General features: G+C 35.3%; 6 protein-coding genes and 1 long non-coding RNA gene across 9 annotated transcripts; 2 read left to right on the top strand and 5 right to left on the bottom strand.

The window, feature by feature from the left end:
- Positions 1-3,044: 3,044 nt before the first annotated feature.
- LOC133881489 (uncharacterized) lies at positions 3,045-5,938 on the bottom strand. 2 transcript variants are annotated; one of them, XR_009902531.1, is made up of 5 exons: positions 5,905-5,938; positions 4,198-4,273; positions 3,925-4,061; positions 3,732-3,821; positions 3,045-3,176 (listed from the first exon to the last, which is right to left on the bottom strand). It is a non-coding gene; the product is annotated as an uncharacterized LOC133881489 (long non-coding RNA). The 2 variants fall into 2 exon arrangements; XR_009902532.1 differs by lacking the exon at positions 5,905-5,938 and adding an exon at positions 4,367-4,473.
- A 5,970-nt stretch (positions 5,939-11,908) lies between these two features.
- LOC133881888 (CMP-sialic acid transporter 4-like) lies at positions 11,909-16,759 on the bottom strand. 2 transcript variants are annotated; one of them, XM_062320954.1, is made up of 14 exons: positions 16,621-16,759; positions 16,408-16,508; positions 16,184-16,295; positions 15,949-16,028; positions 15,654-15,729; positions 15,448-15,548; positions 15,145-15,216; positions 14,731-14,779; positions 14,568-14,609; positions 14,207-14,328; positions 13,958-14,017; positions 13,097-13,145; positions 12,336-12,430; positions 11,909-12,136 (listed from the first exon to the last, which is right to left on the bottom strand). In XM_062320954.1, exons 1-14 carry the CDS (start codon positions 16,645-16,647, stop codon positions 12,085-12,087), a joined length of 1,038 nt encoding a protein of 345 aa, XP_062176938.1. In that variant the 5' UTR covers positions 16,648-16,759; the 3' UTR covers positions 11,909-12,084. The 2 variants fall into 2 exon arrangements, with proteins under 2 accessions (XP_062176938.1, XP_062176939.1); XM_062320955.1 differs by having other exon boundaries at positions 16,404-16,508; positions 16,621-16,753.
- A 4,213-nt stretch (positions 16,760-20,972) lies between these two features.
- LOC133881861 (uncharacterized) lies at positions 20,973-22,132 on the top strand. Its single transcript, XM_062320904.1, has one exon. It carries the CDS (start codon positions 21,174-21,176, stop codon positions 21,663-21,665), a length of 492 nt encoding a protein of 163 aa, XP_062176888.1. The 5' UTR covers positions 20,973-21,173; the 3' UTR covers positions 21,666-22,132.
- Positions 22,133-26,553: 4,421 nt separating this feature from the next.
- Positions 26,554-32,963, bottom strand: LOC133882392 (calcium-dependent protein kinase 26-like). Its single transcript, XM_062321548.1, has 8 exons — positions 32,824-32,963; positions 31,219-32,698; positions 30,690-30,833; positions 30,452-30,604; positions 29,824-29,939; positions 28,814-28,981; positions 27,352-27,585; positions 26,554-27,055 (listed from the first exon to the last, which is right to left on the bottom strand). The coding sequence occupies exons 2-8, from the start codon at positions 32,111-32,113 to the stop codon at positions 26,927-26,929; spliced, it is 1,839 nt and encodes a 612-aa protein (XP_062177532.1). The 5' UTR covers positions 32,114-32,698; positions 32,824-32,963; the 3' UTR covers positions 26,554-26,926.
- A 4,405-nt stretch (positions 32,964-37,368) lies between these two features.
- On the top strand, positions 37,369-45,961 carry LOC133882395 (calcium-dependent protein kinase 26-like). The gene is made up of 7 exons (XM_062321550.1): positions 37,369-38,270; positions 38,951-39,115; positions 39,200-39,352; positions 39,911-40,026; positions 40,261-40,428; positions 44,849-45,073; positions 45,560-45,961. Exons 1-7 carry the CDS (start codon positions 37,619-37,621, stop codon positions 45,722-45,724), a joined length of 1,644 nt encoding a protein of 547 aa, XP_062177534.1. The 5' UTR covers positions 37,369-37,618; the 3' UTR covers positions 45,725-45,961.
- Positions 45,962-47,289: 1,328 nt separating this feature from the next.
- On the bottom strand, positions 47,290-54,787 carry LOC133882394 (calcium-dependent protein kinase 26). The gene is made up of 9 exons (XM_062321549.1): positions 54,634-54,787; positions 53,181-54,023; positions 52,667-52,810; positions 52,428-52,580; positions 51,765-51,880; positions 51,395-51,562; positions 49,316-49,540; positions 48,397-48,544; positions 47,290-47,529 (listed from the first exon to the last, which is right to left on the bottom strand). Exons 2-8 carry the CDS (start codon positions 53,950-53,952, stop codon positions 48,422-48,424), a joined length of 1,701 nt encoding a protein of 566 aa, XP_062177533.1. The 5' UTR covers positions 53,953-54,023; positions 54,634-54,787; the 3' UTR covers positions 47,290-47,529; positions 48,397-48,421.
- An 11,276-nt stretch (positions 54,788-66,063) lies between these two features.
- LOC133882152 (mitochondrial phosphate carrier protein 1, mitochondrial) lies at positions 66,064-70,319 on the bottom strand. The gene is made up of 6 exons (XM_062321261.1): positions 69,776-70,319; positions 68,373-68,722; positions 68,257-68,300; positions 67,374-67,588; positions 67,123-67,247; positions 66,064-66,692 (listed from the first exon to the last, which is right to left on the bottom strand). Exons 1-6 carry the CDS (start codon positions 69,914-69,916, stop codon positions 66,638-66,640), a joined length of 930 nt encoding a protein of 309 aa, XP_062177245.1. The 5' UTR covers positions 69,917-70,319; the 3' UTR covers positions 66,064-66,637.
- Between the last annotated feature and the right edge of the window lie 443 nt (positions 70,320-70,762).

Here is a 70,762-nt window from a genome sequence, read left to right as displayed (position 1 = left end):
GAATAATTATCACTCTTCGGCATTCTGTCATTTTAAATTTCTTCCCTCTTTCAACTCTCCTTTCCATAAATATTCAGCTTGCTCTATTAGATCTCCGATAGCCTACATAGTCTTGTTCAAAGCCTTCAAGCAACCTGCATGGTGGATAGTCAGGGAGGAGCTAAACAAAAATGATGCATCCTACAAGAATGAGTGGTTTTGGGAAAATAAGTAATATTTTCTGACTTGGTCTATGTTATCTCATAGATGCAAGATCACTCCATATCAAACACGTGACTCACTGATCATACACTACAATTGAGATACTGAATAATTATCCATCTTTGGAATTCTATTCGGATGTGGGAAATAAGATGGGAAAGTTGTGGGATGTTGTGGGATTCGGTTTTCTTTTTGAATCATTTTTTAGGTTTAGATGATATATATTTCCAATTTCCATCCAGTATTATTCAATTAGAGGAAAAAAAATCCTTCCTTTGGATTGAGTTTTCTCAAACTTTATTCGAAAAAGTTTCTTATTATATATTATGTGAATTAAATCATATATTTTTTTTAATTGCATTAATAAGGTTGATCAAAATTTTTTTAAAAAGATATGTGCTCCTCACTTCTATTATAAAAGTATATACTTCTCATATGTTAAGAGACACATGACAAGCCCCGAAGACTCCCATGAAAATTGCATGAGTATTGACCACACCAAACACGTGACTCACTGATCGTACACTACAACGGACATACTGAATAATTACCACTCTTCAGCATTCTATCATTTTAAATTTCTTCCCTCTTTCAACTCTCCTTGCCATAAATATTCAGCTTACTCTATTAGATCTCCGATAGCCTACATGGTCTTGTTCAAAGCCTTCAAACAAGCCAACATGGTGGATAGTCAAGAGGGCTAAACAAAAATGATGCATCCTACAAAAATGAGCGGTTTTGGGAAAATAAGTAATATTTTCTGACTTTGTTTATGTTATCTTATAGATGCAAGATCACTATTAACTCTTATCCTCGCAGAAAGAGTACTGAATTTTTATTTTCCTTTTTCTACCAAAATTTCTAAGTTGTTGTTTCCAATTTTGGTTGTGAACTTATGATTTTCTAGAATTAGTGGTGGAGTCAAGTTTTGTAGGATTTAGTTCTAGAATCGTTTTTTTGTGTACAAAACAACTTCTGGTTTCTTATTCTCTCTCTAATTTAGTTGTTATTGATGTGGTTGTGACACTATACTTATTTATCCAAAAAAAAAAAAACTTGTTGCCCCAATGTGTTCTTTGCAAGTCATAAAATTACAATTTCAGCGTAAGGTATTCCATAAGGACCCCTCACACTCCAATCAATATTTACAAAATTATGGAAGCAAAAATCGATAAATAAAAGATCCAAGTTTTGGTTCGTGTGAAACTTCAAAATGTGGACCTCTAAAATGAAGTTTCTGTACATGAGATTTTTGTTAAGTATATCATAACAAATTCATGTATCATTATTATTTTAACAAGGGCCTACGAGAACCAAGTTTGACAAAACAATAATATTTTTACTCAATTCTATCGTATTCATGTGATATATATATCACACAGCTAAGTATAAGTCGTCAATACATATGATGTGTGAAGTACTAATTTGGTGACTGCAGGTGCAAAATTTCAAGAACTGGCCTCCACAATAAATTCTCGCTACTCACCATGCATTCTCGTTCTTGAAGATTGGCTATGTTCAAGGCTGAGGACAAGTGGTGGACGATAATCCATGACATGCCTTCACGGTACAGCAATGTCGTTTTGTTCCGAGTAGAGTTTTACGTCGTTAACTGTACAGGGAGGACTGTGCTGGTTAGGTTGTCGTTGGATTTGAACTTGGTTTCTAGTTGAGTGCAATGGTAGATTGTTGTTGGTTGATGTATATTTGAAATTTTGGGATGTGGGTGTTGGTAATGGTGATGATGAGGTTTTTGATAAGTTCTAGCGAGAGGACGTTTCAATTTAAGATTTTCGGGTTGGTTATTGAGGGGAAGAGGTGGGTGGAAGTGGAGAGTTGGAGGGATCAAGTGCTATTCTTAGGAAAAAATTGTGTTGTCGGCCTCGGTGGGGAGTTGTCGTTGTTGGGTTGTATCAAAGGGCACTACAAGAAAAATGGTCTTTAGCGACGACCCTGAGTCGTCGCTATAACCCTTAAAGTGGTTGCTATTGACTATTAGCAACGACTTTGGTTGTCGCAAAAGTGGTCGCTAAAACATCGTCGTTAAAGACTAAATAGCGACGACTTTTTATTTCGTCGCTGATAATGACTATTAGCGACAACAGTTGTCGTCGCTATTATTACAAATAATGGTTGCTAAAAATGCCTCCCGAGATACAATGTCGTCGCTAATGATGTACACATTAGTGACGATATTGTGTCGTCGCTAATGGTGCACACAACAGCGACGACTCAGTGTCGTCGCTAATGTGCACACAACAACGACGACATTGTGTCGTCGCTAATGGTGCATACAACAGTGACGACTCAGTGCCGTCGCTAATGTGCACACAACAACGACGACATTATGTCGTCGCTAATGGTGCACACAACAGCGACGACATTGTGTCGTTGCTATTGTGCACACAATAATGTGCACACAACAGCGATGACATTGTGTCGTCGCTAATGTGCACACAACAACAACGACATTGTGTCGTCGCTAATGATATTTTGCATATTAATTAGCGACTACGTAAGTCATCACTAATGATAAATAATTTTTTTTAATAAAAAATTGTGTCAATTACATTTTTTTTTTGCCAATTAATATTTTAATGTTTGGTATGAATTATCTAAATTGCATTTATTAATATGCAGAAAAGATAACAAACCAAAAATAGAATTTTGGTTTGCCATCGGCTCACCTCTTTAAGCAAAGCATCTATCTATATTTATTAAAAAAAAGAAGAAAAAAATACAAGAAATAACTAAAATGCAATCCTAATTGCCAAATTGTTTAAGCATAACAATCATCCTCAAAACGAAATATGATAAAACATTAAGTATTTAAAAACTAAGTCTTCCTCGTCAAATTACATCTAGAACATTTGGTGCATCCAAAAATCTGATAAAACATTAAGTGTATCCAAAATTTAATTAATGCAACTATAATTTAACATAAGCCACAAGAGTGTCGACGGTGGTAGATTCCCCTGACAAAAGAACAAATAAATAATCGCTATTAGCAAACTGAAGCCCAAACAGAAATATAACACTACACTTCAAATAAAAATAAAAACTATATTTCAATAAGCAATCATTGAGATCCTCCTTAAAAAATATATTGGAACACTAAAGCATGTTCAACGCATCAAATCCAACAGTTGAATACTACGGAATTAAACTACTTAAAGAGCCATTTTCTAAACTTATGAATCCAATAGAAATTCGAAGTGTAAAAGGATACACACCTAAGTCAAATAATAAACAGATACCAAATTGTACCAAGAAACAATACAATTACCAGACCATATGCTAAAATCAACTAGGCCCTTAATCTCTCAGAGTAGATAAAGCAAGGACATGGATACGGAACTATTTATGAAGAGCATAACCGACCATAAAGTAAATTTCAAGAAATAATGCATCTGAAGTGAAAACACAAGCTGCTCCATTTTAAATACCTTTTATCTTCTCATTCAAATAAAACATCCAAATATACAAGCTATGCAACTTAATTCCAAATATAAAGTTCGAAGGAAACATACCATACTCTATAGCACAAAAGACGTGAAGTTTTCGAATCGAATCTCTTTAACCTTGCCCATCAAATTGAGCAAAATTATGACCTTGTGCTCCTATAACATATAGAAAAACAAATAAAGGTGTCAACTGTCAGAAATTAGCTGTTGTTGTTCAATTAAAGCATAACAAAGCATATTTGACCCACAACCATTTTACCTAAAATACGTGACAATAAAAGATCATATTGGCGCTTTGATTCTTTCTGAATCTCCTCAACATGTCGGTTTGCTTCTTTTTGAATCTCATCGATACGTCGATTTGACTCATTTTGCATTTCTTCTATTTGTTGATCTCTTAAGAAGTCATTTTTTCAAATTTGAAGAGATTCAATATATTGATAAAAAACTAGAAAGCAAACTTTTGAAAATAAAAAAATTCAATTTCAAATTTGCAGTGTTTGTGATTGTGCAATGAATATTGTGTACTTACATTTTTGGCAGCAGTAATAAATGCTTCCCTATGGCTAATATTCGAATTATTGGCCTTGATCCTTTAGATCTCCTCTCTACATAGGAAGGAAGTTGTCTTACATGAGAAATGGGAATGTTATAGTTTGAATATATACAATGTTTTTATTACGCAAAGGATAAAAAGATACCCAAAAGAATCAATGGCAAATTTGTTACTTTATAAACTGATTGTATGTAGATGGCACTCACTGCCTCTTCTTGGGAGTTGAAATGGAAAACAACAGCTCATGATTAGACAATTCAACAACAACCAAAAAAAAAAAAAACCAAAACATGGGAAGTCACCTAAAAAAAATCTCAATTCATTTGTAAATCCTCAAATTATTTACAAACTATTTACAAACACACCAAAAGTAGCTCACTCTCTATTTTACTTCAACATCAATATTCAAAACAATTATTTATGAACCACCTAAGTGCATATTGAAAAACTATAAAACTTTCTAAAGAAAAGTGCATCCCAATTAAAAACTAAGGGAATTGAAATCGCGCGATTACTCAGAAAGTAAATATATATTTTTATATAAAAAAAAAAAAGAAAAAGAAAAAAGAAAAAAAAATGATGATTGTAAATAATACACATTTATTAAACAATACAAGAATATATAACTCTAGCTTTCTGAAACACTTTTCGATTGATTAACATGTTTTATCAAAATTCTAAAACTTTTAAATTAAAAAAAGGCATGACTTCGAGCATTCCTAGAAGCCTCATCAAATTTTACTCACCATTGGAAAAAAAAAAAAAAAAAACAAAAAGTTGAATAGTAACATAATTTCTCTTCTTGAATTCAAGAAAGAAAGAAAAGAAAAAAACATTTAGGCTTAATTAAAACTAAAATACACAAAGACTCTTATTCTACACATATGCATGTGAATCTAAATTACAAGTACATCAAAAAAAATAGTTTTCTTGTGATAATTAAGAGAGATATTAAGCTTAATTGTTCTGCCTGATTGACACATCCAATAAATTAAGCTTAATTTTCTACCTGATTGGCACATCCAATAAATTAAATGAGCAATAGAAGCTAAATGTAAAAAGGAGATCGAGCCACAGTACATATTAAAAAAATAATCTAGTAATCCATCAAGCTTAATTAAAAATTAAAAACATAGACATATATGCAGTACTCTTAGACGTACATGACAACAAAAACGTGGTTTTTGTGTGATAATCTAGTTGGTGTAGGCAATTTAATAATTTCCTAGTCTCTGAAAAAATAAATTAAAAAGAAAAAAAAACCGAATCAGTCTTGATTGCAAGCCTGAAACGATCACCAACCCCACATGAGATAAAACTACAATTAATCCAAGTTGCTCATAAACTATTTTGTGGAAAAGGGGAAAGTTTTAGGTCACATATCGCTATCAATCTATAGGTTTTAGGTGTCACCACACATACTTTTGTCCAAAATTGTCTAACAATAAAAGATCCAAATCTCAATTCAAAGGTATCACTGTTTTTACTATTAGCACTAAAATAAAATAAACATAAAATTAACCTCTAAACAATAACAGATTCAAATCCCAATTCAAAGGTTCACAATTTTTTTTGGGAGTAAAACGTACAGATAAATAAACATAAATTAATCTCTAAACAATAAAAGATCCAAATCCCAAATCCCAATTCAGATCAAAACAAGATAGAGAGTGAGAGAGAGACCTGAGAGAAAGAAACCGTTTTGATGATGAGCGCCCCTTTTCTTTGCTTTCTTTGTTTTTTTTATTCTGCTTCTTAAACTATAACAAACAAGTTTTGGTTTGTGCGGAAAAGTCTCCCGCGTGCAACTAATGGAAGTTGTGTTTCTTTTACTTTTTCTTTTTTTTTGTTGGTCAATAGCCTAGTTAGTCGTGAATGGGAGTACTGCCAGATTCCTCCACTAATTAGAATTGTATATATATATTGCAACTAATGGAAGTTGTGTTTCTTTTACTTTTTTTTTTTTTTTTTTTTTTTTGTTGGTCAATAGCCTAGTTAATCGTGAATGGGAGTACTGCCAGATTCCTCCACTAATTAGAATTGTATATATATATATATATGCGGTTGACCAACTTTGGACTCTTTTTTTTTCTTTTTTTCTTTTTTTCTTCTTCTTCTTATATATATATATATATATATATATATATATATATATATTTCTTTATTAATATTTTTTTAAAAAAAAAAAAGACTAAAGTATTCTTATAAATTCCAAAACAAATAAACAAAAATTAATTGTTTACAAAAATTTTAAAAATTACAATGAACCGCCTTGGTTTTTCAAACTTTTAACATAGTGGATGGAAAATTAGCCTAGGAGTGATTCGTAATTATTGTTTACTACGATGACCTCTCATGAACTTTTTGAACTATAAGAAGTGAAAAATAATTATGGCCAACCCCAGGGACCAACGGTATAATTATCCATTTTCGTAAAAACCATGCCTACCATCTTCTCTTTCCAGCAACTTGTTCATTGTTCCTTTTTACTTCATTTTCCTCTTTACAGATCAATTAATCTTCATATCAAATGGAATAAAAAAATCAAACAACTTCTTCAACTCAAACCATTCTCTCGTCCAACTCTGTTTCACCTTCACCTTCAGCTCTATTGCATCGGCAATGGTTTTTTTTTTTTTTTTTTTAATAAAAAAAAATTATTAATTTAAGGTGATTTGGCAAAAAAAAAAAAAAAAAAAAACTAAACGGTGTCATTTTAACTGATGTGTCAATGCCTATGTGGATAAATGGTGACCCAACCTCACAGACGTTGTAAAACTGGACGGAAAAAACACGAAATGACTATTTTTCAAATTCGCGAAATTAAAAACTTAAGGAATGAGTGATATTTTTTTAAAATTAAAAAGTGAAAGAGTGATTTCAAATCTCGTGTTATCTCAAGGATTTATGATACATTTACAAAAAAAATTAAAAAAAAAAAAAAAAAGAAAAGAAAAAGAAAAACTACACTTAACCCCCCAAAGTTTCACCCAAATTGCAATTTTACCTCTAAAGTGAAAAAAGTTGCAATGGACCTTAACCATGTTTCCTAATTTAGTAATGTATCCAAGTCTTCCGAAACAAAAAATTATTTTTTTAAATTTTTTATTTAAAAAAAGACAAAAATATCCCCAAATGCTCCGGAGCCACCCCCAATTTTTTTTTTTTTTTTTTAAAAAAAGAAATTGATCTTTTCAGGGGTATTTTCGGAAGAATATGCTACATTGCAAAATTATGAAACTTAGTTGGGGTCCATTGCAACTTTTATTTATTTTTCATTTTGGAGGCAAAATTGCATATTAGATTAAACTTTGGGGGGGGGGGGGGGGGGGGGGGGGGGGGTAAAGTTTAGTTTTTCCAAAACAAAAAAAATTAAGTTAAATACACGAGACATTAGCAACGATGTGTTGTCGCTAATTTGATTCAAATATATTATTTATGGATCATTTTAGCGACGACTATTCTAGTCGTCACTAATAGTCAAGCATTAGCGACGACTATGTTGTCACTAATAATGTCTGTTATTAATGACCACAATAGTCGTCGCTAATACTAGACTATTAGCGACGATTAGCGAAGACTATTCTAATCGTCGTTAATAGTCAAATATTAGCGACGACTATTGTGGTCACTAATAAGATCTGTCATTAGCAACAACATAGTCGTCGCTAATACTTGACTATTAGTGACAACATATTCGTCGTCACTAATAGTCAAGTATTAGCGACGACTATTATGGTCCCTAATAACATGTGTTATTAGCGACCACAAAGTCGTCGCTAATAAGCTAAATATTGTCGCTAATACTTTTCACGTGGGAAAAAAATTACCGCCACAATAATAACGACGACATATTAGTGACGACAATTTTGTCGTCGCTGCTGTTCAGACTTTTTTTGACATTAGCAACGACCCCAAAATGTCGTCGCTGATAAGTGACTATTAGCAACGACTTGTGGGTCGTCGCTAAAAAATTGGTCGCTGAAGACCATTTTTCTTGTAGTGGGAATTGCGTGTTGGTTATGGATAATTTCTTGTGCGCGAGGGGTGAAGAAAATGGCAATGGTAGTGGTAGTGATGGATTTTTCAAGGGTCAGGATATGCGTGTGTTTGATTTGTATAATGGCGAATTGTCCGGAATATTCAAGGCTGTCCTGACCACCTTCGGATTGGGTTATGGTGACAAATTTGACAATGAGTATTGTTCTTTGCAATATTGAAGCTTTTTACTTGTTTAATTTGGTCATACATGGCTTGAATTGTTCATTGGTATAGGTTTTCTATAGTTGTTATATAGGTTCATATGATTGCGTTAGCATATATTCATTTGCTTTAATGTGCACTACGGTTTGCTTGAGATGCTACATTCTTAATTATCAATGCTTTGTACAAACAACTAGTTAGCAATGGAAACGGTTCAATCTTAAAAAAAATTAAAAATTAAAAAGTAAAAAAAATTATAGTTTCACGCCACGTGTCACAAAAAGCGGACAGGCACAGTACAAAAGTCAAGATCGAGGGAAATGGGATGGGAGGGGGGGAAGGGGGAATGGTAATTTCAAATGGGACCTATGTCTAACCGCTTAGAAAGCTCAGCTCAGACTTGCCCTTCATAAAGTTCATCAAACCAAAGGGTGGCTTCTGAAGGTGTTCACTTCAAAAAAATGCCCAAAAAGGATTAAGCTTGAAACAACTTCAATTCTTATCATATGTAAGTCACAGTCCATGTCTAAGCACTAGAGATTGATAATTGATTGACATGGTTACATTCAAGTAGTAACCCAACATGCTATAACCAATAACAATGAGAAAATGGAGCATATCTCACAAGGTTTTACTGGCCACACAGTGGCTAACATGAAAAATCTCAGTGTTTAACAATGACATTAACCTAGAGTCAACTATTAGAGCATTTTGCAAGAACTCCTTTCAGTTCTACCACTGTTTTCTGCCTCGTTAACAACACATACATACATATATGTGTGTGTGTGTGTGTGGCATTATCTACTCCTTTTTTCTGTGGCATTGGCTACTCCTAATCGACGCAATCTCCTCTGACCGCCTTTGTTAGAACAAACGTTGGCTACTCTCTAACGGCCTCAAAATGTTGAAAGAGCCGACATTATATCTCATATAAGTCCCACTTACCTCACATTGTTCTCTTCGTCTGATCAAGAACCTCTGACCACCTTTGTTTCTTAGTTTTGCTCTCGGTGCGATAGAGGATTCTCGAATGTCCGGCAAAGCCAGTTCATCGGTTTTGCCTTCGATCTGGTCGATCAGCAAGGGGAGAGTTGGGTTTATTCGGCAAACCCAAAACCAAAGATATCACGATGATCTTTGCATGTGACTTTTCCCGGGAGAAAAAGTACCCAGACACTGATCGATGAGATCAATCTTTCCTTGGAATCATCGGTTTCTTGTGAGGACAAAACAACTAATGAGATTAGTTCCTCTTCTTCTAAAACTATCCTTTTTCCATCTTTCTCTGTGGCATTGGCTACTCTTAATCGACACAATCTCCTCTGACCGCATTTGTTAGAACTGACATTGGCTACTTTTAACGGCCTGAAAATGTGGAAAGATCCGACAATATATCTCATATAAGTCTCATTCACCTCACATCGTACGTTCTCTTCACCTGATCAAGAACCTTTGACTGCCTTTGTTTCTTAGTTTTGCTCTCAGTGCGATGGAGGATTCTCGAATTTCTGGAAAGCCAGTTCATCAGTTTTGCCTCCGGGTCGACCAACAAGGGGAGAGTAGGGTTTATTCGACAAACCCAAAACCAAAAATATCATGATGGCATTGGCACGTGACTTTTCCCGGAAGAAATAGTACGCAGACATTGATGAGATCAATCCTTCCTCGGAATCATCAGTTTCTTGTGAGGCGAATACAACTAATGAGATTAGTTCATCTTCTTCTAAAACTATCATTTTTCCACCTTTTCTCTATGTCATAACCCACCCCAGGTTCAGTTTTCGTCTTTTTTGTTTGTAAGTTTTTATTCAATTTTCCTTTGTTCTCTCTCCTTGGTATCTACCTCAGTTGATCTTGAAACATTCTAGTGTGTACCTTAATTATTAAGGTTGGAGGAACAATTAACAAAAAGGGTTCATTTGTCTGATAGAGTTTGAAATGGGAAAGCTCTATAATTGAGATTGACATAAATTTCAACAGGTGAAATATGAGGGCATTTTGGTAAAGTCAAGAGCAAAAATTGCACGTGCGAAAATTTCCGTCAGGGAAGACGAAATCATTTAACGGAATTGCTACATTACAAATTATGAAACTTCGTTTTTTTTTTTTTGAAACTTTGTTAAGGTCCATTGAAAATTTTTTCATAAAATATTAGGGGGTAAAGTGTAGTTTTCCTTAAAAAATAAATTAAATGTTGTAGAGAATCAGATGCCATTTTGGATAAGGGACATATATTATTAGAAGTAGAGGAATGGAACATTGATAAAATAAGGGATGTTGTAGGAATAATATTCCAAGCAATTTTCCAAACGAAAAGTTTGAGACGAACATTGAGATTTAACTTCCAAAAATTCCTAGGAAAAGAAAAGGGAGAGGGCGAAGGATGGGGATTTAAAAGGAAATAATAAGCTGAGGATGTAGAGAATTTTCCTGAAGCAGAGGGCGTCCAGATCTAGGGGGGATTGGGAAAATTGGAAATGTGGATTTTAAGAATTTTAGCAGCTGAGATAGGATAAAAAATGGAATTAATAATGGAGGAATTCCAATTAAGGGTGGATTGAGAGAATAAATGAAAGATGCAAAGAGAAGCTAGGGAGAGAGGAATCTGTGGGGAATGTGGGCATAGGTTTAAAAGAATGAAGAGTAGGTATCCAAGCAGATGACCAAATAGGAAGGTTGGAAAAACAATTTACTTGTTGGCAAGCACCTTTAGAAATGAGAGAAGTGATTTGAAGAATACCTACCTGGCTTGCGGAAGCCACGCCCTAAATCTCCTTTTTCTTTTTTCTTTTTAAAAAAAAAAAAAAAAGACAATATTTAAAGGTTTTAATATTTAGGTTTTTAATTTTTAATATATTAACTTGTTTTTAGTAAAAATGACATGTGTATCGTTTTTATTGGACTGATGTGACAACCTAACAATTTCTGTTAAGCCTGTGGACGAATAACAATTTCATGGAGTAATTTGTAATTTGTAATTTTCGCCTACCACAAAGACTTTATAATTATTTTTTATGACACAGAGGATGATTTGTAATTTAGGCCTACCAAAAAGATAAATTGTGCAACTTTCCCTATTTTTTTTATTTTTTTATGACGAGTAACCCCTTCAAGGCAGAGCCACTTCGTGTATCCACTCCTGTTAGGTAAACCTCAGATCCATATAAAGCACATCCTCCACACGAATCGGGTAATACTCCGGCTTCATCGCCAGACTAACTCCAATGAATTGTTTGCACCCAAAGGAATTCAAACATTAAACCTCGTAGAACTGCCACAAAGATCAATGCTCTTATTACTTGAGCCAACCCTTTATAATGCTATTAAATCTTGATTGTCGATCAAACCACCAGAATCACCAAATTGTGGGCGATGAAATCTTGGTCGTTGATCCGTTTTCCAAAACTTAATCAGATGATTGATAATTGATAATTGATCAAGCATTTGTCATTGTGATTTTACCAGCAATTGGAAGCGAACATCATAAAGCAAAATTGTTAGATTACTGATCTTAAATCTATTGTGACTGAAAATTACATGTATCCTTAATTTCATGATAATCTACTCAAAAGCAGCATTGTAAGAAAAAAAAAAAAAAAAACAATCATAGCACATGAGCCTTTACACGGATATTAAATTTTGGGTAGAGAGGGCACGAGGCTATCTTTGCAGCTTCCCAGCAGAATGTAGATATACTGCAACAGACACCACACTGGAAGCACAAGAAGAAAGAAAGTAAACAAACATAACTACCATCAAGCTTTCAATGGTTAACATTGTTTAAAAACATTAAATTATGGCGTGATCAATCCTAACATAATGGATATGCATTCCTGAACAGGAGAAATGACAGAGAACTGCTCATAATCCGATATGGAGGCAGATAAAACATCTAACTAGAAGTAGCTTACGTTGAGCCGAGGAAGAAGGCGAGTGAAAGATCGAAGCCAAACAAAAAGACAGAAACAACAGCTGTGAGAAGCATTGCCACTGAAGTAGAGTACACCTGCACAACATGGGCAAGCTTAATAAAAAATTGGAACTTCAATCACAACGTACAGAAAATGTTTAGGGCAGGACAATAATACTTCTCTGAGTAACACAATTTATAATAATCAATAGAATTGCATAGAGAACAGGACACTCACTGAGGCTCACCTTGGGGGAAAAAACAAAGACTACAACATGTTTAACGAGAACTATCAGCGTTATATTTGCCACAATAATGTTATTAGTAAGATCAATGAAGCCAATCACTTGGATCTAACCTTTTGCCAAACACAAAAACAGTGCAAAATAACGCAGAAATGGGATCCAAAACAGCAAGAAGAGATTTCTCCTACAGAGTTTCTAATGTTCATCCATATAAGATTCTCTAATTCTACACCAAGCCTTCTTTAGTACAATTTCTGTAACCCTGTGCATTAACACTTTTTTGGTGACGGAAAAGAAAATAGGTAAATTTTGATAAGGACAACATATTCACAAATTCCACCATCCATGAAGGATGGCAGATGCCTTTTCCCCTTTCTGGGCCAAACAACCGCCGGCAATTGATAAGAGAAATGTTTCCATGATATGCCCAATAATGATTCCAGCACATTATATATATTCACGTAAATGCACTGCAGTTAATGTCTCAAAGATTCAAAGTTATATTTCCATGTCTTACCTTCACAATATTGTCAGCATACTTCATTACCATTGATACAGCAATTCCACTGCACAAAAGAAAATCACATAGGCAGATTCTATAAAATCTTGTAGGAAAGGTGACACTGACAAAAGTAGATAATTCTTTACAGAGAAAAAAATCTTGTGCAGTTTTTTGTATCACAAAAATACTTCATTACCATTCTGTGTGTGTGTGCGCGTGTGCAATTAATTGTGTTAAAAGGATGAAACCCCCACCACGATATAGAAGTCCCCGAAGTAAGTCACTAACAATCACAAAAGAGATGACTTTATGAACAACTAAGGTTCCCTTGTTACATATTGGCTACTATACTCTTGTTTCATCTTATTATAGATTGTATACAATAACACCAATCAAGCTCCTATTTTTGCCTCTCAACTCCAAATTGAAAGTGAACCATCAGTTCATACATTTCTGGGAGGGAACGCAAGGTGCAAACCCAGAAGCACAAAGTAGCTTTTCAATCAATCTATAGGCACTTGGATCTTGAAGATAGCCGAATAAATATTCCTTTCATAGACATTTCAGAAAAAAAAAAAAAAAAAAAAAAAATTCTTTATCTTGAACCAAAGATAATAGCACGTGGAAAATATTTTAAGCCATGAAAACATAACCAGCACTCTCATAACATGGGCTGAAATACTATGTAGGTCACATTTCTTTAAAATAGTCTCTGATAATCACAGTTTTCAAATCCATATGATAATTATCAAAAGTTTTACTAATCATAAAGGATTCCTCATGCCTGGAAGTGAGAAATTTACTCTAAAGAAATAACTAGAGCAAGCAAACAAGCTACTGATAAGCTTGATGACGCCAAGATAGGGAGTAAGATACCTGAGTGCATGGTTGAGAATCATGAGAACTGTAATAAACGAGTATCCATGGAAGAATCCCCTGAACAAAGAAACAATAACTTCTAAACTAATACTTCTTAAACTCATAAGCAGAAAATAACGAATATTCCATTTCTAAGGCACTATAAAGAATCTTTTTAATAATAAAGTCAAAGGAGAAAATGAAGAAGATTCAGGATAGAGAAACTGCAAGAGGAGAATCAGAAACAGAGAGGAAAGCTCAAATTACTTATTCATCACTGCATCAAAATCTTGGACCAGTATAGCACCTGCATTGAAGATCATCCCAAAGACATACAACCAGAAGTTCTGCACATTTATGTTTCTTGTAGGACGCTTTTTAATTATGGCCTGCCAAAATCAAAAGCAAGTTACTTAAAAGGTTTTCTAGATCGCTTAATTGAGAAATTGCACCTTTTTAACTCATGGAGCTCTACACATCCTCAATCAGTCTGTTAGGAAATCCAGTAACTAACCATATTCAACCCCAACATTGATCATGTTACATTGGATCAGGCTTCAAACACAAAATAATGCACATGACATGGTTATGAAGAACTAGAGTGCAAACTGTGTACTTAAAAGCTCACCTCGGTATATACTCCTGCAAAACCACTCAAGAGTGCCATGACCTGCAAAGAAAGTACCCACCAATATCATAACAAGTATTTTAAGCTATAATATGTTTTCCTCTTCTTTTATAGTTTTCCTCCCAATGCCAAATTAAGGGCATAAAAGATGTAGGCAACTCACAATAGCCATCACCCAACCTTGAAAAGGAGTTTGAAGAACACGATCTGAACTGCAAAAACAAAGTCATTTTCTAAGGCACGGCCAATAACTTGAAAGTACACAAGTGGAATTTTAAATAGAGATTGCAGAAATAAAATAGTGGGAAACAATGTTCACTAATCCCTGCTTCTCAAATACATAGCTACATGCATCGAGATATCTTGAATTCTACAAAATGATATAAGATTTAGTGAAAAACATTATCCTTCATTCATTGGTTGACTAAATGTCGTCCTGAATCATAGGGCATGCGACACACATGTCCATCAGAATGGACCATACATGTGACAATTCAAATAGTATCTTCAAGGTCAACATACACACAAGTAACTACATCTGAAACAAACCAGAAACAAGATGTGTAATCAATCTTACTTCGATTTTAGCTGAGCTGTGGTGCACCCAGCACATAGTAGAATGAAAGCTGCCCATTGAATCTCACTCAACCTGAAAGATTTAGAACAAGATGTATAATAAAAATTTTGCAAATTCCTATCTGGTTTGGCTTAAACTTTTAATTTGTTTGGATAACATTTTTTTTTTTTAATCAGACTATAGATAAGAGTTGATTTCACTCTCCATCCTCAATTCTGTCTCCATCGAATCTCTTAAGGGGCTTACACAAATATTTTCCATGATGAAGTGAAAAGTCCAACATCAACGATAGTAAGGACTCACTTCTTCTTAAGTATAATTCTGTACAGAATACCAGTACTGATAATATTCAGGTTCTTCAGTATCTGATAACCCGGCGCATCGACATATGCAAATATGTAATACTGCAACAGAAAAATGAAGATTACACATAATCATATTTTGGGAAGCAAGAAGACCAATGGTATTGCAATTTCTAAAAGAGAAAAAACACAACCACCACAACCAACCTGAAGCAAGTTTTTTACTAGGTAAAGTGCTGCAGGAATGGGGAACACAATAACTTCATCAAATGTCGTATTCAACCTAGTTCAACGACAGGATCCAAGAAAGAAGAAGACATTACAAAAAAAAAAAAAATGTTATTTAGCTCATTGACAATGTCAATGCCCGACAAATGAAGAATATAAGCTTGGATAAGAATTTGAAGTTACAAATACAATTACATAACCAGGACAACACAACATAGGGAGTATGGTGATAGTTCAAACTCGATAAAAACATCAAAATTACTACATGAGAAACCTGTTATCTTCTGTAACACCTTCACTTCTCCAGATTCTTGCCAAGGCTGCAAGTGATAATGCACATTTCAAAGTCTCCACCTAATTCAAGAAAGAGAAATGAAGTGTTTGATTCATAGAAAACGACATTACATCTATCTGTTTGATTGGTCAGATTTGAACCAAAGACCTACCCACAATCCAATAGTAATTTTTTTATTTTCTTAATTTTTTCCTTTTGGGTATTACTTGCTTACCATAAAATTTGCAGTGGTAACACTATACTCATACTTGCCAGCTCTCTTAGACCACACAATAAGTATCGCTTGCGAACTCGTAAGAACAGTCAATGTGAGCGTAACAACGGACCTATAAGCAAACACCAAAACCATATACACATACATGAATTACCCTCTCTCTGTCCATCTTTATTCTCTGCATTGGAATCAGAATGAAAAACATAAAGGAAAAACTCACATACTTGCGCTTCCACTTGGTGCGCTCAATATCCACATTACTCACTGAATGAGCTTTCCCTCTTGAGCTCTCTATGTCGTCTCCACCAATATTCCCATCTTTATCCTACACATATACAAACCACCAATTTCACTGTCAATCAGAGAGGAGATGGAGATTTCGAATAATTTGTGCTCTAAATAAACTAAATTGAGGAAAACGATTGGAAACGAAGAACCTGATCTTTGATTTTTCTGTATTCCATATTTTGGGTGTCTCAGTTTCTGATCTGAGACCATTGGAGAGACATTATTGATTTGGGATCTTCGCCGATTTCGGAAATGTGCATGATAGACTGAACAATCCGAGCGCACAGACTGAACTTTCCAGTATGGCTGTACCGGACAAAACTCAGATGGGCCGGTCTGCACTTAATGGGCTGAGATCTCATAGACCGAGATCTGTAATCTAATATCGGCCCAAAGGAAAAACAAATTGAAAAGTAGATAATGAAAATAAAAAGATAAAGAAGAAATTTATTTTCAGCCACACAAACAAATTTAATTTTTAATTTGTCTATTTTTGAAAAATATTTTCAGACATTATATTAGGCATATTTTCCCAAAAAAATAAATAAAACCAACAAAAACAATGTTCTACTTTTGTTTCCAAAACTACTTTTTAAAAATCGAAAAACGTAAGGTTAATTGGCTCGTCTTTCTGTTTTTATAAGTAAAAAAGCATACAAGAGAGACCAAATGTAGTTAGTACTTGACCGTTGAGAGCGGCATATGAGGAGGCTTAGATGGTAGGAACTGACAGCGCTCCCTCAAATTCAACTGAATCATAATTAGACATAATCTCATCATACATTAATAAAACTTAGAGCGGCTAATACTAATAGAATTGAGAATTTTTATTTTGAAAATCGAACTCTCATTCTAGTACATGTTCAACCGCTTAAAAAATTATCTTTAAGACCACTTAACCAACCCCACGAATAATTAATTGGCCGGACTTTTAATTTATAGAAAACGACATTTTGGTCTTGGGTCACTTTCATTTTCTTCAAAATTTTGAAAGAGAAAAACAAATAGAGCTCGCTTTCAATACGAATTTATTATAAATTGCTGAATTAGCACTTGAATTTGGTACGTGGATATTGATTGAAAAATCAGTGGTAAAAGTAATTCTGCTTTCTGCTTGCTCCATCGTGGTCGGCTTGATAAATTTTGAAACTTAAGGCAACAAGTTTAAGTGAGATAATTTTTTTTATATATATTTAAATATTAATTAAATTTTTTTATTTTTTTATTTAATATGTCAATTAGAGTACTTTCTTTTATTTGTAAAATGTATTTTAAAACTTATTAGATATAGAATGACTTATTACTTGATTTAAAGACATGGAGTAAGAAGATTTAAAGAAAAATAAAAATAAGTTATATAACGATTGATTTGTAATATAATATAATGCGCAAAAAAATTGTCAGACATTGAAGACTTACTGAATGTGTATTTTTATCTATTATGCACAACACAAACAATGAAAATTTATATATTTTGAAGACTTTCAATATTTTCTTAAACATTCAATTCAAATAAGCGTCAGAGAAAAAATTATGCACGTTGGACTAATTTTATGAATATAAAAATTGAACTTTTAAAAAGATTAAATAAGTTAGACTTTCCAAGAATTTATGAATGTTTTTTTAGACTTTCAATTTGTAATTACTTTTATCGTGATTGAACTATTTATTAAATTTTATTTTTATTTTTGGATGAATTATTTATTAAATTTTTATCATATTAGAATTTTAAAATTTATTTTAAAAATAACATTTATTGTATAATTATTAATCGGAGACCTTAAGCGACTGAGCCTAAGTCGCCTAAAGCTCGAGTAATCCATGTGTTCCATTGTGCATTTATCAAGATAATAAATGTTAAATTGGTAAAATTAAAATTAAAATTATTTATGATAAAATCAAAACCAATAAAAAATTCTCATTTTTGGCTTCTTTTTTGGCTGTTCTTTCGTCCTACTACCTTCGAGTTCTAGTTAAAGGGACGGTGACGGCGAGGCGCCATTAAAGAAAGACCGCAAGCAATTAGGGTTTATGATTATGTGAGCAGATCCAGACTCCACAACCGACACAAAGGTGGTCCCACACGGTCACACCCTGGCTCGTAAACACAAACAAGTATCTGAGAAAATGTATACGATAAATGAGAAATTGCTCCCATTCCTACCAATTTATCGCGGTTTTCTTTCTCTGCGATAAGGAGGAGGAGAAACGATGCACGTGGTGCTTAATGATGATTGAAGCCTAACAATTATTGGGTAGACAAAATTTATTCTTTTAAAACTTCATCTAAAATAACACTTCTTCTTAATTACTAATTAAAAAGTTGAAAAAGCTTATGATTAACATCATTTACAGTTCTTTTCTCTTTATTTCTAATCTCACAAGATTACCATCAAACTTATTTAAGTTTTTTTTTTTAAATAAGTAGTGATTTAGTCAAATTTTATTTCTGTCATTCATATTTACTTATAATTTTAATTAAATATTTAACGTATTTGACCTCACTTATTAATAAAGGATTTAGACATGAACGACATTATAATATTAATTAAATCAACCATTTTTTTTATTAGGATTTGACTTGTACATAGCTTTTTTTAACAATATATATATATGAGAACGAGAGAGAGAAAGTAAAATCAAATCTAAATCGTTAAAAAATTACAGTATACGTGCTGTCATTTTTTTAACAGCACCTAAGTCAAATCCTTTTTATTAAGGGTCCATTTAGGTTTACGATTTTGAAATGCGCAATTTGAAAAAATGATTTTTAAAAACGCAGTTAAGCGTTTGGTAAAATTACAGTTTTGCCTTTAAAATTACAAGTTAGTCTTTAAAATTCTTTGTTTTTAAAAAACCACTCACTTACCTACGATTTGAAAAGACAGATTTTTTGTGTTTTCAAATCTCAATCTTTTAAAAATGCAACTCCCAAACGATTCATTTTTTACAATTTAGTTTAAAATTACATTTTTTTTTTTTACGAAATCACAATCTCAAAAATACCCTAACTTAAGCTTTTAGGACAACTAATAATGATTTAACATACTATTTTTCACACTGATTGACGTAGCGCGTTTGAAATAACTTTTCTTTCATTTCTTAAGCAGTTAACTAAAAAATTACTTAATTCATTTCATGTCAACTAATATAAAATTAAGTAATAAATAGATGCGAAAAGTAGTGTCGGCCTTCTTATACAAGACTATCTCTCCGATCCACGAAAATGAAAAAAAAAAATAAAAAAAGGTGGGAGAATCTCCCCTTCTAATTAAAAAAAGACAAGAAAGTAACTTCAATTTTCAATAAAATTAATCCCACAATGCCTTGTTGGCAACTCAGCACAACATATAAGAAAGTAGTCACAAATTATTTTTTAGATATCGATCTCTCTCGCGTAGAGAGAGAAAGTCTGAGAATCTTCTAGTCGGAGAGAGCTTAGCGAAGGAAGCCTGTCTTCCGGGGGGGGAGGCCTCATGCCTCCTCCTCCCGGCTTTGTTTTGTTGGCTCTGCTTTCCCTTGGCCGCTAAGGCCAGGGTTTTGTCTCCAAGCCATCAGGGTTGTTGGAGTTCTTTCCTCCCAGTGTTTGCACTGGTGGAGGTTGTTTTGTTTTTGTCTTTCTTTCTTCTGTTTTCTTTGTCTTTGTTGGGAGCAAGCAGAGGTTTTGGTTGCTGGTTCGAGGAGATAGACGGGTGTTGGAGAATGGCCGGCGGAGATGGTGTTTAAAGTCAGATCTGTTAACCTCGGTTGGTCCTTGTTCGACATGAACCTTCCTGTTGCGGTCTTCGGCCCTCTCCGGTCTTGTTGGCTTCGTGGCGGGTCGTGTAGATCTTTCCTGGTCGGCGCGTGATCAGCACACGCCGGGGGTCTCCCCTCCTGCCCCCGCGCGTGCGGGTTGTGGCTTGCTTTTCCGGCTTTGCAAGGTGCCGATCTGGACTTGTTGGGGGTCGTCCGTTGTTGGGGGGTTCCCGGAGGAGCCGTGTGTTCTGCACGCGCTTGGTTTCTCCGGCTGTTTGTTTTCCTGTGCTTGTATTCCAGAACTTTTCTTGCTTTGTTTGTAAATTCTTACCCTGTAATCACAGTCTACCGACCTTCGGTAGCTGCTTTAAGCTAGGGTTTTCCCTTGCTTTGTGATTAGAGGTTCTTTACCTCTACTCACTACCATCGGCCGCCGGCCTTGTTTCAGCTTCGCCTACGGGCGTTTGTAATGCCTTCTATTATTGTGATTTGTTTTTTTCTGTGTAATGTTCTCTGTAACCCTTTGGGTGGTTTCCGGGCGTTTTGCTCCGGCAATGAAGAAGGTGTTTGTTCAAAAAAAAAAAAAGAAAGTAGTCACCTTTGCTTATATTGGTAAAAAAAGGCCTAAACAATGATTGACCCACATCGGAAATTATCGCAAGAAAGAATATATATAGTTTCTCGGAGCACCTTGACGAGAAATTAGTGTTGTAAAAATGGTTATTAGAGTCATGTCATGGGACCGCACCACCATAATAGCACAGGGCATCATCAAAAAAACCCCCCCAAAAAAACGAATAAAACAGCCTGTGATGGAGCTGTGAACGCTACATTTCACCTCCTCCTTTGCTTTCTCCCATTACACACTCTTTCTCTCTAAACACTGACACCACCACCACCACCACGTACAACGACCAACCTTTCCTCCTCCTCCTTCTTCTTCTTCTTATTCTTTGAGTCAATCATGAAATCCATTATCCACAGCTTTCAGAAGGGAAGCTATATACCCGCCATGACCACAACCCAAGCGCTCCCGGTCTCGCAAGCCGATGACTCGAAAGAACAAGGCCTACGCAGAAGGCTCTCCTCTCTCTCCTTCAAGATCCAGCCCATGGCTTCCCCTGCAACTTCGTGGGCATTCCGCAGGTCCAAGTCTGTGTCTTCCATGGGAGAATACGCAGGCGGTTCCATAAGGAAATGGTGGGACTGGGGCTGGTCTTGGGTTCTCTCCAGGAAGCCCATTTTCGCTTCAGATCTGGAAATGAACGAGGAAGAAACCAAGAATCTCGGTTCTCAAAACAGAGGAAGCTGGAGACATGTTTTCTACAAGGTCAGGTCTGAGATCAGAAAGCTTGTCGGCTCTGACCATGTCGGCCTTCCTCAAACCTACAGGTATGATTCCTACAACTACTCCAAGAATTTTGACGACGGACTTAATGTGAGAACCCAAGGCTGATAACAAACAAACATATCAGCCTGCATGCGTGATATATTATGGCTACTAGCTCTGATTCAATAAGGTTCAAGATCCAGATCAAGACTAGAATTTTGTATGGCTTTTGTTTGTTCTTTAACTTCTTTTGATCATGTCAATGTTCATCCATCAACATTATTACTTTGCCTGTAATTAGACAGAATATTGTATTACGTGGGATTGTTTGGAATGGCGGCTTAGAAGTAGTACTGTCTCTGTTCTTTGGTAAAATTACCCTGCAAATTGCAGCACCATTGTTGTCCATATTTAAAGTTTCAAGCCACGGATTTGTCAAATTGCAGGCAGGGGGTTGGTCGTCGTTGCCATCATTAGACAGCTTGTTGTACGTTAGTAAATATGGTTGTTATTTTTTTTATTTTTTATTTTTGATTACTTCTTCATTGTACAAGTATTACTCCTCCCTTATGTTAATGTATTCTTTCTTCCAAGATACATTTATTGCATTCAATCTCTCCTTTTCCCATAAAAAAAATGCTAGGCTTACAATTTTTTTTCGTTCATTTATACGTATTTATACGTGTAACTGTTGATGGAAAACAATATATCTTCAACATAAAATTAAAGAGTTAAGATTGATGGGTCTAATTCATTTAATTAAATAGATCAGATTATAATTGACTTAATAATAAAATAATTAGGTAAGATTAAAATATTTGACTCATTTAATTAAATAAATTAAATTAAAATAAATTTATATAATCTTATATTCAGAATTGCAAATGCCTAACTTCAACTCGAAGAGACTTAATTGACGCCCGATGAAGTGAACAAAAATCATTTTCACGTGCGCGTTGCTTGAGACACAAGTTTTGTTGATTTTTTTTTAACCAACTATATTGCAAAGTCGGTGACACGTGGTAGAGTGCTCTACCGATCATTGCCAGCAAGGATTGACATGGGGATGAGCTAGTCGGCCAAAAGATCCCATCTGTAAGAGGGAGTAGTAGCCAGCTGCAGGTACTTTGCCTGACAGCTCGGATCCAGAGCCACGGGAGAAGGATGGGCCTTTATTCTTCCCAGATGGATTGCAAGCTGGGCCCGCTGGGGTATAGCATCTCCTCGATGTGGGAGAAAGTGTCGGTGCATAAATCTGAGTGATGAGCCACTATTCTTTTCCAAACCGTAAAGGGTACAACATGATTAGATTAGATTATGTATAGGCCCGTTTTGACCATATGTATAAGCTAAGAGGCACATGTTCTCATTACGTGACCGACAAATGTGGAGAAAAAGTTGTTTTCAATGGGTGAGGGGTAGGATGGAGATTTAGCTAGCTGCATCATCTTCTCTATTATTTTTTGGGAACATTTTGGAATATATGACAGTTTGAAGAGGTTCACCTAAAAATAAAAGTGAAAAATTTTACTTTTACCTCGTGATTTTTTTATTTTTGTAATTAAATATTTAAATTTTAAAAAATATCAATTTAAAATATTTATCTTTCAATTTTTTTCAATTTTAATCATTTGTTAGAATTTTCTGTCAAATTTTATCAAAATTTCTAAAATACCCATGTGTTTTTTTTTTTTAAAAAAAAAAATATATAAAATTTTCAAAGATTCAGGCATTGGTATTTTTGTAAATTTCGATGAACTCTGACTAACACCTAAATCCTTGCAATTTTTTTCTTTTTCTTAAAAGAAAAATAGTATTCTAAGAATTTTGATAGAATTTAACGAAAAATTATAGCAAAAGGTTAAAATTGAAAAAAATTGAAAGATGAATACTCTAAATTGACACTTTGTAAAGTTTAAGTACTTAATTGCAAAAGTGATGAAAAATTATGGGCTATAAGTGAAGTTTTCTAAATAAAAAACAAAGTTTGAAGGGAAAAGAAAAATAAAAGAAAAAGAAAGGAAATGATAATATTAATTACTATATTTAACATGACAAACAACTATCTCTTCATTTTCCACATGTATATTTGATCACCTGTTCTTCTCGGCAAACAAATATATGAAGTGGATTGGTCAAATTTGGGAACATAGCCCATAATCGCGTAGACCAAACGGGACAGACAACACAAAAACAACGTCGTTTGAAGCATTATTCTATGATTCTCATAAGGAATATTCTTTCGTCTCTTTCAAGTTTCATCATCCCTCCCAGACACTCTTTCTCTCTCATCCCTGCCATTCCTGGCTTGGTTGATGATGGGTCTGAGATGATAAGACTGTGAAAAATGGCATTGAGATTAGCTGCTATTAATTAGCATCAATATCCCAGAGCAGAGCCTCCTGGCCCGGTAGAAAAATCTGCATCCACAATAGCTTTTTATCTCTTCGTATATTATTAAAATATTCTTTATTTACAAAATGCAAGTTCCTTATGTACCCTCACATGTTTTACAAAATTTCAACACAATCCCGATGAAAGGCAAAGAGAGTAGAGGAGAGAAAAAAGATAAATATTTTATGTTAAAATAATGAATAGAATGTCTGCTATTTCTCTACAAAATTCTACTGTGATTATTCATCTAAATTATTTTTACAACTGCATGCTGGCGGTCTATATCTTCAAAAAAGAACTAAAGGGTGCTTTACATTCCCAGAAGACCATGCCATTAATTCCTAACACTCAAAAGATTATCATTGCAAATCAAATGAATCTTTATAATTGTTGGAATAATTTCATTTAGACCGATCCGTCTAAAGAATCATAGGCCTTCGGGTTAGTACCAATCTAAGGAGAATAGGAGGATGTAAAGCCGAGATAGCAGGACTCCCAGGTAGTCCTATCCCCGAGAATACGCGGCAGAAGGTACATCTGAACTGAGTCCTGGGAATGTAGACATCCTGGGACTGAGAGTCAACTCAGCTAGCTAAGGCCCGAGACAAGCATGTCCCGGGAACTCAAGTATTAGCCGCACCCCAAGAAATTCGAAGTAGAAGTCACAATCCATGTCCAATTAGAACTCCTCGAAGAATCCGGTCAACAATCCTACTCCAAGTTGAATTTGAATAAGACTCTTGGTCGAACTCTAATTCCCGAGAATTTGGGATTAAAGTCATACTGCAAAACGAATTAGGAAAGAATCACACTTCGGGTTTGGTAAGGAATCCGAGTCCAAATCAGACTCTGATAAGCACTCCTAGATCAAGTAGGAATAGGAATCCTAATGCAGGTTGAACTCCATTCCTTTACCTATAAATAAGCTCATATTCCAAAGAGTAATGATTCACTACCACCTAAATATACAACTTTTCACCACCTTGTCTATGTGGCAAGGTGGTCCCCCACCTTAATTTATTTTTAAAAAATAAAAAAAAAAACTCAAAAAGTAGTGGGGGACCACCTTGCCAATGTGGCAAGGTGGTGAAAAGTTGTATATTTGGGTGGCATTGAATCATTATTCTATTCCAAATATAAACGATAGACTAATTATTTTATGCATTGAGCATATTCTTGGGAAGCGTAAAGAACATCAAAATAGCTTGTAGTTCACACCATGCCAAAAATTGTACCAACAATCATTGATAATTTTTTCCATTTAAAAGGGCCAATTTTTCTTTTCCAGTTCCCCTTCCAGCGTTATATTTAAGAGCCATATATAGTTAACCTTTGTATAATATAACATATGGGAAACTTCACAAAATTCTTCTGAAATTCCACTCAATTTGAAACTATCCTCTACAATTTAAAATATTTCAATTTTACCCCTCAATCTTTCAATTTGATACAAAGGCCCAATCCATTATGATTTTCTGTTAAATCTTAACATATGCATGTAAAATGACTAAACTACCCTTATATATTTTTTTTCATTTAATAATAACAAAATGGGCTAACCTGTGGGTCAGAAGACCCGTGGCTGTGTCTTCTCTGACCCACGTTGGGTCACGCGCATGACCCGCATTGGGTCATAGTGTGATCCACTGCCGTGTGTCACCAGACCCATGGCGAGGTTTGGTGATGACCCCCAGCGTGGGTCAACTTTTTCACCAATTTTTTTTTTTTTTTAAAGAAAAGAAAGTAAATTTTTTGTTTTTTTTAAAAAAATTAATTTGAAAGTAAGGGTAAAATTTTATAAAAGTTTTAGAGGCATAAATGTCATTTCACCCTTTTTACCGTCTAATTTAACGTCCAACCCTAACAGACGGGGGGTCATTGTGATTGAAGGGTGAAATAGAGAGTTTTTTTTTTTTTTTTTTTTTTTTTTTTTTTTTTTTTTTTTTTTTTTTTTTTTTTTTTAACTTTGAAAGGTAATTTCAGAGTGAAATTTCAAAGGGATTTTATAAAGTTCCACTATAACATATCTTTTAGCAGGTACATGTGTAATGACCCAATACTTATCTATCCACCTCTGAAGCCTAATCTTATCAAATCCAAATAGGCCCCTCAGTTTGGCCTAGACTCCTGATCCAAGAGACTAACTTACATCTTCAAGATCAAAGCAAAACCAGAAGTAAAAAGACATTATCCACAAATAAAATCCCTATTCTTTCGCATATAAACAGAAACCCCAAATGAAAACAGCAATATTTAATTTAGTAACTTGAAAAGCTCTAAAACTTCACACTCCAAAGTGGACAAGAACCTCTCCATTTTATGGTTATGATTTAATGTTGTTATGTCTAACAGTGTAATTGATGCCACATCACTTAATTTTTTTGAATGGCGTGCTAATATATTAATCACGTAACATCATCTACACTGTTAGATACAACAACATTAAATCCTGACCATGAAATGACTCTTCTCTATTTCACGTTAAATGAAGAGGCCTTTGAAGTGTACAAAGCTTCTAAATATTTTGTTGACTGATCGCACAGCATCATAAATGCATCTCTCAGTGAATGCTCAAGCACAGAACCTCCAAGACCCGAATCTTCTGCGACAAAAGATAAGGTTTTGGAGCCAAGGAATTGAAATTGTTTCTTCATCACTAATTTTCTTTGAGAAATGCTAGACATTCCAATTTTTTTTCTTCCAAAAGTTAGTTCCCCAAATGATGTGTCACAATTCCATGAGATTATGACATATTTTCCAAAATAATTGATCACATGAGATTGTGACACATCATTTAGGAACCAACTTTAATTTGGGGCTTTGTTGTACAAACAGCCAACGTGCCAAGTCAGTATACAGGACTACAAGTTTAGACACTACTTCTTGATAATCATATAAATAAAAAGGTCTTTCGGATGTAATAAAGGCGGCTTTTGTGCTCCCTTGTGTTCAGGGTTTGAATAAAATCATTGCTGAAGGAGATTATCTGGAAATCATCTCTGCAGCAACCAGGACCTCCAGCTTGAACCCAAAATCAGTCTCTTTTGCATATTTTGTCTTCCAATTTCAACATTGCCCTTTTGCATCAAAGCAACAAATTCACCATAATTGATCATTCCATCCTAAAACAACATATATACATCAGAACATCTGAGATTGGTCAACAAACAAATAGAAAAGCCCGGCCAAAAAAAAAAAAAACAAACAAACTAGGAGAGAGGATAGGGGGGGAAGCCTCATTTAACAAAAAGCAGCAGCAATCAAGGGAAATCTGTTTGCTAAACTTAAAAGCTTTGATAGCCATTCAAAACTTATTGGTTCAAGTTTAAAAATCATTGAAAGAGAATTATATTAGAGTGCATAAACGTTTGTTGACATAAAGTTCTCTAATTAAGAGGAACAAATTCAGATGACTCACATTATCTTGATCAACATCTCTGATTATATCTTCAATATGTTCAAGATAAACAACAGTCATGTTATGTTCTGTACAAGCTTGCTGGAGCTCATCAACTGTAATATAACCACTTCCATCCTTGTCGAAGTATTGAAATGCTGCAAGGAGATTTTCCTCACGTTCTAGTTTCTTAAGATGCATTGTTGCAGCTATAAATTCCCCATAGTCGATAGCGCCACTATAGTCCACATCAACCTGCACATAGCTACAACAGCTCAGGTAAACAGAACATAATGAACTCACAAAATAATATCGTGAGCACCATAATCCAATATGGCAATGACAACCCAATATTAAACCTCAATGATAATTAAAAGAAGCAACTAGGGGACCATTGTCAATAGTCCCCACAGTCGCCTACGTTAGCCTGAACACAATTAAAATAGCTCAGATAAACAGAACGTAATGAACCAAAGAAACAACCCCATGAGCACAATAATCCTATGCGGCAATGGCAACCCCATATGAAACTTCAATGATACTTAAAAGAAGTAATTAAGGGATTCTTGTATCATAAAGGATAATGATTCTATCCAATGTCCACTAATTTTCCATTATGATAAAAGGAAGAGACATCAAAACTTCTTAATTTCCCAAAAAGCTTTACAAACAATGCAAACATATTGGCTTCTGAATATGCAAATTCCAAATTGAAAGGAGCACCAAGTATGCTAAATAATTTTTCACGATCCCAACTTCCTCATTGACAACACATTTCCTCAAAAGAAGCAACAAATATGCTAAACTTTGCATGAAAAATGGCCCAATACTCTGAAAACTATCTTACAAAGTGGATGGGAAAAAATCCTCTATTTTGCCATTAATGTTTCTTAAATAAAAATCTTCATATAGAATATTGTAACAGAACAGAGAATACGATAGACATCTAAGAGTAGTAAAAAGAAACAAAAGCATGCACACTTTACATGAACCTTCACCTTCAGAAAACCCCAACCATATTAAAGTAGAGCATGACAAATAAAGTACCTGAGTTCTAGTGCTTCAAGCACGAGTGAAAAACGTTAGAGGAATTTCATTTCAGGATCAACTTTCCCCAAAATATTATTTCCCAAGTTCCTAACATAACATGACATCACAACTTAATTATCAATATAAACTATGTATTTTGATTATCAAAAACACAGAATTAATGTGGATCCCAATATCCTAAATTCAGCCACATGCAATATATCTGAACTCAAATGAAATGATAGCTAACAAGCATTCAAGTTATAATGAACATAGAGTGGCTAATTGAAACAAAACAAAAAAAAAAAACTATTGAATCAAGAAGAAGAAAAAGAAAATGATGGTGAAGAAGAAGACAAAGAAAATGAACAAAAAAAATTAGATGATGATGAACAACAAAACAAACACAATAAACACCAAAAAATCAAGTACTTCTATGAAACAAACATCTTACAGCATCCATGAGACCACGTATTTCTGTATCCTTCAAGACAGAGCCATATCTTTGCAAACCAGCCTTTAGTTCATAATACGTAATTTTACCATTGTTGTCAGTATCCATCACCTTAAACATTTCTCTCAAACCAGCAAGCTCTTCCTCAGAAAGTTTTTCAGCTATTACCTGATTGCACAAAACAGAGACATAGAAGTTCCATCAATATGAATACCATATCTGCTATTTAAAAGAAGCAAAAGTCAACATCAAATATCAGTATGTGATGGAGCACCACTGGGGAAGTCGTATCGGCAGTAAAAGGACCTCACAAAACACACACACACACACAAAGCTATGGAGACTCACAAAAGCTAGCAATGGAGTTGCACCAAAGCTCTGGAGAAGTCGCATCTCAGGAAATATAGTGAACTGGAATACTCTTATTGACTACTAAAGCCAACGATACATCACCTTATATAATGCTCTACCGACTTATTAGAAATCAAAACCTACATAGAACATAACTACTAAGCAAAACGGAACACGTACTCCAACAGAGGAGTCATGGCTTTTAACTAGAAAGAAAAACAAACAAGGAAAAAAAAGACTACATAGAACATAACTACTAAGCAAAACGGAACATGTACTCCAACAGAGGAGTCATGGCTTTTAACTAGAAACAAAAACAAACAAGGAAAAAAAAGACACGTGCTACATAACCCAGCAACCAACTTCTCATAGTAAAAGAATTCTTCCTAGTAGCCAAATTCTCATAGCAAAAGAACTCCCTTCAGCAACTGAACTCCAACTTTGACAATGAGAAGCATATTGACAAGGCGTGATAGCTTATTCATGGTAGGTGGTGATGTACTCTGACTCTGACTCCGTCAGTATGCTTCTCAAATAAACAGCCAAACTGATATAGAGTTCAATGTTGCATCTAAAAGTTTATTCGAACTCATTACTCTCTCTCTCTCTCCCCTTTATCTTTTTACTTCTATGTCATGCACCAGTGGTCCAGTACTTACCCGTAAAGCCATCTTCTTTAACTTATTCATTGCAGAGAACTGTTTTAGACGAGAAAGTACAGCTGGATCCGGTGCTCTATCAGGAGAAACTCCATTTTGACATATCCAAGGATGGCCTAAACAAACAACTAAGAAAGATAAATATCCATTTGATCTTGAAATTTGTTCAAATAACAAGGCAACAAGGTAGCAAACTACATTAACGAGTATGGTAAATTCACTCTTTAGAAGTTTTTTATTATTCTAATTTTCCAAAACTAGCAAAAATCTGATGAAAGAAACATATTACAAAACCCTATTTAAAAAGAGAATATATCGTAGCATTTATACATCCTCAAACATTGAATGCATAGTAGATCAACCTGAAAATCTACTTTACAAAGTCTGAAGTTTTCGTTACACCGGAAAACACCCACAATGTAGTGCCTCAACAGCTTATACATGTTTTACAAAATGATCGTAATGCCTATTAGTCATGCATGCAGTAATAGCAATAGCAACATGGAAAATGAACATCATCATCAACAACAACAACAACAAAAAAACAGTTTAATTCTTTTAGTCTACATTAGATGGTTCAAATAATTGCGTAAGATCATGAAGAAAATGACAGAAAGGTTAAACATACATAAAACATCATGAGCAGTCAAACGTTCTGAAGGCCAAGAACATAACATTTTCTGGATTAGGTCCTTTGCACTGCCAGATATTAGGGGCCATGGGTCTGATTCGAAGTCAATATGTCCCTTCAACACTGCATCAAATACTCCCTGTTCTGTTTCTGAATTGTTAACATTTAAAGCTTTCAGCAAATGCACACACAATGGAACTTTCACTCATTGTAATAGCTACCAAATCATAGATACCTGCCCAAAATGGAGGCACGCCACTTAGCAATTTATATAGTATGACCCCTGCTGCCCACACCTCTGCTTCTGGCCCATAACGCCTATGGATTACCTCAGGAGCCATGTAATGTGGGCTTCCAGCCATATCAGTGAAAACTTGGCCTGAAGTAGTAAGCCAAATAAAGTTTTATCATCTCCCTTTACACCTCAACAAATGTATTCTAGTTCTTCAATAGTTATCTAAAAGCAACAGCATTAACTTCACAAAAATGACAAAATTATCTTGCAAGTTATTTATTATAAAATACATCTCCACATTTAGTTCATATTTACTAGATAGGCATGCACAAAAACATAGAACGTTAAAACGTACAAATGCTCCATTGCAGTTAAGGTACAACATTAGGACCTGAAATTTTTTTTAAAAAAAAGCACCAATGAATTACATAGGAACTAATTCAGGTGCTTTAACTTCTTAACTTGCGACCAGTTCATCTAAAAAAATACAAATTAAAAGAGAAACAAGCACAGGCACTTGTTAAGTTACCTGGTTCGAAGAAAACAGCGAGCCCAAAATCAACAGCTTTGAGAGAGAAATCGTCATCTTTGTCAAGCAACAAGAAGTTCTCAGGCTTGAGATCTCTATGCATTACCCCGAGAGAGTGGCAATCCTGAACAACCCCTACAATGATCTTTGTTAATTCAGCAGCCTCTCTCTCACTGAAACGTCTGCTCTGGTTGATCCGTTCAAAGAACTCACCACCTTCACAAAGCTCCATCACAATATACACATACAAGGGATCCTCATATGCAGCCTTGATGGTTACAATATTCTTGTAACCTGCTAAATGGTGCAGTACATGAATCTCCCTCCTAACATCCTCCACTTCCTCCTCAGAATTTAACTTCTTCTTTGAGATAAACTTACAGGCATACTTAATCTCCGTGGCAATCTCCATGCATAGATAAGTACTCCCACGCAGTTCTCGTCGTAATTCACGACCCAACACGTAAAGCTTACGGAAGTTAGCGGTCTTACGTCCCAAGACATGATAAGCTTTGTTTTTAATTCCATGGCTCACGATGGCTTCTTTCTTGGTGGGACTAATGGCAGGTAAGTTTTCATCTTTGGGGTTTTCTTTGGAGATCTCTGGGGCAATGAGCTGCTGGGAATTCAAGCTGGAACTGGAGGGGTCAGAAAGGGCAGGTAAGTTTTCATCTTTGGGGCTTTCTTTGGGGCTTTCTTTGGAGATTTCTGGGGCAATGAGCTGCTGGGAATTCAAGCTGAAACTGGAGGGGTCAGAAAGGGCATTTAAGTTTCCATCTTTGGGGCGTTCTGTGCAGATTTCTGGGGCAATGAGCTGCTGGCTGGAACTGGAGTGGTCAGAAACGGGGTGGGTGCGCCGAAAAGATCTCCCTTTGCAAGATTCAAGGATGCCCATGAAATAACCCACAATTAACCCACGCTCACTTCACTGCCTATTGCACAATCACATTCACTGAGAAAATCAAGAGACTTAATTAATCAGCCCCTAATCCTAAAAAAGGATTTCCTTTTGAAAGATTCAAGAGTCCCCATGAAACAACCCACAAGCTAACTTCAATGCCTATTGCACAATCAAGAATCTCTTCATTCACTGACAAAATCAAAGACTCAACCAGCCGCTAATCCTAAATAAAAATTTCCTTTCGGAAGATTCAAGGATGCCCATGAAACAACCCACAATTCGCCCACGCTGACTTTCACCGCCTATTGCACAATCAATAATCTCTCCATTCAATGACAAAATTAAAGACTTATCAGCCCCTAATCCTAAATAAAGAAGCTTGACAAATCTGAACACAACAAATATGCAGTAAAATACAAATCTTATACCAGGGTCAGACCTACGGTTCCGTTTTGCCTATCTCATTTTAAGATTGCTGCCGAGGATCGCTTTGTGCCTTTGAGACCAAAATCTTTTTCCTAGGAAAAATTTCCTCCCAAAAGAAACAGGGCCGTAGGAATTCGTTGATCACCCTGCTAGCTGAATATCCCAAGATTAAATTTTGAAACAGAAATTACAGAAGAAATGAATCGATCAACATGAGCACGTAAACAAATAGACATATGCATAAAAGTTAAAGGAGGGAGAGAGACGGGGGATAGTACCAGTTGGTGAAAATGAGAGAGCAGGGAAACAGATCCACGTAGCTCCACGTTGAACGGAGATTTGAAGAAATATAATTTTTATTTTTATTTTTTTTTATAGATAATTTGAAGAAATATAATTGATCTAATAAACTTTCATTTTCAACGGCTATTCTTCTTCTTCGCTTTTTATATTTATTTATTTACTTTGGATTTTGTTGTTATTATCCACTAAGAAGAATAAATAGCGCGTGAAACAAGAGCTGCGCGGGGTTGTATGTGGGAGAACCTGGCTTCAATCCTGCGACGCAAGCAACTTCCAAGAGAGGGAGGTGCAGGAGTTATCATTTCTCTTTATTAAAAGACCAGGCGAGCAGCCGCCACTTTTTGGTGTGCTAGATGAATACGGCGTTTTGCCGGGAAAAATGCAAAATTGATCTACGTAATTTTATTTGATAGAAAAATTAAATGGAAAATATCATTTTAACCTCCTAAATTACCATTCTTTACCTTCTAAAATTAAAGGAAAAAACTTTTGAAAAATGTCCTATTTGACAAAATATCTTCATATCTAAATTAAAGCTCATATATGTATACATATTTTCTTCAGTCATACAGCATCATGAATACGTTACACAGTAAATGCTCAAGCACAGAACCAAGGAATTGAAATTGTTTCTCGATATTCATAATAATAATATGACGAATTTCTTTCAAAAAAGAATAGAAGTTTGTCAAAGCTTCAAAGGTAGGATAGTATTTTTTTGAAAATACAGAATTTTAAAAATTAATTTGTGATTTTAAATGCTAAATTGCAATTTTGTCAGACGCTTAATTGAATTTTTAAAAATTACTTTTTCAAATCGTACATTTTACAATCGCTTTCCTTCGGAATTTTCTCTTTGGGCACTCTGAACTATAAGCCCAGCCAAAGATTTCCTTAAGTTTGTTGCTTTCCCATTTTGGGTTCTCAAAAATTTCAAATTCCTTTCACTTCAAAACTTCACATATTTATCGCCTTTTGTTCTTTTCCCAAGTTTTGTTCAGCTTTATCTGCACCCCTTGCTGTTTATGCTGGTTTCTGGTTTGGGTAATTCTTTTTCTCCTTTTTGTTTTCATTGATATCCACAACCACCTCCCCCATATCTTCAACTCCTGTTTCTTCTTTCTCTTTTGCACCCGCCATTATCAATTTCCATCCATGCAACACTTGGGTTTGAAACATTTCTTACTACAGAGTTGTTGATACTCCGGCATATGCCAAAAAGTTCTTTCGCTGTTCGTGTTCGTGTTCTATTTGACAAAAATCTCCCCCAATCATTCTATCCCCACCATTTTCTTTTTCATTGGAGATCTCCAGAGATTTGTTTCACTGGAAGCAACCCAAATTCAATGAAGAGACATTATCCGGAGATCAAATCCGTTTTTTTTTTTCAAATATAATCAGAACCCCCCAAATGAAAACAGCAATCAATAATTAAGCAACTTGAAAAGCTGTAACACTTCACACTCTGAAGTCTACAAAGCTAATAAAATATTTTCTTCAGTAGTCATACAGCATCATAAAGGCTTCACTCATCAATAAATGCTCAAGCACAGAATCTCCTACACCCAGATCTTCTCTGAGAACTGGTTAGGAGCCAAAATTGCTTCTCAAAGCTTCATTACTAATTTTCTTCTGGCTTTGCTGTACAACCTGCCAATTTGCAATTCAGCATATGAGACTACAAGTACAGACAGAACAGCTTGATAATCATATAATTAAACCCGTTCAACTTGCACCCACATAAAGGCAACACCGATTAATCCAGTTTCCCTGATGTTTCTTATTTCCTTATTCACAAAATAATCCATCAGTTGAAACTATTCCAAATCATTTGATTACCCAAGTTTGAAGCTAGTTTGAACAGTCTTCTCCAGTCGCTAGTAGAACTTAATGTTAATGATTAGCACTGTTGTCAGTTAACATTTCAGGTTAAAATTGAGTTTGATCGTCCACTGGAATAGAATAACCAATAGATGAGTTTATTTTGCCTTTAAAACTCAACTATCTCACTAAGCACGTGATGTTGTCATAGGAAAAGTGACAAGTGAAGGATCCGCCAAGTTTCATGATACTAGCAAAGAACTGGAAAAGGGAAACAGCCCAGATACACAAAGCAGGAAGTACCAGGTCCATCTCTCATACTCAAATTCAGACTATTTCGCATAGTTCGTCTTCCAATTCCAGCATTGCCTTTTTGCATCATAGCAACAAATTCACCATAATCGATCCTTCCATCCTAAAACAACACATATACAGCATAACATAAGATCGACAAACAAATAGGGAGAGCCAGGCCAAAAAAAAAAAAAAAAAAAAACAAATAAATAGAAGACTAGAGAGGAAAAAGGGGAAATCATCATTAAACTAAAAATAAAGCGAAATATACTTGCCAAAAGTCTGCTAATTTCATCATATGAAATTGGTATCCCTATTTAGTTGTATAATACCTATTTAGTTGTATAATATGTGCTGTAGACAGCCGACTTATAAACCCAACCTCAAAAAGTTGTTGATATATAGACTTTTGAAAAGAGAATCCAGATGAAAATAACATTTATTGTCCTATTATCTAATGCACAATGGCATAGAAACAGAGATTCAATTGCTTTTATGCATAGTATTCACTCATTCAGATGAACACTTAAATTGACTTCAAAAAGAAACACGTGTATGATTGTTAATGTGTTTTTTTTTTTTTTGTTGGGGGGGGGGGGGGGGGTTTGTTTTTGGTTTGAAAAGGAAGATGAAAGCACTTTTTTGAATATTTTGTGCTTTGGGTTATTTATTAATATTTTTTGTTTTTAGAACATAAAACAAAAGGCAAAAAAATAAAAATTTTAACAAACATAGACGAGATTTATAAGCTTTGACAAGATTTTTTTTTTTTTTTTTTTGATAAGATGCTGCTAAACAAGATATTTAAAGCTTATTAGAACAAGATTTAAAATCATTTAGAGGCAATTATATTAGAGTGCATAAATGCTTGCCAACTTAAGTGTTACGGACCTCCGTAACGGGGGATGAACGATGAATAATATAGATAGTGGTGTGTGTGTGATAGTAAGGTATTCGAGATACCTTGGGCCTCCTAATGTTAGAATTATTTGAAGAACCCTAAAAAACTCTCAAGCAACTACAAGGGTTGTCTAATAATTTTATTCTTAATATTATTTCATTCTTCAATACCCTATTTATAGGGTTACAAATCTGGAATTACAGAACAATAAATAAACAAATACTACAAACCCTAAATAAATATTATTAATTTTAAGGGTTAAATATCCCTATGGTCCTTGAGTTTTAGAAACTTTATTTTTTAGTCCCTAAGTTTCAATTTACATCACAAATGATATATCAATTTTGAGAAATGACCAAATTAGTACCTCGGTTAACTTCTCTGTCCAAAAACTAACGGCCCGCCACGTGTCAACTTCAGAGTTTGACACATTGCACTATATAAAAAAATTAAAAACTAAAAATTAAAAATTGAAAAAAAGAAAAAAAAAAAAAAAAAAAAAAAAGGCAAGATCGGTTTTGCCTTTGGGGGTGGCCGAACCAACTAAGGGCCACGGGGGTGGTTCGACCACCACCAGGCCGGCCCGTCTGGGGGTGGTCGAACCACCCCCGTGGGCCTTGGGGGTGGTTCGGCCACCCCCAATTGCCAAACCCTCCAAAATTGATTTTTTTCCGTTTTGCCCTTGGGGTGGTCGAACCACTCCCATAGGCCACGAGGGGGGGGGAGATGGGGGTTCGGCCACCCCCAGACCGGCCGATTTTGGGGTGGCCAAACCACTCCCGTGGCCCTTGGGGGTGGTTCGGCCACCCCCAAGGACAAAACCGATCTTGCTTTTTTTCTTTTTTTCTTTTTTTCTGTCCAAGGGGTGGCTGAACCACCCCCATGGGGTGGTTCGCCCACCCTCGACCGGCCAGCCACCCCCATGGTTGCCAAGGTGCCACCCCCTTGTTTTTATTTTTTATTTTTTTAATTTTTAATATATATATATATATTTTTAATATTTTTAATTTTTAATTTTTAATTTTTTTATATAGTGCCATGTGTCAACATCTGAAGTTGACACGTGGCGGGCCGTTAGTTTTTGGACGGAGAAGTTAAACAATGTACTAATTTGGTCATTTTTCAAAATTGATATATCATCTGTGATGTAAATTGAAACTCAATGGCTAAAAAATAAAGTTTCAAAAACTCAGAGACTAAAAAAGTACTTAACCCTAATTTTAAATGAAGACAAATCCCTTATTTTTCTATTGGAGATATTGCTTTATGAGCAAGACCCCTTATTTTCTTAAAAATAATAATTAATCTATCATTCTTTTGAAGAGACAATTTAACACTTACCTTATTTAAAAACCTAACTTAATTATTCTATTAAAGAGGACATATATAAAATTTCAAGAATGCCTTTGTCACATATACACCAGTTACGTAACGTTAAGATTTTCGGCTTAACGTTGGAATCCCTATTTCCCCCTCTTATGTGAGCATGTAAAAAAAAAAAAAATCTCGGCTTAATGGCGAACAAATTCAGATGACTTACATTTTTGGTCAACTTCTCTGATTTTTTTTTTTTGTTCTTTGAATTGGATCAACTTCTCTGATTATATCTTCAAGAAAGACATCAGTCATATTATATTCCGCGTATAGTTGCTGATCAATCCGCGATTCAAGGGCTTTGTCGTTTGGAACAATATCCAGAAAAAAATATATATAGTTTATCAATTTCTCTTAATTCTACTTCTACGAATCTACACATGGGCATCCACGAATCTATCAAGGGGAAATCTTATCAGCGCAACACCCATTCCGACCAGTCCAGTTCCAGCTTGAATTCCCAGCAGCTTAAAAACTCACCTGCCAAGGAAGAAGCCATCGTTAGCCGCGGCATCGCTAACCAAGCTTATTATGTGTTGGGCCATGAGACTGCTAACGTTCATCATCTTTACGAGTTTGGTCACGAATTACAACAGGAACGATCTACTTATTTATGCACCGAGATTACCACGGGGATTGAGTACGCCTGTAAGTCAATCTCAAAAGGGAAGTTGACTTCTGAGGTGGACGTGGAGGATCTGAGGAGGGAGATTCAGATAATGTACCATTTGGAGGGCCACCACAAGAATATTGTGACCATCAAGGGTGCTTATGAGGATCCCTTGTATGTGCATATTGTGATGGAGCTTTGTAGCGGCGGTGCGTTGATTGACCGGATCTTCCAGAGGGGGCATTACACGGAGGGGAAGGCTGCTGAATTGGCAAAGATCATTGTAGAGGTTGTTGAGGCTTGCCACTCGCTTGGGGTTATGCTTAGAAATCTAAAGCCTGAGAATTTCCTGTTGCTTGACAAATATGATGATTCCTCTCTCAAAGCCGTTGATTTTGGATGCTCTGTTTTCTTCAAACCAGGTGAATTAACAAGTGCCTGGCCTTCTTTCTCTTTTAATTTGCATTTTTTAGATGAACTGGTGGGAAATTAAGGAGCTGAAGCACCTGGAGTAATTCCTTTGTGCATTTTTTTAAATAAATTATTTAGGTCCTAACTCCTAATGTTGTATGTGATAAAGTTCACTAAGCCTTACTCTTCCACAAAAGGCACTTCAAGGGAGGAGGTTTGCTCAAAGCTTATAAATCCCACAACCTAGGCATACCTTGGCAATGTGGTACTCTTAACACACCCCTTTACATGTGACACTATTATCCAAACATGTGTACAACAGGAGAGAAGGTCCAACATTGTCCAAAGTCATGAAGCTTTGATACATGATAAAGTCCATTGAGTTTTACTCTTTTACAAAAGGCACCTTAAGGGAAGAAGTTTGCTCAAGGCTTATAAAGCCCACAACCCAAGTATACCTTGGTAATGTGGGACTCTTAACAGTATGTGAGATCCAATGGAGCATTTTTCTGCTTTTAGGTTCTATGTTTATCTAGTAAATCATAAATGTGAACTAAGGGAGATGCATTTCATATTAAATTACTTGCAAGATACTTTTGTCAATTTGTGAAGTTACCGCTGCTGCTTGTATGTAATTTTATTGAGGCATAAAGGGAGAGATGCTAACTCTTCATTTGCCTTGCTACTTTAGGCCAAGTTTTCACAGATATGGCCCCAGATGCATGTGATAGGCGTATAAGCGCATACTACGTCGCTCCCGAGGTACTCCGCAGGCATTATGGGCCAGAATCAGACATATGGGCAGCAGGGGTCATACTGTATATATTGCTAAGTGGTGTGCCGCCATTTTGGGCAAGTATGTGTGATTTGGTATATTACTCAAACGAGTGAAAATTTCATTGTGTGTGTTTACTGAAGGCTTTATCTGTTTGTAATTCAGAAACTGAGCAGGAAACATTTGATGGGGTGTTGAAGGGAGATATAGACTTAAAATCAAGCCCATGGCCCAGTATATCTGACAGTGCAAAGGACCTAATCCGGAAAATGTTATGTTCTCAACCTTCAGAACGTTTGACTGCTCAGGAAGTTTTATGTATGTTTAACCTTTCTGTCATTTTCTTCATGATGTTACCCTATCATTGGGAGAATCTAATGTAGACTGAATGAATTAAACTGGTCTTTTTCATTTGTTGATGTTTTTTTCCATGTTGCTATGGCAGCATGCATGACTACTAGGCATTGCCATAATTTTGTAAAAAAGGCATAAGCTTTTGAGGCACTAAATTTTGGGTGTTTTCCAGTGTAAGCAAACTTTAGACCTTGTAAAGTAAATTGTCAGGTTGATCTACCATGCAATCAATGTTTAAGGACTTATAAATGCTACCTTGTGTGTTTGCATGTCCTACAAATGCACTTTGAAAGAATTTGTCTGTTTGAATTAACAGTATAATATATCAAGTATATGTGATTTATTGTTTTATTTACATCTTACTACTTTTGAATAGGTATTTGAAATATTTTTCTTTCATCAGAGTTTTCCTAGTTTTGGAAAAATAGAATATTGTAGTTTGCTACCTTGTTGCATTTACCTGTTATCTGAACTAATTTCAAGATCAAATTGAGATTTATTTTTCTTTAAACGTTTGTTTAGGCCATCCTTGGATATGTCCAAATGGAGTTGCTCCTGTTAGAGCACTGGATCCAGCTGTACTTTCTCGTCTAAAACGGTTCTCTGAAATGAAGAAGTTAAAGAAGATGGCTTTACGGGTAAGTACAGGTGCATGACTCAGAAATAGAAAGATAAATAAGGACAAAACACACACACACACACCGAGTGTCTGTGTGTATGCTTTTAGATACAGCATTGCACTCTATATCAATTTAGCTGTTTATTTGAAAAGCATACTGATGTTTGATGTTGAGTTTTTCCATGCTCCTCTTAAATACCAAATCTAGTATTCACATTGACAGAACCTCTTTGTCTCTGTTTTGTGCTATCAGGTAATAGCTGAAAGCCTTCCTGAGGAGGAGCTTGCCGGTTTGAGAGAAATTTTTAAGGCGATGGATACTGATAACCGTGGTGAAATTACATTTGATAAACTGAAAGCTGGTTTGCAAAGATATGGCTTTATCTTGAGGAATTCAGAAATACTTCGTCTTATGGAAGCCGTAAGATGTTTATTTCATAGCTAATACTTGATTTTCTTGTGGTCTGTTTATTGTCCATAACTTGAATGCATGTATGCTTTCGTTTCATTTGAGTTCAGATATATTGCATGTCTGCGGCTGAATTTAGGATATTGGAATCCACATCAACTCTATGTTTCGGATAATCAAATTCGTAGTTTATATTGACAATTAAGTTGGTGATGTCATGTTAGATGAGGAGGGACTTGGAAAATCATTCTTTGGTTAAAGTTGATCCTGAAATCACATTCCTTTAATGATATGCACTTGTGCTTGTAGCAATAGAATTCAGGTATCTTATTTGTCAAGTTCTACTTTAATATTGGTTGGGGTTTTATGGAGGTGAAGACTTGTGCAAAGTGTGTACCACTTTTGAGGAGTTAGCCAAATGGTCACAAGTATAACTTTCTAGATGTACATCAAATTAGACATTGTGCTTTGCTAAATTATTTTTACTACTCTTAAATGTCTACCACATTCTCTGTAACAATATTCTATGGGAAGATTTTTATTTAAGAAATAGGGTTAAATATAATTTAGCCCCCTAAACTACTATCCGTTTTCCGGATGGCCCCCCGAACTACCAAGACTTGCACTCTGGCCCCCTAAACTACCAATTGCTTGTTTTTTGGCCCCCTCCGTCAGTTTATGCCATCTAAGTGGATGGAAAACACTACATGTGCACGGCACGTGACTCTGAAGGACACAAATTCTCAAAAATGCCATTCTCTTTAAACATGAAATTACTAGATTGCCCTTTGAGAAAATAACACGGCTACTAGCATCCGGAGAGAATGCCGACGCCACAGATGCTGAGAATGCAGACTTTGCCTCTCTGGTTCTTGATCGCCGAGATGCTGTTGTCGGCCGCAACTGGTTGGGAACTGTCGTGGTGGAGGTGGATCTGCGAGTGGTGGAGACGAAGGCTAGTAATATTCAACAAGGTTGGGTTAGTATCGGGGGGAACAACAAGAAAGGCGGCTCCGGTGGAAGATGTGGCGGCAGTTGGTGAGCCGGCGCATCTTGTGGTGGGACTCAAACTTGTAGAGACAGACGGCGCAGGTTGGAGCCCACCGCTTATGGTCTTGTCGTACTCTCTGTTTATGACAGTGGATTGGTCTTTAGTCCTGAGGTGCTTGATCTCACGGAGGATGGTCTTGTCAAGAAATTTGCTCTTGGGGTCTCCGTGATCACCTCTTTGTCGCTGGCTGTCTCCTACTCAACTCTTGCTACTGCACCCCACAAGTTCATTAATGGCTAAAAAAATGCTCTGGGCGTTACAATAGCCACAGAGTATTCCTTCCCACAGGCAGAGCAAGTGAAGGAATTCTTGAAGGTTGGTATTTGACATGTAGAATTCCATCTTGTCTATCTACCATGGAGTAGCTCTGCCATGGCCAACATTTCACGTCAACATCATTATCTTTACCAACTCCAATCAACTTATTTCTAAATTCATGACTTTGAATAACTAATCAACTTACTTCAAAATAAATGACGCCAGGACTCGTGTATAGGCTGATGCGTCGTCTGTCCCTCCTGCTACTCTTTTACCACGTGTAATTAAGGGGTTGTTTGCCAAGTGACGGAACAATACCTAATAGTGGGGTTATTGTTCATATAATTATTTTTTCACTTTTTCATATTTTTTAATACCAATCAACATAAAAATATTCTCACTTTTTCACTTTTTATATCACATCAATAATTTTTTATTCACTACAATCCAAAAGATTTTCACTTTTCAATACATTTTTATTTTATTTTATATCTCATCATTACTTTTTACTAATTTCAAAATTAACAACCCACTATTTTGTTCTATTTTCTGTATGTCTTTGCCAAACAAGCCCTAAATTCATGCAAAACTGCTCCACTACTACTCTTTTACCACGTGTATAGGCTGAGGCGTCGTCTGTCCCTCCTTTCTCACCACCCTATCTTACCTTCACTTTCGGATCCTCAATGTAAACCATTCTCATAAGCAACTTCAGTGTCTTCCCTGTGCTGCACACTCAGTTTCTCAACATAACCTTTACAGGACGTTGAGATAGGGTACTCCAGTTTTAACCAAAACAGATGGGGTAGAAGCTCAAATAAGGTAACCCAGCAAGCAAATTGACTTTGTACATTCCAAGACAAGCATAGCTTAAAACGTAGAAAGACAACCTGTGAGGAGCTACATAAGGCAGTGTAAGTTTTGTAAATTCCTTTTTTTTTTTAAAAAAAAAGTATTGGAACATTACCGTTTAGATTAGCCATATACGTGGGCTGATATACTGCACCACGTGTTGGTAATATTTCATGCATTTTACCCTCCACGTTCAGTTCCAAACTGTCGCCCATCTGGCGGGCCCACATGATTGAATCTTGTTCTCGTCGTCACCATACACTTAATCAGTATCGTATGCATAATTCAAGAATTTCAAAGAAGCGCTCAGCGTCGTTCATGGCTCTGTGGCCGAAATCATACGAAACAAGAAGCGAATACTCGAAAAAGATCAAGAAAACATGTACAAATGTGACGGCAACTTGTTGTCGAGGTTGTTGCTGGCTGGGCACGACGAGGAGGTGGTAAGAGACATGGTGATAAGCTTCATCATGGCCGGATGAAACACGACGTCATTGGCCATGACGTGACTGTACTGGTTGCTTTCTAAGTACAAAAACAACTCATTCTAAACGAAGTGAACTCGGCACTTAAAAATGGTGAAAAGCCACTGGACTTTGAAACTCTCAAGGAGATGAGGTTCCTAAACGCTTGCTTGTGCGAATCCATGCGGACCATGCGACTCTACCCACCCGTTGCGTGGGACTCAAAGCACGCTCTCGCCGACAACACTTTGCCTGATGGGACTTCTGTTGGGAATGGAGATAGAATCACGTTTTTTCCTTACAAGATGGGAAGAATGGATCGAGGAGCTCTAGGGAAAGGACCGGTTCGAGTTTAAACCTGACTGTTGGTTCGATGGGATCGACGGCGGTGGAGAGCTGAAACAGGTGAGTCCGTACAAGTTTCCAGTTTTTCAGGCTGGTCCGAGGGTGTGTTTCGGGAAGAAGATGGCCTTTATACAGTTGAAGTATGTGGTGTCAACGATTATGAGGCAGTTCCAGTTCAGGCCGGTGCCGGACACCCTTCATCTCTGACGATATGAGATTGAAAAATACAAACAAAAAAAAATTAAGTTAAAACTTAAAATAACCGAATGACTTTCAAACGTAAATATCAGGGCATTTTCGGGTTATTTAGGCTTTCAGAGCATGTGACTTACTTTCCATCCATCTAGGCGGTATAAACTATCGAAGGGAGCCAAAAAATAAGCAATTAGTAGTTTGGGGGGTCAGAGTGCAAGTCTTGGTAGTTTGTGGTGATATCCGGATAATGGGTGGCAGTTTGTGAGGCTTTTTTGTATTTAACCCTAAGAAATATGAGTGGAAAAAAAATCCTCTATTTCCAATCCACTTTGTAAGATAGTTGTTTAATATTGAGCCATTTTTTGCTAACATTCTTGCTTTTGAGCAGAGGCGGAACCACCCCTAGCCTTGAAAGGTTCCCGGCCCTCCCAAAATTTTTTTAAAAAAAATGTCACAAAAATTTAAAAATTTCTTATAAATTTTAGGTATTTTAATGAAATGAACACCCCCCCCCCCCCCCCCCCCCCCCCACCAAAATTAATTTTTACCCCCAAAAATTTTATTTTTTTTAGTTTTGTCCTCCTCCCTTAACGCTTTCAACTTCAATCGTGAGGGACTAAAATAACAAGCAGACTCATGAATGAACAACTTCAGCCTCTTTGAGCATGTATTTGGTATATATGGATACTAATATGTATGCTTGTGGCAGGACACTAACAAGCAGACTTGTAACAGGACGCTAACAAATAGACTTGTGGCAGATTGATTGACTCCGTCAATTTCTGCATAACATACTTGGTGCTCCTTTTGACTGGAATTTGCTTGTTCAGAACTCAGAAGTCAATAATGTTTGCATTGTCTGAAAGTTTATTAGCAAATTCAAGAAGTTATGATGTCTCTTCCTTCCTCATAACAGCAAATCGGTGGACATTGGACAGAAACATTATCGTTTATGATACAATAATCCCTTAATTACTTCTTTTCGATTATCATTAAAGTGTAATATGTGGTTGATATTGCTCTATGGGATTATTGTTCTTATAAAATTATATCATATCATAGGTTCACTACGTTCTGTTTACCTGAGCTATTTTGTTGCGGTCATGATGGTGTGGACAGCAGTGAGACTACGATTATGTCCCATAACTTTTAAATTATCATTGAAGTTTAATATGGGGTTGACATTGCCATATTGGATTATAGTGCTTATAATGTTGTTTCGTCGGTTCCTTATATTCTGTTTATGCGAGTTATTTTAGCTGTGTAGGTTGATGTGGATGACACTGGGACTATCAACTACGGGAAATTTACAGCTGCAACAATTCCTCTTAACAAACTAGAACGTAGGGAACTTCTTATTGCAGCATTTCAATACTTTGACAAGGATGGAAACGGTTATATTACAATTGATGACCTCCAGCAAGCTTGTGCAGAACATAACATGACTGATGTCTTACTTGAAGATATAATCAGAGAAGTTGATCAAGATAATGTAAGTCATCTGAATTGGTTCTCTGCCTAAACCTTATGTCAACAAAAGTCTATGCACTCTAATCTAATTTTTAAACCTGAACAAATAAGATTTGAATGGCTTGTCAAAGCTTATAAATCTGTATTTCATCTTTTAAATCAATTTGAGCTCTTATTAGAATTATTGGGTTCTGTACATATTAGAAATTCTCTGTTTTTTTAAACCAATTGTGCACTATAATGGGGCATTGAGAGTTGGCTTGCATCTGGATTCTCCTTTCAAAACTCTATATGTCAAAACCTTTTTGGAGGTCGGCTTATAAGTCTGCTCTGTACAGCACTTATTACACGACTAAATTGAGATGCAGATTGCATATGATAAAATTGGTGGAGGTTTGGAAAACAGATTTTCTCTCCTATTTTCTTGTTTGTTTGTTTGTTTTGGCATGGCCTTCCTATTAGTTTCTTGACCAATCTCAGATGTTCTTTTGTATATTTGTTGTTCTAGGATGGAAGGATCGATTATCGTGAATTTGCTGCTTTAATGGGAAAGGCCCAAAAGGGCAACGGTCGAATTGGAAGGCAAATACAACACAGTCTGGATTTGAGCGAGGATTCAATCTGGGGGTCCTGGTTGCTCACAACAGAGATGACTTACACGTCTTACAGTTAATATCCTTCAATATTCAAACCCTGAACACAAGGGGTGCACAAAGGCTTCCTTTATTACATCCAAAAGACCTGTTTATTCATACTATTATCAAGCTGTAGCGTCTAAACTTGCAGTCCTGTATACTGGCTTGGCACGTTGGCTGGCTGTACAGCAGAGCCAGAAGAAAAATAGTGATGAAGCTTTGACAAACTTCCATTCTTCCTTTTTTAAAGAAATTTATTATATTATTATTATGAATATTGAGAAACAATTTCAATTCCTTGGTTCTGTGCTTGAGCATTTACTGTGTAATGTATTCATGATGCTGTATGGCTGAAGAAAATATGTATATATGAGCTTTAACTTGTTCAACTTGTTCATCCATTTTGAAATATCCAAGGATGGCCTATACAAACGTCTAAAGAAAGATAAATCTCAATTTCATCTTGAAATTAGTTCCAAGAACAAGTAAATGCAACAATATTCTATTTTTCCAAAACTAGGAAAACTCTGATGAAAGGAAAAATATTACAAATACCTATTCAAAAGCAGTTAAGATGTAAACAAAACAATAAATCACATAGACTTGATATATTATACAGTTAATTCAAACAGACAATTCTTTCAAAGTCCATTTGTAAAACAGGCAAATATAAGGTAGCATTTGTAGGTCCTTAAAACATTGATTGCATAGTAGATCAACTTGAAAATCTTCTTTACATGGTCTAAAGCTTGCATACTGGAAAACACCCAAAATTTTTATTTATTTATTTATTTATTCATGATTTTACAACACGAAACATAGATTTAATACCTCAAGAAAAAAAAAAAAAAAAAAAAAAAACTACAGAAAGAGGAGTAGATGGTCTTCATTTGGAAAAATAAAGAAAAACTTGTGGCTCATCAATTTGATTATCGAATTTTGAGGAAATTAACGGGGTATTCTACTTTTTCTTAATTCGTAACCAGTTTCTTCATGTGCGTGAATTATCATCCTGTTAATTCTTTTGAAAACGATTGAAAAGCAAATGATTCTGGTTCATGATAAGATTGAACAAATGGTGTCCATGAAAACAAAAAGTGCTTTTTCCTTCAGGATTTTCTCTTTGGGCACTCTGAACTATAAGCCCAGCCAAAGATTTCCATAAGTTTGTTGCTTTCCCATTTTGGGTTCTCAAAAATTTCAAATTCCTTTCACTTTAAAACTTCACATATTTATCGCCTTTTGTTCTTTTTTTCCCAAGTTTTGTTCAGCTTTATCTGCTCCCCTTGCTGTTTAAGTTGGTTTCTGGTTTGGGTAATTCTTTTTCTCCTTGTTTTCATTGATGTCCAATACCACCTCCCCCACATCTTCAACTCCTGTTTCTTCTTTCTCTTTTGCACCCGCCATTATCAATTTCCATCCATACAATACTTGGGTTTGAAACATTTCTTACTACAGAGTTGTTGATACTCCGGCATATGCCTCCAGAGATTTGTTTTTCATTCTATCCCCACCATTTTTCTTTTTCATAGGATATCTCCAGAGATTTGTTTCACTCGAAGATGAAAAGACATTTTCTTTCAAATATAATCAGAACCCCCCAAATGAAAACAGCAATCAATAATTAAGCAACTTGAAAAGCTGTAACACTTCACACTCTGAAGTCTACAAAGCTAATAAAATATTTTCTTCAGTAGTCATACAGCATCATAAAGGCTTCACTCATCAATAAATGCTCAAGCACAGAATCTCCTACACCCAGATCTTCTCTGAGAACTGGTTAGGAGCCAAAATTGCTTCTCAAAGCTTCATTACTAATTTTCTTCTGGCTTTGCTGTACAACCTGCCAATTTGCAATTCAGCATATGAGACTACAAGTATAGACAGAACAGCTTGGTAATCATATAATTAAACCCGTTCAACTTGCACCCACATAAAGGCAACATAATTGTGGGGTAAAAAAATTGCAACACACCGATTAATCCAGTTTCCCTGATATTTCTTATTTCCTTATTCACAAAATAATCTATTAGTTGAAACTATTCCAAATCATTTGATTACCCAAGTTTGAGGCTAGTTTGAACAGTCTTCCCCTTCTGCTTTGAGCGATCGTGCTCAAGAGAAGGTTCTTGAGTTTTGGGACGGGTTGCCTGTTGAGCGGGCGAAGGATGTGGGTCGACGCGAGAAGTTCTTGGCTATCATTGATGAGATGATGGCTCGCCAAACCTCCAAAGGCTAGAGGGAGCCTTTGCAGGTCTTGAGGTGTTTTGTTCTAAGGTTTTGGGTATATTTCCTTGTGGGTTTAGTTGGGTTTATTTTGTGGGCTGCTTCTTGGGTGTTCTTTTGGGCTTGTTTGTTCTCTTTCTAGCTAGGTGCTTTCTTTGTATACTGCTGGTGTACTTAGGGGCGTCTTACGCTTTTAATAAAATTGTTTATTACTTATAAAAAAAAAAAAAGTCTTCACCAGTCGCTAGTTGAACTTAATGTTAATGATTAGGACTGTTGTCAGTTAACATTTCAGGTTAAAATTGAGTTTGATTGTCCACTGGAATAGAACACCCAATAGATGAGTTTATTTTGCCTTTAAAACTCAACTATCTCACTAAGCAGGTGATATTGTCCAAGGACAAGTGAAGGATCCACCGAGTTTCATGATACTTGCAAAGAACTGGAAAAGGGAAACAGCTCAGATTCACAAAGCAGGAAGTACCTGTACACAATGTGCTTGTTGGGAGCTAATGAGCACCAGGTCCATCTCTCATACTCAAATTCAGACTATTTCGCATAGTTCGTCTTCCAATTCCAGCATTGCCTTTTTGCATCATAGCAACAAATTCACCATAATCGATCCTTCCATCCTAAAACAACACATATACAGCATAACATAAGATCGACAAACAAATAGGGAAAGCCAGGCCAAAAAAAAAAAAAAAAAAACAACAAATAAATAGGAGAGACCAGAGAGGACAAAGGGGAAATCATCATTAAACTAAAAATAAAGCGAAATATGCTTGCCAAAAGTCTGCTAATTTCATCATATGAAATTGGCATCCCAATTTAGTTGTATAATATGTGCTGTAGTCAGCAGACTTATAAACCCAACCTCAAAAAGTTGTTGATATATTATAGACTTTTAAAAGGAGAATCCAGATGAAAATAACATTTATTGTCCTATTATCTAATGCACAATGGCATAGAAAGAGAGATTCAATTGCTTGTATGCATAGTATCCACTCATTCAGATGAACACTTAAATTGACTTCAAAAAAGAAACACGGGTATGTTTGTTAATGTGTTTTGGGGGGTGTTTTTTGTTTTTGATTTGAAAAGGTGTTCTAATGTAACATAAAGATGAAAACCAGCTTGAGTATTTTGTGTTTTGGGTTGTTTATTAATGTTTTTTGTTTTCAAAACATAAAACAAAAGGCAAAAAACAAAAATTTTAACAAACATAGACAAGATATATACGCTTTGACAAGATTTTTTTTTTTTAAGATGTTGCTAAACAAGATATTTAAAGCTTATTAGTACAAGATTTAAAATCATTTAGAGACAATTATATTAGAGTGCATAAATGCTTGCCAACTTAAGATTCTCTGCTTAATGGGGAACAAATTCAGATGACTTACATTATCTTGATCAACTTCTCTGATTATATCTTCAAGAAGGACATCAGTCATATTATGTTCGGTACAAGCTTGCTGGAGCTCATCAACTGTAATATAACCGCTTCCATCCTTGTCGAAGTATCGAAATGCTGCAACAAGATGCTCCTCACGTTCTAGTTTGTTAAGATGAACTGTTGCAGCTATAAATTCCCCATAGTCGATAGTCCCACTGTTGTCCACATCAGCCTGCACACAGCTAAAATAGATCAGGTAAAAAGAACATAATGAACCCATGAAATAACATTACAAACACAATAGTTCAGTAGGGAAATGTCAACCCCATGCTAAACTTCAATGATCATCTAAAAGAAGTAATTATGGGATTCCTATACAAATATGGATAATGAAGAGAAGGTTCCCTCTACTTCAAGAGCATGTTGCACAATGAAATAAGTCCGAATACTCCCCTACTATCAGGTCACGATCTCCCTTGACCTTCCGGCGCTGGGCAACCATCAGCCTCCATACATGGTCTTATGACCTTGCGAAGAATGTGTTTTTGGTAAATAATTGCCCGGACCTGGTCACTGTGACCCCCTTTTGTAAGGAGGCATCCCTTTTCCCCAAGTTACAAGGCTACTTTGCTGAGTTCCTTAGAAAGAGTTGTCTCGCATCCCTAGGTAGATCAAGGATGTGCAGAGCTCAATCCTTTTTGTTAAGGTTCAGAAATCACACATCCCTTATCTATGTGCCAAGAAAGATTTCCATTGCAAGCAACTGAGTGGCTTAAGCAATTGGTGTTTCTAAATCAACAAACAAGAAGAATGTATCATGGGTTCAAAAACCATTTCCTCCGGCACGGAAGTGGAATGGCGGGCGAAATGACATGAAAGAAAGAAAGAATCTCTTGGTGGAATTCCCCGGAGGACAAAATAGCACTACTCAGTGGCTGAGAGGAGAGCCCATTACATGTTGTTAGAAGTTTCCTCTCTCCCAGCAAGCAAGACAGGATAACCACTTCTCTCAGTAATGGACTTCCTTAAATCTTCCTTAGCCTTAGATGTCCTTTCATAGAATAGATTCTCGAACCTCCAACTGAAAGAATCTCCATACATGTATTCTTTCTCTCCTCCCCTCAGCCATACATCTCTTTTTTCTCCTTTCACTAGTCTTTCTCTTTTCTAGGTCTGGATTTTTTGTGTCATTTCAGTCGTTGTGGTCGATGGAGACGAAAGAAATGAAGGAATGTTCTTTTGAGAAAATCATATATATAAGCAAAAGCCTTCAAAAGAATAGCTTAGAATTGCGACAAGTGACAGTCTAAAATGCTGACAAGTGTCCCTTTAATGTATCTCTAGAATGCTTATAACATACCTCTCTGGATATTCTAATTCAGCAGGCTTACGAAATGAGTTTGAAAATCCTCTATTTTTCCACTCATGTTTCTTAATAAAAAAACCTTTATAGAATATTGACACAAAGAATATGATAGACATTTAATAGTACTGCAAAGAAATAAAAGCGGTCCAAAACACCCGATTTCATGTACATTCAGAAAGTTATATTTGTAAACTATACGGCTTCCTCCTCGTAAGTACACTTTAAAGATACCTTCATCTTCAGAAAAACACCAGCCATATTAAAGTAGAAAGTGACAAATAAAGTATCTGAGTCTTGTGCTACAAGCACAAGTGCATAACATTAAGGGAATTACCCTTTCAGGATCTAATTTAGCCAAACATGATTTTCAAAATTCCTCATCTGACATGGCATCACCAACTTTATCATCGCTATAAACTCTGAATTTTAAGCATCCAAAAATAGCAAATTAATGTGGATTCCAATATCCTAACATCAGCTAACAGATGTGCAATATATCTGACTCAAATGAAGTAATAGCAAACATGCATTCAAGTTATGATGGACACAAGCAGGTAATTGAAACAAAAACAAAAAGAACACTATTGAATCGAGAAGGAGAAAAAGAAAATGATGAAGAAGAAGACAGAAAATGAAGAAAATCATCAGATGATGATGAAATATAAAACAATAAACACAGCACCAGAAAATAAAGTATTAGCTTTGAAACAAACGTTTTACCGCTTCCATAAGATCACGTATTTCTGTATCTTTCATGGTAGAGCCATATCTTCGCAAACCAGCTTTCAGTTCATCAAATGTAATTGCACCACTATTATCAGTATCCATTGCCGTAAACATTTCTCTCAAACCAGCAATCTCCTCCTCAGAAAGGCTTTCAGCAATTACCTAATAGCACAAAACAAAGATATATAAGATCCGTCAAATGAATACTAGATTCGGTTTTTAAAAGGGGCATGCTAAAAGTCAACATCAAGCATCAGTATGTTTTTCAAATAAATAGAGAACTGATAAAGAGTATAATGTGCAACTAAAAGTTTGCTCAGGCTCTCTCTTATCCGTTAGTTCTGCATCATGCACTTGTACTTACTCGTAAAGCCATCTTCTTCAACTTATTCATTGCAGAGAACTGTTTGAGACGAGAAAGTACAGCTGGATCTAGTGCTCTATCAGGAGCAACTCCATTTTCACATATCCAAGGATGGCCTAAACAAACAATTAAGAAAGACGACTATCAATTTGATATTGAAATTATTTCAAATAACAAATAAATGCAACAATGTAGCAAACTACATCAACAATTATAGTAAATTCCAACTTTAGCAGATTTTTTTTTTAATTCTCATTTTACAAAACTAGCAAAATCTTATGAAAGAAACATATTAATTACTAAACCTATTTAAAAGCTGTAAGGTGTAATTTAAACAATAAATCGCATTTACTTGATACATTATATAGTTAAGTCAATGCCGACTATTCTTTCAAAGTACATTTACTGAAGAGACAAAGATAAGGTAGCATTTATAAGCCTTTAAACATTGATTGCATAGTAGATCAAGCTGACCTTAGTCTAGAAAGTCTAAAAGTTCGCATAACACTGGAAAACATTGAGTCATGCATGCAGTTAAGTGTTAAAACATACATAACTAATTTTTTTTATAAGTAATAAAATCATATTGAAAAGGCACAGAGGAAAAACATACATAAATAATTGGGTAAATCATAAAGAAAATGATAGAAAGGTTAAACATACATAAAACTTCATGAGCAGTCAAGCGTTCTGAAGGTTGAGAACATAGCATTTTCCGGATTAGGTCTTTTGCACTGTCAGATATGATGGGCCATGGGTCTGATTCAAAGTCAATATGTCCCTTCAACACCGCATCAAATATTCCCTGCTGTGTTTCTGAATCACAAACAGATAAAACCTTCAGTAAACACACACAAAATGAAATTTTCACTCGTTTGAGTAATATACCAAATCACACATACCTGCCCAAAATGGCGGCACACCACTTAGCAATATATACAGTATGACCCCTGCTGTCCATACATCTGCTTCTGGTCCATAATGCTTGAGGAGTACCTCTGGAGCAACATAATATGGGCTTCCAACCACATCAGTGAAAATTTGGCCTGAAGTAGCAAGCCACATAAAATGTTAACATCTCCAGTGGATGCCCCAAGAAGTGTATTAAGCTCTTCAATCATTAAAGGCAACAGCATTAACTTTACAAAAGGATCTTGCTAGTTATTTATTAAAAAAGGCCTCTCCCCGTTTAGTTGACACTTAGCAAAGAGGTATGCACAATAAAAAGTAGAACCTTTAAACATACAAATGCTCCTAGGCATTTAAGGTCCAAAAGTAGGACCTGAATAATTCCAAAAAATGCACAAAAAAATTACATAGGAACAAATTATGGTGCTTTAGCTTCTAAACTTGCCACCAGTTAATCAAAAAATTACAAATCAAAAGAGAAACAAGCACAGGCACTTGTTAAGTTACCTGGTTTGAAGAAAACAGAGAGCCCAAAATCAATAGCTTTCAGAGAGAAATCATCATCCTTGTTAACCAACAAGAAGTTCTCAGGCTTTAGATCTCTATGCATAACTCCAAGCGAGTGGCAAGCCTCAACAACCCCTACAATGATCTTTGTCAATTCAGCAGCCCTTCTCTCACTGTAATGCCCCCTCTGGATGATCCGGTCAAACAACTCACCGCCGCTACAAAGCTCCATCACAATATGCACATACAAGGGATCCTCATAAGCACCCTTGATGGTCACAATATTCTTGTGACCCGCCAAATGGTGCATTATCTGAATCTCCCTCCTAACATCCTCCACATCCTCCTTGGAAATCAACTTCCTCTTTGAGATTGATTTACAGGCATAGTCAATCCCCGTGGGAATCTCGGTGCATAAATAAGTAGTCCCAAATTGTCCCTGCCCTAATTTACGACCCAACATGTAAAGATCACGAATGTTCGCGGTCTTATGACCCAATACATAATAGGCTTGGTTATCAATTCCTCGCCTCATCGTGGCTTCTTTCTTGGTGGGACTAATGGCAGGTAAGTTGTTACTTTTAGGGTTTTCTTTGGATAACTCTTGGGAAGTTGGCTGCTGGGAATTCAAGCTGGTAGTGGAGTGGTCGGAGATGGAGTGGTCAGAAGGGGTGTTGCGCTTGGAAATGGTACTTGAAAGGTCTTCGGGATGGGGCTGGCTGTAGCCCTGAAAATATTTCCCTTTGAAAGATCCACGGCATGTATTGCCCATGAAACAACCCACAATTCACCCACACTTCACTGCCTTTTCCTCATCCAATAATCTCCCATCAATTTTATTAACTGACAAAATCAAAGACTATCAGTCCCTAATCCTAACTCAATAAACAACTTGAAATCTGAAATTCATAAATATGCAGTAAAAAATACAAATCTTATATCAGATCAGACCTAGGGCTCCGTTTGTTTGTCCTCATTGGAAGATCATTTCCCGTAAAGGAAAAGAACTTCAAACCCCCATTTCGTTCCCAGATACTATAATATGAAACTTGGCATTATTTCCTTGGGAACAAAAATTAAACAAAAAAACAAAATCTGTGTTTTCCCAGAAAAGATTTTCTGCCAAAACAAAAAGAGCCACAGGAATCCGTCTGGAAAGTTTTTTTTTTAAAAAAAAAAAAAAAAAAAAAAAAAACCAAAATTTGTGTTTTTCCCAGAAAAGATTTTCTGTCAAAACAAACAGAGCCACAGGAATCCGTCTGGAAAGTAACATGATCTGACAGCTAATTCAGTATCCAAAGATCAAATCTTGAAACCCAAAAATCACAAAAGAAGTTAATAGATCAACATGAACACGTAGACCTACATAAAAGACTTACATATACATGTAATAAATACAAGAACAGAGAGAGAGAGAGAGAGAGAGAGAGAGAGAGAGAGATGGGGTTATTACCAGTTGGTGAAAATGAAAGAGAGAACTGGGAAATGAAGGGAAACGGAGCTTAAAGTTGGAAAGGTTTTGGAGAAATATAATTGATCTCATCCCCTTCCATTTTCAACACCTATTCTTCTTCTTCTTCTCTTTTTTATATTTTATTCATTTCTGTCTGTTGTTATTTTAGGACGGTGCTGCTGGGAAACATCGGAGCTTATTGCTGACCAGCTATCTCTTCCACTTTCTTTTTCCTTTTTTTTTTTTTTTTTTAAAAAAAAAGTGTTTCAACAATTATTTTTATCTAATATTTTGGTTTATTTTCATAAAACACTTGCACAGTAATAATCTTTAACCATTTGACCGGCGGATGGATCTAGCTGTAAGAAAAAATCACCGCGGCCGTAGATTTTTCCTCGGTACGAGGAGGTTGAACAGTGAACACAAACGTTGGAGCTTCCCTGTTGTTGATTGGGACGTAGACGACACGCGTGGCCAAAGGAAATACAAATAGGTGTGCTGAGAGGTCTTGTGGTCAAAACCTTGGAGCTGAGAATAATTATCTATGGCCGCTAAATTTAGGCGGTGTCCGTTTGAGTTTTATATAGCACGCGCGCGAGTGGTGTTTGAACGAACAGTCTGTATTTAATGTCTTTTGAACGTTCTTCTCACGTTTGCCATTTTTGGAATTTCCATGGCTGGTATTTATCACGTTTGCATGGACCAGTTGCCACTTGGGATATATATATGATTACGCCATTACTTACGGGAGTCCTCTTCAGCTTATTGAAAGCAGCCACCACTATTTTTTCCTTGGAAGGGGAATTAAAAAAATGCAGTTAATTATTTGTTAAAATCATAATTAATTTTAAAAAAAATAATAATTTATATTTTCAAATTATATATTTTTTTTAAAAAAAATGCACTTTTAAACTATTTTGTAATTTAATTTAAAATCGCATTTTTAACATGTAAAATTGTTATGCCAAACGTTCTCTTTATAAAATTAGAGAAATAATAAGCGTTAAAATATTAATAAAATTTACTATTTTTTATAGTTTAAATTTTTGAAATAATTAGTTATTTAACATAGTATTAAAATATTAAATTTCAATTTTATTATTTTTATATAAGTAAGAATGTTAGAATGTTAATTAAATTAATAAATTCATTATCTCATCGTTTTAAACTTTTATGTATTGTTTTTTTAAAAAAAAAACAAAACAAAACAAAACAAAAAACAAAATTGGCTGTTTTATTTTGAATTGACTTTTTAGTATTTATCGAAAGAGAAAGAGAGAAAAAGAATTTGACTTTTGAGTAAAGCAAAAGTACATTACTTCTCCATTAATATGGGTTAACATATATCTGACTTTTGAGAACACGGTTCGTTTACTTTATAACTTTTGATACCATCAGGCATCAAAAGGCAATTTGGCATCACGCAAACAGGATTAATTATATTCTTTTTCTTTCTTTTTTTTCTTTTTTTCTTTTTTTAATAGATAGGAGTAATTATATTCATTATTTCCTTTTCTCCTCTAAAATTTATGTGTAGTAGTCCTTCGGGTCTTGTATAAGAAGAACTTCACTTATAATTCTTATTCTTTCATCACTTTTATAAAAACGTATCCTAACTTTACAAAGTATTAATTTACGGTATCAGAATTTCAATTTTATTTTTTTTTTTCAATTTCAACCGTCTATTAGAATTTTTCGTTAAATCCTATTAAAATTCTCAAAATACCCTTGTGTTTATTTTTATTTTTTTAAAAAAAAAAATGTATAAAAATTTTCAAAGATTCAAGTATGAGTATTCTTGTAAATTTTGTTAAAAGGGAGGGTATTTTGAAAATTTTGACAAGATTTAATGGAAAATTCTAATGGAGGGTTGAAATTGAAAAAAAAAAAAAAAATGAAAGATTGATACCCTAAATTGATACTTTTTAAACTTTGGGTACCTTTTTACAAAAGTGATGAAAAATCAGAAATTATAAGTAAAGTTTTTTTAAAAAAAAAAAAAAATTAATAACTGAGTAACTCTAAGTCTCTAATCACACACTCATACGTGTAAGCAAATTATAAAAAAAAAAAAAAAAAAAAAAAAAAAAAAAAAAGGGGCATCACAAATTGTATGATTCAAAAATTATTAGAAAAACTTCACTTTACCCCATTGAATTATCGCCGCTTTTGCAATTACTTTCATAAACATAAAAATTTTTTAATTTAGTGTATTCATCTTTTAATTTCACCTCTTCCTAAAAAAAAAAAAAAAAAAAAAAAAAAAAAAAAAAAAATTGCAAGGATTTAGTCGTTGGTTAGAATTTAACGAAATTTATAAAAAAATACCTATACCTAAATCTTTGAAATTTTTTTATAAACCCGAGGTATTTGAGACTTTTGACAGAATTTAAAAAAAAAAAATCTTAACGAGTTAAGTGAAATTGAAAATAAAAAATGAAAGATAAATATATTAAATTGAGATTTTTAAAATTTAAGGTGAGTAATTGTAAAAGCGGTGGCAAATTTCCTAATAATTATTTGTTGATATGTTATGGGTTTGGCCGTGGAGTATATATAATATATTTGTGGGGGAGGATGGAATTAGATAAAGAGTGGAACTTGACTACGTCAACCAAATATGACTCTGACCGGAAGGAAGGAAGGAAGGATCCAAGTGGACGTGGACGTCGACGGAGCACCAAATTTGACCTGTGAGGGATGCATGAGAGGGACAACTTAAAACTGAAAATACACGTTAACCGCACCGATTGTAACAGCCTCACCGCACCTTAAGCAGCCTACGTTTTTAAGTTTTAAGTAGCAGATGATACAAAGAGAATGAATTACATGTACGACAATTTTAGGGATGGGTATTTTGGCGTTTTCCGATAGTATTTAATAGAAAATTAATATCTTCACCGATCGGTGATAATTATAAATTTTTTAAAGTTAGACACACTGTAAGGTTTCGATTGGGTCTAAGCTAATTAATTTAAAACGTGCGTTTGAAAATTTTGATTTTATAAAATGAAGTTAAGCGTTTGGTAGAATTACAGTTTAGCTTTTAAAATTGTGTATTTTTAAAAACGCATTCCTTTGTTTGCAATTTAAAAAATCAAATCTTTATGTGATGTGTTTTCAAATCTCAATTTTTAAAAAATACAATTCTAAATTATTGGGAATTGGGCTAATTAAGCCTGAGGGCGCACAGTATTGGAGATCTTACACAGCACAGCTTAGTGGACAGTTGTATTTCCCTGTTTTTTGCACACTTGTACAGCACGTTTACTTGATTAGCTAGACAGTCGGTTAGTTAGATTATTTTTACATGTGCTCATTAGTTGTATATAAGCATTTTTTTGCTTTCATGTAATTTAGTTAGTTTAATTCAATAGAAGATCTTTTTCATCTTTTCCAATTCCTTCTTCCGCACGTCTCTGTTTTGTTCTTCATGTTCTTCACCTACTTTACATTTCTGTACCATTTGCCCTCTTGCAAAACACCATAGGTTGCCTTTTGCACAGAGTACTTCTATTACTTGTTCTCCCTTTGAATTGATACATGTTGACATTTGGGGACCTTTTTCCACAAGATCAATAAATGGTTCCATTTTCTTTCTCACTATTGTTGATGATTACACAAAATTCACTTGGGTTCATTTGATGAAACATAAATCTCAAACTCGTTTAATTCTTCAACAATTCTTCCATATGATTTCTACTCAATTTCAGCACAAGATAAAATGCTTAAGATCTGATAATGGTGCTGAATTTCAAATGCATGAATTCTTTGCTACACAAGGAACTATCCATCAATTAAGTTGTGTCAAAACCCCTCAACAAAATTCTATTGTTGAGAGGAAACATCAACATCTCTTAAATGTGGTTAGGTCCTTGTGTTTTCAAGCTCATTTGCCCTTAGAATTTTGGGGTGATTGTGTTCTTACTGCAACCCATCTTATCAATCGAATCCCTAGTTCCAATTTGTCAAATAAGTCACCTCATGAACTTCTTTTTTCCACACCTCCTCTCTACTCCCATTTAAAAGTCTTTGGATGCTTAACTTATGCTTCTTCCTTGACTCATGCTAGAACCAAATTTGATTCTCGGGCTATACTGATGAGTGCAAAATATTGTATAATTGGGCCCCTTAATTTATATTTGTTAAACCCTTAGTTTTGTTATATTCTAATATTTTTTTGTTAGTTTTGGTATTTTAGTGTTTTGCAGGTCTTTGAGAAATAATGTCGTTATTTTTGTGGAATTGACATAAAGATGCAAGGAAGGTCCAAATCAATTTTATCTCTAGACTTGTGGAGACCAAATCAAGCACATATCTCCCTCCATAATGGCAGCTTATTGGCAAAAAGGTTTTGGAAGAAAATCCTTCAAATTCCAAGATTTTAATGAAGTGGCAAAATCTTTTATTTATGGAAAGAATCCAGATTGAGCACGTCACTTTATTTTCATCATAACTTTCAGCTCAAGAATCGGATTGCATTGAATTTAGTGGCTTTGGAAAGCTAATGAAAAATTCAACAAATAAGTCAGAAATATGTTTTTCCTATTTCGGACTTTTACTATGCCCAAATTGCCCCGCAATAAAAGAGCGCAAATCTCGGCGGATATAGAGTTTTTTTCCTACTTGGATTGGAATTTCAAAGGATGTGTATGAGTAGGGGATCATATCATGCAGATTTTCTTTCCAAAGCAAATGCCTTTCATGCACAAGTTGATTTTCTTTCCATATACTCCTAGTGATGGACGTGTGGAGCACAAATTAGATTGACATGTCATGATTTCTTTCCATAATTTTTTACCAAGACACATGGATTCAAGATCTGATTTATTTCCATCCTTGGGCTGCTGTGCAATTAATGCAAGATGTGATTCTTTCCTTATCTAGACCACCAAGAAAGTACCAAAAAGACCTTGCAAGCTCTTTAAATACCATGCTTTGTCCTTCCGAAAAAGAGGAGAGGAGCGAAGGAGCACAGAAGAGCATAAAGACGCCAAGTTGGAATTTTATTTTCTTTGTTTTTAATTTATGTTTAGTGGTGTGCTGTCGCAGGCACCCAAAAATAAAACCTTACTTGTGAAAATATATATATAGCAGTGGAAGTAAGGGTCGATCCCACGGAGAGTAATTAGCCGAGTTTTATGCTACGTGAACAAGGATGGGGGGGTTTTGAGTATGAAAATAATTTTAAGAAAAATAACTAAGAAACAATTCAAATTAAAATATTAATCAAGTAAAGAAACATTGGTCTAAGTCAACTTCCACCATCGGAATTTGGCAACTAATCATCGATGCAAATATATATCAATTCATGCTTTGAATATTCACCGTTGGAACTGTTTTCCTATCTCTCCTTAGTCGTAGTTAATTAGAAGACAAGCGCTCTAATTAACCCTAACTACTAAACAACCTAAGACAAGCGCTATAGGTTTAATCTAGTAGCAGCCTTAAGAATTAGAGAGATCGATGAAGCGAAACAACACAAGCACAAGCGGTTGCATTTAATTTCGTCGGATGTTCTTCCTAAAATTTAATAATCGCCGAGAAGCAGCAAATCATTAAATCTTAGTTGCTTCGTAGATTGGAGGGATCAAACAATTACGGATTTGATATCCAACCTAGCAGTAGATTGCAACGAGTAATACACTAGTAGGCCTTCTAGTAATTAAACGAGACAGTCATAAAAATAAACATAGAAAAACATCCGATACTCAAAACATAAATCGAACAATAAAAACAAATTAGATCTCACAGTTTTATTGATTCCGAGGCTTCCGTTTCCTTCGACCAATTATGAAAGTTTAGCCACGCAGGGCCATGACTAAAACTCAAGGAAGTTAGAGAAGAGGGGAGAAGATGGAAGATAGATGATGTCTTGTGTGTCATGGTTCCCCCCTTTTATACACGTTTCATCCCATATGCTAGAAGCCTAGGAAATCTCCTAAAGAAATACTATCCTAAAATAACAATACACAAATTTAATTTATTAAAGAAAGTATTAAACATAAAATAAAAGCTAGGATAACTAGGAAGGTGATGTTTTTAATGAGGACTTTTGTTGCCTCATGCTCTATCGATTCTTTCCTTGTTTAAGTCCCCATAAATCAGCCAAGTATGGAGAGAAAGTCAATTTCCTTTGTATGGAAAGAGATGCTCCTTTCATGTTGTCTTCTTCACGTGGTCCCCACAAATCTCTTCTTTATTTTCTTGATCCTCTACGCATCTTTTCCTTCCTTTTCTTCCTTTTGCTTGACTTTGTATTTATTGCTTGACTTGGCTGGAATTGATTGGATGATTATGGAAAGTCTCAAAGTAAAGAAATTTCCATATCTGAAAACTTCCGCAATTAAACCGCATCAAATCCACATCAGAATGTCAACTTCAAGCCCGATTTCGACCTTGATACATTCAGTATCTCTCAAAACGCAAAACATAAAAGTTGTAGATCGTTTTCTTGGTGTTCCACAGCATCTTGAATCATCTCAATCTGAGCTTTTATAAGAGAGTTATGCCCAGATTACGAACTGATGTCGAAACTGTCCAAAATCGCCCAATTAGCTTTGTTTTGCATTTAATGCCTCAATTTGTATCCTAAATCAAAATATAAGAATAATGAGTACATTTAGGCATTAAATAAGTATAAGAGATTAAATATTAAGGGGAAAAATACGACATTTTACATTCTTATCATTTAGTACTTTGATTATGGAATTTATTTTCATAAACATGAGTGGCTAAACCTCTAGCTAGGGTTAGAGGTGAAGCCTAGTATTTTTATTATGTGTTCTTGAGATCATGTTGTCTGTCCTTCATAGATGAATGATTAAATTTTGGGGATGATTTTTTATTTGAGAGTAATTTAATGGGACAAGTTTATTTTGATTCCTTATGATTTTTGTTTATATCAAATGCTTACTTTGTTTGATTTGATATGATTCGAAAATATATGGAATGCTTAATTTATTGTTTCATGTTTTTGAAATCAAATTCTCAATTAACCCATGTTTAATCTATTTTATATTTTTTTATGTCTCATGAATATATAATAAAATACTAGGTGGATCCTTGAAACCCTAGTCTTTTCCAATATTATCTTCAAAATCAAATTTATTTATTTTAGTTTTATAGTTTACTTTTTAATTTAAATTATATTCTTCTGCTCCACTTTCGAGTGGAAACCAAAAGCAAAAATTCCTATTTTTTTTTATTTTATTTTTCTTTTCTGCAAAATAGTAAGAATTATTCTCTCGTGTCTAATCATTCCTTGTGGATCGACCTCGAACTTACCGTGATTTATTACTTACGAAAACCTACACTTGGGTTTGCACCCTTTGTGGTCCAACAAGTTTTTGGACCTTGTGTCTTTATTGGCTATCCTTATGCCATTAAAGGTTACAAGTTGTACAACCTTCACACCAAGTGTGTTTGTATTTCTAGGCACGTTGTTTTTCATGAACATATATTTCCTTTTGCTTCTAATCTTGTTCACCCAAATTCTGATGGTTGTTTTCATTTTCCTTCTCCATCTCATTTTACTTCATCAAATAACAATACTTCTGTTCATCCCCTTGTCTCTCCCACTGATTCTTTTGAATTTCCCACAATGGACAGTCCTTCTTCTCCTTCTAATATTGTTTCTTCTGAATTTGTCTCTCCCAATTCTGTTGATGTTTCTATTGATATTTCTTCTTCTTCTTCTCATTCTCACTCCATTTCTGATACTCCTAATTCTTCTGATTCTGTTTCTCCTCATCCTCTTCCCCGAAAATCCACAAGAGTCTGCAGTCCACCTGAATACTTGCAGCAATATCACTGCCAATTGGCTTCTACTTCACCCGAATTTGTTTCCAAGGTTTTTTCTTCTTTCAGGTATTTCTTTTCCTCTTTCTTCATATGTTTCTTATAATAACCTCTCTTCTTCCTTTAAACATTTTTGTTTTTCCATCTCCTCTGATGTTGAACCTCAGTACTATCATCAAGCCATTAAACATGATCATTGGCGCAATGCCATGGCTCATGAAATTGCAGCCCTTGAAGAGAATCATACTTGGATAGTCACTGACTTGCCACCTGGTAAGCATCTCATTGGTTGCAAATGGGTGTACAAAATTAAATACAAAGCTGATGGAAGTATTGAAATGTATAAAGCCCGTTTGGTTGCAAAAGGGTATACTCAAAGTGAGGGACTTGATTATCATGAGACTTCTTCCTCAGTTGCTAAAATGATCACTGTCCGCACTCTCTTAGCTGTTACAGCAGCTAAACATTGGTTTTTACACCAATTAGATGTGAACAATGCTTTTCTACATGGGGATTTAGATGAAGAGGTATATATGGAGTTGCCTCCCAGGTTTAGGACTAAAGGGGAGTCCAAAGTGTGCAGATTAACCAAATCTTTATACGGCTTGAAGCAGGCATCTAGACAGTAGTTCTCTAAGTTTTCCACTTATTTGGTTGATCTTGGCTTTGTTCAGTCCAAGGCTGATTATTCTCTGTTCACCCGGACTCATGGGACTTCCTTTCTTGCATTATTAGTCTATGTTGATGACATTGCTATTGCTAGCAATGATTTGGTTGCTGTGAAATCTCTCATTGGTACTCTCAATGACCGTTTTCGTCTCAAGGACCTTGGGGATTTAAAGTTTTTTTTAGGCCTTGAGATTGCCCGTTCCACTAAGGGCATTTCTATTTCTCAACAAAAATATTGCTTGGAGATTTTGCAGGATACTGGTTTTTTGGCCTCCAAGCCGGTTAATTTTCCAATGGAGCAGAATTTGAAGCTTTCTCGTGAGGATGGTTCTTTGTTATCTAATGCTACATCCTACAGAAGACTTGTTGGCAGGCTTCTTTATGTGACTATTACAAGACCTAACTTGGCCTATTCAGTTCAGACTCTAAGCCAATTTATGGACTCTCCTCGGCAGCCACACCTTGATGCAGCTCATCATGTCTTGCGATATCTAAAAACTGTTCCTGGTCAAGGTCTCTTTTTCCCTGTAGCTTCTGATTTTAAACTCAAAGCATTTTGTGATGTTGATTGGGCAGGGTGCTCAGATACTCGCAGATCCATTACTGGATTTTGTGTTTTTCTTGACTCTTTCTTAATTTCTTGGAAGTCTAAGAAACAGCCCACCATTTCTAGATCCTCAGAAGAATCTGAATATAGGTCGATGGCATCCACTGGTTGTGAGCTTCTTTGGCTTTTTACCTTGCTTCATGATCTCCAAATTAACCATTCTCAAGCTGCAACTCTGTTTTGTGACAGTCAAGCTGCATTACATATTGCAGCCAATCCGATTTTTCATAAAAGAACTAAACACATTGATGTTGACTGCCATTTTATTAGAGAAAAAATTCAACTTGGTCTTATTAAAACCTCGCATGTTCCTTCTCAACACCAACTGGCAGATAAATTCACAAAGGCTCTTGGTAGTGTTCTCTTCCATCGCCTCTTATCCAAGATGTCTGTTCTGAATATCCACCACCCATCTTGAGGGGGAGTATTGGAGATCTTACACAGCACAGCTTAGTGGACAGTTGTATTTCTCTGTTTTTTGCACACTTGTACAGCACGTTTACTTGATTAGCTAGACAGTCAGTTAGTTAGATTATTTTTACACGTGCTCATTAGTTGTATATAAGCATTTTTTGCTTTCATGTAATTTAGTTAATTCAATTCAATAGAAGATCTTTTTCATCTTCTCCAATTCCTTCTTCCGCACGTCTCTGTTTTGTTCTTCATGTTCTTCACCTACTTTACATTTCTGTAAAGTTTGTCACACAGAGAAATGTCCAAATACTGCCCCGCAATGAAAAGGCCTAAGAAAACTAACGACTCTTTGTACACGTAAATCTCGGGGACTCCAAAAACTACAGGGATCCTCTCTATCCAACCGAGAGTCCCACTCCACCAAGCTCAACGTAAACAACTCAATCTCGAGAGCCAAGTGATTGAGTTAGATCCACCTACAAAGCTCCTACATTCCTATAAAAATAGGACGAAATCCAAGTAATAAGGGACATGATCTCTCTAAAAAAACAAATGTTTCATTCATAAGTCCATATTTTCCTCTCTAAAAGAAACTTACTTGAGCTTCGAAGCTATCACCCGCCGAACCATCCCCAGCAAGCTTTTACTCTCTTATTATTTTGTAACTGCTCTCCAAAGATCGGAAACTGTCATAACACAAATTATTTATTTTCTACGATTTAACTTAAAATCGTACTTTTTATCTACGAAATCGCAAAGCTAAACACATTCTAAAATAAGAATTTTTAAACTTTAAATGAGTGGTTGTAAAAAGGATAAAAATTTAAAATGATTAAGTGAAGTTTTTCGTTTAGTTATCATAACTATGCTTAAAATAGTTTCCACTTTAATATTGTCACACCGTAGTAGTAGGTGGGCTTTTAAATCAAGGCCTGTCGTTTAGCATCGCGTCCAGCATGAATCCCAAAGTTGCATGATGGAACTTCATGGCCTCTCCATTTTTATTTTTATTTTTCATTTTTTTTTACAGCCATTTTATTTAGGATAAAATACTACTACATCCTCCATTGCCTGATTTAGTTCTAATAACACCTTTGGGTTTTCAATTTTATTTTTCAAATTACACCCAAATATATATATAATTGTTCTAAAACTTGCTTTCATTCATTTTTATTTAAAATTATTAACAAAAGTATTAGAGATACACTTAGAGAGAGAGAGATGTTGGCGAGGTTACTCTCATCTTATGTGATTTCTTTTTGGTAATGATTTTAAGAAAATAGTTGGAACTTGGGGTATTACAATTTTTATTACATGCTCCTTACAAATTCATGCGAGTCCACATAACATTTATCATATTAGTTACGTCAACCATATCAACCATGGTCAAGCCATGCCAAAGATGAGATGTTTGGCGTTGTCGATGAGGATGCGGAGAAGATGATTTGAGACAACGAAGTGAAAGCTTTTGGTACCACGTGGACTACCACATCAGTTTAGCTGTTAAAGTGGGAAGTGTCACATGGCTTATCACGTTAATTTGTAAGAGTGACTAAATTATAGGCAACAAGACCCCACTAACAGGCAGCAAGCTCTTCTCGCTGGATGTGTCAAAGATCGAAGCCCTAATCCAAGCCTTGATCCCATGTGCGCATCAAGGAGATTGAGGTCATTGAGATCCAGATCAACCTCCCCGCCATCGCTCGCGCCACCTCCAAGACTAGCAAGTTGACCCCGAAGACAACGGAGAAGAGGACGGTGTACGAGCTGGGCACGAGGATGATCAAGGGGCTAAGGAATGAGAAGATGCAGAGTGGCAACGTGTTGGGAAAAAAAAATTGAAAACTCATTGAGAGCTTAAAACTATGCTTTTTACCTTAAAACTTCAACATGATACTTTAGCAACCACAACAGGTTAATGAATGACAACATTCATGAAATTACCACTACCATGGGCAAAAAATTTGATACAAAGACAAGTGAAGTGATACATGGAAAAATTAGGTCTCATTTGAATTGTCCTTCAAGAATCAAAACAGTCGGCTATTTACAGCAGATACAAATGAAAATGAGCATACATTCTTAACGTACAGCCGTACAGTCAGATAAAAATTGTATGTATCCATCCCTCCTAGCTTGGATAATTATGAATCACCTTGACCAGTTATGAACCGTAGTATAACATTTAGGATACGTTTGGTATGCGGAATGGCTATTCCATTAGAAAAATAGAATAGCCTTGGAATACTCATTCCCTCATGGACCATGGGAATGACTATTTCAAGTTCATACAAACTTATTCCATTCTTAATAAAGTTATTCATTTTTTCTAATGGAATAATCATTCCGCGTACCAAACGTATTCTTAGATTAGAATAACCATAGACAAAGAATTGTAGTGGTCGACACTAACTTGTGTATATCTTTCGAAAGGCTATAAATTTCTTATATCTTCAGCAACCGTGATGAAGTCCTTGCAGTCTAAAGAACTTTTGCTTCTCTTTTCAATTAAGTTTAAGCTGATGCATTAGCTTCTTCCATACGCCTATTAAGCCCTCCGCTTGCAGGCCTAAACATTTTCACACATAATTTACGGTTAGAAGAAAGAACATAAAAGAAATGATGTCCTAGTTTCTGGGGTTTAGGAAGTTTCTTTTTTTAAAAAAAAAAAAAAAAAAAAAGAAGAAGAAAGAAGAAGAAGAAGAAAAAATCCAGCAATCTTCAACTCTAATGGAATTGAGTTCCTTATCATTGAACTAATGCAGTGAGATCAGTAATCAAACTAGATATTTAATCTAATAACGAAGTGAAACCATATTTCCATAAGGCTTCAATACAATTTTGACATCCTACTTATCCAAAAAAAAATAAAAATTGATAACCTATAGAGCAGACTAAGACTTAGAGCCTTTTTTACAAATATATATATATATAGAACTGAATTAACTTCATATCTTTTATAAACTTTCGGAAACAAATTAAAAAAAAAATGCACTTACAGTCCACTTAGCACTTTAATGGTGTCATAGATAAACCATTGTAAAGTAACAGCAGGGCCTACAAGTGTAATTCGAACAGGAAGACTTCTAGTAAACAGATTAGCAATTCCAATTTTCTTCACTGCCTGAAACACACACAAAAAATCAAAAAAAAAATTAAAAAAAAAAAAAAAATCAAAATTTATGGAACTAGTCATTTTTAACTTAACACACTCAAATAAACCAAAAGAAGCTTAGTTCACAGGTTCCACCTGCATCACATTTTGAGCCTGTTTGTTGTAAAGACAGGAAACAATGTTGTCAGCAGGGTTCGAGATGACAGTACCAACAGCTCCAGCTGTATAGCCCGCTAAACATGTAACTCCAAGTTGTTGGGCTCTCGAGCAATCTTCCTTTCTACGTTGGATAATCTTCTGATATAATAGGTCCACCGAATGCTCAAATGTTGGAAACATTATCATAGAGACTGGCAAAACAAAAATTCCATATATAGAAGAATTAATAAAGAGTGAGTTTGAAGTTACAATATGTAAACACAAGTTTATGCTTAATAAATGCTTGATAAGAACAATGAAGAAATATCAGAAACTTTATCATGCCAATAATCCAAGTCAAGCATGTAGATAATTGCTTATGCACTGTGCTTTGTAGAGGCAGTACCACAGTGGTAGGGTTTTTATTCCGGATGGTTATGTGCAAAAAACTTGGTATGTCCTCTTTATACAACTGCAAAAACTAACTATTCTTCCAAGTCTCCATATTTAAAATCTACCCAAAATATAATTTGTCCTGGTAGAAAGGTCTCTCCAATAGTATAACATTACCATGAGATATTGTCCAAAGAGAAGTTAAAGAAATCAACTTCTACCAATTGATAATACAAAGTAGCATACTCAAAAAAATAAAATAAAAATAACAATACAAAGTAGCAGTTTGTTCAGTTTCCTATGGTACTAACTATCTTTCGGCAGGAAAAAATTAGGATATTGACATAAACATTGCTCCCTTGAATCAATTCTCAAAAGATTCAACAAAATGACTCTTCAATGGAAGATAAAAATATCACAAATAAATAAACTGCAACAAATTAGACAGTGAAATAGTAGTGGAACAGGTAAATTATAGAAATATTACATGGAAGATTTCGACCCCATAGTGGTAAGAGTCCCTTGTAAAAGCTGCAGTCAACATGAATTGGCGTTATTAAAAAGGCCAAGAAGACGAGATTATCAAGTTTTGTGGTAAATTACCCTGCAAGTCCTTCAGTTTTATAGACTTTTGGAAACCCATCAACCAAGCCCTTTGCAAAACTGGGCTGTGTTTGAACACGAACTTTGACAGCCTCGAAAGGACAAAGAGCTACATCAGCAAATACTTGAGCAGATGCACTGCTGAGAAAGAATATGAAACTCTTGTTACGATCTACCAACACATCAGAGTAAAGCTTCTTAAAGTATTCATAGAGACCAAATTTGCAGCCGCCTTGAATGCCATATCCAAAAAATTTTCCAGACCAACCTCTCCAAAGCGAAGAAGGGCCTTGTTCTCTCCAAAGGGTTGAGAACCCTGAAGAAATACGATTATACTTTATCGGATTCACCTAAAGCAAAGGAATCACGAAGTTAGGCAAGTGGCCTATCATAGAGAAGCCAAACTCAACGAGGAAAAAAAATAAATCCCACAAAGCACATCAAAGGTCACAGAAGGGGCAGGAATTCTTCCAACAATGATGGAAATAAAAAAACTATACAAATCAATATAAGAAAGTTATCATAAGTAAATGGAATTTTACTCATTTTAAAAGAAAAGAAGAGTGATATATTAGTAAAATGCCTCATTAAAAGATCTGCTAAAATACAGTGATGAATCATATGCAGGAATCAAGATGATTCCAATTCACCAATGTATTGTTTCTACACTTTGTCCCATTTAATTTTTCATTGGCAACCCATCATAAGATACAAAAGAAATGATAAGTTTTTACCAACCCCTACTGCTATATTATATGTAATTAAGCAAAAGTGGGGGTACCACTATGACCTTAATAAAAGTATCCAAAATTTAGCCCCCTTCTATTGCAACCACTTTTCCCTCTTTTTTTTTTTTTTTTTTTTTTTTTTTTTTTGTATTTTTTCCCGTAGGACATTTTCATTTGGAAAACAAATCCTATCGAAGACTGGAAGTAGTAAATGCTGTTTTGAAGGGAAAAGACATTAACTTGAGTCTTCAAATACTAGCCTATGTATCAAACAAGACCCAGTAGCCAAATTGAGAAATCTCTTATCAAACTCAAGTCAAGTAAACTCGTTTCAAATGACCAAACTTTCGGAAAATTGTTTGCGGCCTATTACAAGCATCTAAAACAAAAAGAACAAGCAAGGGATTGATTATTGAACAAAAACCACATCAACGAAGCACATTTATAAGCATACAAATAATAAACATGTCAACCATATACCAGAAACGAAATGACCTCCTAAACAGTCAAAACTAACACAAACAGAACAACCCCTGCAGTTAAAGCCCCACCACTTCCGGTCTTCCACAAAAAAAGGAAAACTACATGAAAAACAGGCAAACAATCCAAACATTGATCCTTTAGAAGAAAACCCAGAAACCATGAAATGGCTTCTAGCTAGGTGCAGCAACTGACCTGCATATTAACTTTCAAGACATCGAGGGGCGTGATAGCAAGATGGGTAGTCCCAGCACTGAGCATTCCTCCAACAGTACAAAGACCATAATACCCAGGTGAAAATTCCTCACACAACCTCCTTTCAGCCCCTCCTCTCATCTTTCTCTGATTCTCTTTCTCCACCTCCTCGCTATCACTACCAAACTGTTTGATTCAAACTCCAAAAACCCATATCCCCAAAACTCAAAACAAAATAAAAAATGAAGACCCTTTTAACGAATTTCTTCAATTTGAGCCGAATTTCTGTGGGGAGCGACTATGCAACATACCAGAGAGTCCTAGCCTCTGATGCGTGCGGGGTTTTGCTATTTTGATCGTTGAAGAGATTAACAAAGTTGTTCTTTCTACGTTTCTCCTTGGGGGTTTTGAACGAGTTAGATGCCATGGCCGACTTCGCTTGAATCTCTTGCTAGCAATGCGGCCACGTTAACAGTTGCGAATATATGGCCAAAAACACAGACGAATCACCTTTTGCAATGAGTCTAGGTTTGAGAAGGAACCGTAACCCGGGAAACCTAATAGAATCAGAGATCTGAATTACCAAATTGACCTTGAAAGAGTCTTCATTCTGCGTATTTTGTGGAGGGTATACATGTCATTCCCAGCATATATTTTATGCCTTTCTTTCATCCGTTGGTTAAAGTGAGCACCTTAGTCCTTAGCATACGCATTAAAAAAAGAGAGGTGTTATTGTTAACAGAAGATCCTTTTAGAATTTTTAAGGTATTACAAGTTCTTTTTAAAAATTAAAAATTAAAAAAGTAATCTGATGTGATATCAAATAATTTTGCTATAAATTTGTATATAAAATTTAGCTCGCATCTAATAGACTAATTTTTTTTACATATATTTGTAAAAATTAAAAATATTTGAAATTGGGTAAACTCTGTCACACATGTAAATGGGCAAAAATTTCCTATAAATTGATTTGTAAGAAATTTTTTG

This window comes from Alnus glutinosa, chromosome 11, assembly GCF_958979055.1.
Source record: "Alnus glutinosa chromosome 11, dhAlnGlut1.1, whole genome shotgun sequence".
Lineage (NCBI taxonomy): Eukaryota > Viridiplantae > Streptophyta > Magnoliopsida > Fagales > Betulaceae > Alnus > Alnus glutinosa.
The sequence above is the reverse complement of the archived record's forward strand: the minus strand, read 5'-3'. Positions and strand labels throughout refer to the sequence as shown.

Coding starts and splice junctions, on each gene's coding strand:
- LOC133881861 (XM_062320904.1), top strand. CDS start 21,174: ATGAAATCCATTATCCACAGCTTTCAGAAGGGAAGCTATATACCCGCC.
- LOC133881888 (XM_062320954.1), bottom strand. CDS start 16,647: ATGGAATACAGAAAAATCAAAGATCAG. Junction 16,029..16,183: donor TTACCACTGCAAATTTTATG/GTAAGCAAGTAA, acceptor TTCTTGAATTAG/GTGGAGACTTTGAAATGTGC. Junction 12,137..12,335: donor GCCTTCTTCCTCGGCTCAAC/GTAAGCTACTTC, acceptor TTGTGCTTCCAG/TGTGGTGTCTGTTGCAGTAT.
- LOC133882394 (XM_062321549.1), bottom strand. CDS start 53,952: ATGGGCAATACATGCCGTGGATCTTTCAAAGGGAAATATTTTCAGGGC. Junction 52,811..53,180: donor CTCTGTTTTCTTCAAACCAG/GTAACTTAACAA, acceptor TTGCTACTTCAG/GCCAAATTTTCACTGATGTG. Junction 52,581..52,666: donor TGTGCCGCCATTTTGGGCAG/GTATGTGTGATT, acceptor TTTGTGATTCAG/AAACACAGCAGGGAATATTT.
- LOC133882395 (XM_062321550.1), top strand. CDS start 37,619: ATGGGCATCCACGAATCTATCAAGGGGAAATCTTATCAGCGCAACACC. Junction 39,116..39,199: donor TGTGCCGCCATTTTGGGCAA/GTATGTGTGATT, acceptor TTTGTAATTCAG/AAACTGAGCAGGAAACATTT. Junction 40,027..40,260: donor TAAAGAAGATGGCTTTACGG/GTAAGTACAGGT, acceptor TTGTGCTATCAG/GTAATAGCTGAAAGCCTTCC.
- LOC133882152 (XM_062321261.1), bottom strand. CDS start 69,916: ATGAGAGGAGGGGCTGAAAGGAGGTTGTGTGAGGAATTTTCACCTGGG. Junction 68,723..69,775: donor TCTTGAAAGTTAATATGCAG/GTCAGTTGCTGC, acceptor CCTTTGCTTTAG/GTGAATCCGATAAAGTATAA. Junction 66,693..67,122: donor ATTAAAGTGCTAAGTGGACT/GTAAGTGCATTT, acceptor GAAAATGTTTAG/GCCTGCAAGCGGAGGGCTTA.
- LOC133882392 (XM_062321548.1), bottom strand. CDS start 32,113: ATGGGCATCCTTGAATCTTGCAAAGGGAGATCTTTTCGGCGCACCCAC. Junction 30,605..30,689: donor CGTGCCTCCATTTTGGGCAG/GTATCTATGATT, acceptor TTAACAATTCAG/AAACAGAACAGGGAGTATTT. Junction 27,586..28,813: donor TACGTGGTCTCATGGATGCT/GTAAGATGTTTG, acceptor AGCTATGTGCAG/GTTGATGTGGACTATAGTGG.